The sequence below is a fragment of the Dromiciops gliroides genome, chromosome X, assembly GCF_019393635.1.
Source record: "Dromiciops gliroides isolate mDroGli1 chromosome X, mDroGli1.pri, whole genome shotgun sequence".
Lineage (NCBI taxonomy): Eukaryota > Metazoa > Chordata > Mammalia > Microbiotheria > Microbiotheriidae > Dromiciops > Dromiciops gliroides.
In genome coordinates this window covers 38,606,937-38,679,025 of record NC_057867.1, presented here as the reverse complement: position 1 = coordinate 38,679,025, position 72,089 = coordinate 38,606,937, and the positions used below count along the sequence as shown (strand labels likewise).

The 72,089-nt window shown below is 41.3% G+C and overlaps 1 protein-coding gene across 1 annotated transcript; it reads left to right on the top strand.

Moving 5' to 3' along the window:
* Positions 1-12,691: 12,691 nt before the first annotated feature.
* On the top strand, positions 12,692-58,149 carry CUL4B (cullin 4B). Its single transcript, XM_043974188.1, has 21 exons — positions 12,692-12,730; positions 13,427-14,047; positions 17,506-17,621; positions 27,446-27,549; positions 28,039-28,108; positions 29,444-29,517; positions 30,186-30,348; positions 30,844-30,933; positions 31,251-31,333; positions 31,933-32,000; positions 33,253-33,371; positions 35,477-35,669; positions 44,790-44,894; positions 45,730-45,840; positions 46,526-46,611; positions 47,455-47,562; positions 48,205-48,318; positions 49,175-49,280; positions 54,306-54,478; positions 55,696-55,848; positions 57,753-58,149. Exons 1-21 carry the CDS (start codon positions 12,703-12,705, stop codon positions 57,846-57,848), a joined length of 2,781 nt encoding a protein of 926 aa, XP_043830123.1. The 5' UTR covers positions 12,692-12,702; the 3' UTR covers positions 57,849-58,149.
* The last annotated feature ends 13,940 nt before the right edge of the window (positions 58,150-72,089 follow it).

Sequence of the window (72,089 nt, the reverse complement as noted above, 5' to 3'; positions counted from 1 at the left end):
CCCCCCCTCAAAAGCTGATTGAAGTTCTCTGGGGAATGTCTGGGAGGTGAATTTCAGCTGGGAGAAGGGTGCTTACTAATGGCTCCTTCCCTCCTCTCTCCACAGCAATCAGGATCAGATGATGAGAGAGACCCAGGGCTGGTCACATAGGGGAAGAGTTTAGAGGGCTGCCCCTTTGACTATACTGCATTGCAGTTGGCTAGCATTTGGAGCCAGTGTCTTGACTTGCAAATTATAACTGAGGAAGAAAGGAGGGGCCAGCCGGTTGAGATAAAAGGGCTCCTGAGTTCCAAGCTTGCCGCCATTTCCATTGGGGAGCTGGCCCATTTGAGCATTGTTGAAGTGTAAAATGAATAATTTGTATTATTTAAATTAAAATTGTCTGGTATAAATAAAACCAACATACCCAAGAATAGAAGGAATGCAGAAAATGGGGGGGGGGAACTTTCATAGACAGTCTGTTAGATAAGATGTGATTGGGTAAGAAAATTGCTGTGGTGTAGGAAATAATGAGCTAGTTGATTTAGAAAAACATGGAAAGACTTGGACTTGTAAAGGAAGATGCTATTCGCCTTCAGAGAAAGAGATGACAAGTGGAAATATGAATAGTATGGTGTTACATATATGTGTATGAGTGTATAGGTATATTTATTTATAGATATCTATATACATATATGTGTGCATATATACGTATACATATGCACATGCACCTGTACCTACACCTACACCTACACACACACACACACACACATACATATATCCCTATTTAATTGTAGCCTTCTTTAGGGAGGAAGTTAGGGAAGGAGGGGCAAAAAAATAAAGTAAAAAATGCACAGCCAAGAACAAAAGAAAACCTGGAAGGGAGCACAGAAAAGCTGGACAGCTTTGAAAACAATGTGGAGTATTTATTATATAGATTATTATGATTATTTGGGGGTGGGGCAGGGCAATGAGGGTTAAGTGACTTGCCCAGGGTCACACAGCTAGTAAGTGTCAAAGTGTCTGAGGCTGGATTTGAACTCAGGTCCTCCTGAATATAGGGCCGGTGCTTTATCCACTGTGCCACCTAACTGCCTATATAAAAATTATTTTGTTGTTGTTGATAAATGTTTAATAAGCAACCCTTTCATACTAAGTTATTAGGGTCTCCATAAAGTCACTGCTTCCCAGGGGTTGTGTGTGTGTGTGTGTGTGTGTGTGTGTGTGTGTATGTGTGTGTGTGTATCTTTTTCTTTTCTTTTTTTTTTTGTGGGGCAATGGGGGTTAGGCGACTTGCCCAGGGTCACACAGCTAATAAGTGTTAAGTGTCTGAGGCTGGATTTGAACTCAGGTCCTCCTGACTCCAGGGCCGGTGCTCTATCCACTGTGCCACCTAGCTGCCCCTGTGCATATCTTCTAAAGAAAGATCAGTATAGTGGAGAGCACACTGACTGTGAAGTTGGGGGACTTGGGTTTCAATTCCAACCCTGAAACTCATGGGGCAAGTCACTTCATCTGGCTGGGCCTCAGTTTCTTCATATGTGAAATGAGAGGGCCCTTTTCTAGCTTTGAGATCTGAGATATAGCTTGCATAGCTTATCATCCTATAGGATAGCAATGCATAACCTGGTCAAGTAACCGAATTTCAGGTATTATTGGGGAGATTTGGGGGGCTAGGGAACTCCTTCTAAGTCCCTTTCAAATCTGATCACTTATTCCAGCTAAGACATTTTATTAAGGGGAAGCTATAAAATAGGAAGTCACTCTGCAATGAACAGGAAGTAAAAATGAGCATGGTAACCCCTGCTGTGATTGGAAATATAATGAAGTGTTTACATACCTCCCTAATACCAAAGGCCCTGGGGAAAACAGTCTGCCTTCTAACTCTCCAGGACTCCATCAGAATCACAGCTGCTCTCAGTGGGCCTGGTGCCAAGGTGGATAGATAGTACATCTTTGAGGAAAGAAGTTGAGGGTGGATTTGAGTTCACTTAGCATAAAATAAAAACTGAGTGTTGATTTGCCTGAATTTAGTGGCATGCTTCCCAAATCCCTTGTTTGAGAAACTGTCTGGCTCAGGAATTCCTTGCTTTGATTAATGAACTCTATCCCCGATGTGAACAGGATCAAAGAAGGCTGGGTAGCCTGGCTGTCCAGGTTACTTTCTGCTTTTCCTTATAGACCAAAACTCCTACTATGATGTAAGCATGACCTTTGTCTTAGCACTCCCTACCCTTCTCCGTATTCTTCCACTAGGTCAAAAAGTAGTCCATCAAAAAGTAATACTAAAAAGCATAAAGACTTATTAATTCTTTTGTCTTCAGTATATTTTAAAGAGTGCCAACTTCTCAGAAGCTCCCCCCCCCCCCGTTATCTTAAATAAATAGCATTCCATTTTTAAAGGGAAAAACCCAAGTGAGTAGACAGAAAGTTCCCTAATATTCTGGAAGGTGAAAAAAGATCCAAGTGTATCTATGTGATTACCATGAGACAGAGTGTCTCACTCTAGCATATCACCTCAGACAGAGAAGGGAGATAAATCACCCAAGATCACCCTCATCTGGAGATCAATTCAGGGGCATGGGATCTGGTAAGAACAATCATTGTACCTCATTTTCTCTGCCTTACTATTGTTCTTTCTTTGTCTCTGCCTTTCTTGGTCTTTTTCTAGCTCTGTCTCTAGCTATTTTTTTCTGTCAGACTCTTTTTTTTCTTTTTTTTGAGGCAATTGGGGTTAAGTGACTTGCCCAGGGTCACACAGCTAGTAAGTGTCGAGTGTCTGAGGCCGAATTTGAACTCAGGTCTTCCTGAATCCAGGGCCGGTGCTTTATCCACTGTGCCACCTAGCTGCCCCTTGTCAACCTATTTCAAACACTTCTCTCTTTCTCTTCTGTCTCTGCGTTTATGGATTTTTCTGTCTCTGGGCCTCTCTCTCTTTAAGTCTTTTTTCCCCTTTCCTGTATTTTTTCCCTCCCCACTTCCCCCCACCTTCTCTCTATACTCAAACATAACTTTCTACCCAGACAGATAGATTCATAGGTGCTAATAATTGTTGGAAGAGACAATTGGGGCAGGTAGGTGGCACAGTGGATAAAGCACCAGCCTTGGATTCAGGAGGACCTGAGTTCAAATGTGGCCTCAGATACTTGACACTTACTAGCTGTGTGACCCTGGGCAAATCATTTAACCCTCATTGCCCTGAAAAAAAGGCGATTTGCTATAAGTAGAGATGGTGTGTTTAAGTGGGACTCAAAAGCCCTGTGACCTTGAACAAGTAACTTCCCCTCAGTGGGCCTCAGTTTTGTAATCTGTAAAACAGTACCAATTGTCCTAGCACAAACAGCCCAAGGTTGTTGTGAGGCTGAAATAGCATCATAGATTGAAGCCTGTGGAAGGATCAACTATCATTATTATGTTGCTTAAAACAAGATTAATAAGGGCCCCCACTCACTTGACTATGGTATGAAGTTTAATTAATATTTCTAAAGCCCAGTTGCCACCACAAAACAAAAGGCTATTTAAGTGGGCAGTATACTAAGTACCACTCCTAGCTTAAGCTGCTGCTGACTCTAATTGGGTAGTGTCCAGGACTAGGCATTTTGATTATTTTAGCTGGAATAAGTATGTTGGCCAGTCATCAAGAGTGTGGAAGTCAAGGGGACCAGAATATGTTGATATTTTAGCTGGCCCTGGTTAATTTGTAGATTCCCTGAATCTCAAGGTCCGAAGAAAACTCCAGCTAGTCCATCCTGTAAATGAGTGGTTTGAACACTGCACAGACTGACAAAATGGGCTAATGTGTGATTTTGGGCAAATCACTCAGCTTCTCTAGGCCTTAGTTTCTCATCTGGAAAATTAGGAGGGTGGACAAGATGGAGGATTCCCAAAGGCCCCTTCTAGCTCTCTGCCTATAATCCCATGCATTTCCCCCATGGTTCCCAGTTCTGCTTTCTGGGGCTCAGCAGAGCAACTGTAATATTTTTCAACCCTTTAAATACTTAGAAAACCTGGTATAGCTTCCGCCCCATTCCCCCATCCAAGTCTTCCCTTTTCCCAGTCAACCAACCCCAGTTCCTTCAAACCAATGCATGATTTGCGTTGATTCTTTCCCCACTGCATTTATTTATTTATCTATCTATTTCTTTTTGTGGGGCAATCTGGGTTAAGTGACTTGCCCAGGGTCACACAGCTAGTAAGTGTCAAGTGTCTGAGGTCGGATTTGAACTCAGATCCTCCTGAATCCAGAGCTTGTACTTTATCCACTGTGCCACCTAGCTGCCCCTCCCCCATCACATTTAAAAATATTGATGCCTTTTGGTTATTTTTTTGTAAATAGTATTTTTTCCAATTACATGTAAATATAGTTCTCAACATTCATTATTTATAAGATTTTGAATTCCAAATTTTTCTCCCTCCCTCCCTCCCAACCCCAAGAAGGCAGGCAATACAGTGTAGGTTATAAAGTACAATCATGTTAAATATATTTCTTTTTTTTTCACTTAATAGTATTTTATTTTCTTCCAATTACATGTAAAGATAGTTTTCAACATTCTTTTTTTTAAGATTTTGAATTTCAAATTCTCCCTCCCTCCTCCCATCCCTCCCCCCCGCAAGACAGCAAGCAATCTGATATGTTATGAAGTACAAAACAGAACAAAAGGGGAAATTGGTTATTTCTTTTATTTATTATTATTATTATTTTGCGGGGCAATGAGGGTTAAGTGACTTGCCCAGGGTCACACAGCTAGTAAGTGTCAAGTGTCTGAGGCTGGATTTGACCTCAGGTCCTCCTGAATCCAGGGCTGGAGCTTTATCCACTATGCCACCTAGCTGCCCCCGGTTGTTTCTTTTAAACATTAGTTATTGGATAAAGCACCAGCCCTGGAGTCAGGAGGACCTGAGTTCAAATCCAGCCTCAGACACTTGACACTTACTAGCTGTGTGACCCTGGGCAAATCACTTAACCCTCATTGCCCCGCAAAAAAAAAAAAAAGCAAAACAAAACATTAGTTATTTCCAATATACTCCCCCCTCCTTTTGAGCCTTCCCTAGTAACAAAGAATAGCAGTTAAGCAATGCTCACTGCCAGAGCAACCAAGTGTGACAGAATATGCAATGTTCTATACCCACAGACCCCCACCTATCTATCAAGAGGATGTATGTGTGTTTCATTCATTCTTCTCTAAAATTAAAATCAGTGAAGTTAATCTGAACTCAGTTACCTTCTAATGTGGTTTTCATTTACATTCCTGTGGTCATTGTTTAGATTATTACTTTGGGGTTTTTTCCCATAGGTTATTTTTTAAAAAACATTATCTTTGTTGTATTTTTATTAATTTTGTTAAAGACTTTCCAATTACATTTTAATCTGGTTCAGGTCACACTTAGGAGTTTTGTGGGCTGGAGTTTGATACTTTTCTCTTAAGGTGTGTTGGGGGTGTGTGTAGAAGGAGACAGACTTTTCATTTTGCTTCTTATTCTTTGACATTCATGAACCACAGTTTGTTTAATTATTCCCCCAAATGATGGGCATGTACTTTTGCTTCCAGTTCATTGCTTCCACAAAAAAATGCTATGAATATGGATATAGAACTTTGAGAAAGACTGCTTGTACCTTTGTTAAAGATAACCTTGATTGGGGCAGCTAGGTGGCACAGTGGATAGAGCACCAGCCCTGGAGTCAGGAGGACCTGAGTTCAAATCTGGCCTCAGACACTTAACACTTACTAGCTGTGTGACCCTGGGCAAGTCACTTAACCCCAATTGCCACACCAAAAAAAAAAAAGATACCCTTGATTAGATAATTCTCATAAAGATTTTGAATGCATGAGAAAGTACGCAGATTGATCAGTGGTTGATGTATCGTTAATTCTTCCTCTTAGATTATTGTGGTAAGGGATATGCAACATTTTGTACCCGTAGCCTCCCACTTCTCTACCAAGAGGAGGGATGTGTGCTTCATTCTCTCTTCTCTGAAACCAAAATCACTGAAGTTAATCCGAATTCAGTTACCTTCCTTTTTTTTTTAAATTTTTTTTAGTGAGGCAATTGGGGTTAAGTGACTTGCCCAGGGTCACACAGCTAGTAAGTGTTAAGTGTCTGAGGCCGGATTTGAGCTCAGGTCCTCCTGACTCCAGGGCTGGTGCTCTATCCACTGTGCCACCTAGCTGCTCCAATTCAGTTACCTTCTAATGTTGCTTTCATTTCCGTTGCTGTAGTCATTATTTAAATTGTTACTTTGGGTTTTTCCCCCCATAGATTATTTTTGTTTGTTTGTTTTTTCTCCCCCACAGATTATTGAGGCAAAGGATATTGGTAGCTGGTATTTATATATCATTTAAGGTTGACAAAGCCCTTTATTTACATGACCTCCTTTGAATCTGTGACAACCATGTGAGGTATTACTGCCCTCTTACAGACTCAAGCAGGATCAGTGACTTGCCCAGGGTCACCCAGGTGAGGGGATTAATTTCAAACCCAGGATTCTTTCCAGTTTACCATAGGAACCTCTACCAATCTGCCCTCTTATTCTGAACTTTTACAATAAGAATAACATACAGCATAGCATGGGTCTTTCTTCTAAGCCATTTATTTCCATAGACCTCAAATCAAACAAATGTCCCAAATCAAAGAACATTCCAATCCATACCAAGATAACTTTGCCTGGATGGGACGCTGTGAGTACAAGAACATGTTCAAAAGTTAATAATAGCCAGCTATCTTTGAGATTGGTAGAAGATGTTCCTCCCTTACAAAGGAAGCAGATTTATTGCTTTTTTCTTTTTTTCTTTTTTTTTTTTTAAAGAAAGCCACTGCTTTCTTTGTCAGTTGCAGACCTATCTTGGGATAATGATAACAGATTCATTCTCTTGGGATCCCAGATATCCAGCTAGAAAGGAACCCAAAGGTCACCCAGTCCAGTCCTCTCATTTTAGTTTTCTTTTGTTTTGGGATTTTTTTTAGTGAGGCAATTGGGGTTAAGTGACTTGCCCAGGGTCACACAGCTAGTTAAGTGTCAAGTGTCTGAGGCCGGATTTGAACTCAGGTACTCCTGACTCCAGGGCCAGTGCTCTCTCTACTGTGCCACCTAGCTACCCCTCATTTTATTTTGTTTGTTTGTTTGTTTGTTTTTGTTTTTTTTTAGTGAGGCAATTGGGGCTAAGTGACTTGCCCAGGGTCACACAGCTAGTAAGTGTCAAGTGTCTGAGGTCAGATTTGAACTTAGATCCTCCTGACTCCAAGGCCGGTGCTCTATCCACTGCACCATCTAGCTGCCCCCTATTACTTTTTTTTTTAATTAGTGAGGCAATTGGGGTTAAGTGACTTGCCCAGGGTCACACAGCTAGTAAGTGTTAAGTGTCTGAGGTCAGATTTGAACTCCGGTCTTCCTGAATCTAGGGCCAGCGCTCTATCCACTTCGCCACCTAGCTGCCCCCCCCCCATTTTAGTTTTAAAGTTATTTTTTGCAGCTTTTATTGAACTTTAGGGGGCAGCTAGGTTGCACAGTGGATAGAGCACCAGCCCTGGAGTCAGGAGGACCTGAGTTCAAATCTGGCTTTGGACACTTATCACTTACTAGCTGTGTGACCCTGGGCAAGTCACTTAACCCCAACTGCCCCGCAAAAAAAAAAAAAAGGAACTTTACTTGTTTTTTCAATGAAAAAGCATTTATTTTCTCTCCCTCCTACCTCCCCCAATTTGAGGAAGAAAAAACAAGAAAAGCAAATCTTTGTAAACAAACACTCATAGTCAAACAGAGCAAATGCCCACATTGGCCAAGTCCAAAATATATAGGTCTCAATATGTGCCCTGAGTTCATCCCCTCTGTCTGGAGGTAGATGACCTGCTTCATCATCAGTCCTTCTCTGGAATCAGGGTGGATAATTGCATTAATCAGAGTTCTTAAGTTTTTAATGTTTTATTATCTTTACAATATTGCTATTACTTTGTAGATTGTTCTCCTGCTTTTATTCATCTCACTTTGTGTCAGTTCATACAGATCTTCTCAGGTTTCCCCCAAACCATCCCCTTTCATCATTTCTTACAGCACAGTGGTATTCTATCATATACCACAATTTGTTCAGTCATCCCCCCAAGGGATGGGCACCCACTCAATTTCCAGTTTTTGCCCCAACAAAAAGAGCTAAATAAACTATATGAATAAATATAGGATATATAAGTATGTATATTATATTTATATATCTATAACCATATATAAAATAAAAATATTTACAATTATGTAACCCTTCATTTTATCGAGGAGAAAATGGAGGCCCAGGGAATTTAAGGGTCACTCATTTGATTCTAGATCTAAAACTAGAAAGAACCTCAGAGGTCATCAAGTCTAACCATTCCATTTTCCAGATGAGGAAATTGAGGCTCAGGGAAGTGAAGTGACTTGCCCAAGGGCACACATCTGAGGTCACACAGGTCAACATCTCAGGTAGGATTGGAACTCAGGTTCCAATGTGGGGCTCTGTATCCCACACAGCCTCTCTTGTTCTCCCCTATTATGTGGCACTGAGTACATTTGTAATATTAAAAAGAGCCACTGCTTTTTCCAAGCATTACCAGTAATCCAAGATTATCAGGTCAGCCTCCTGGGCTTTGCCATAAAGCTCAAAGCAGCTCAATCCCCACACTGTGTTAGTTATTAGACAAGGTATAAGGCGCAGCGCCCAACTTCAAGGAATTTCTCAGCCATTTTAGAGCAGGCACCTCGGCTCCAGAAACAGTTCTATCATTATAAAGTAGCAGGTGATTTGTTCCATAGGTAGAGGACATGGGTGAGAGTCTCTTGGGTGAGAACTGATAGGTTATAACTTTGAACTTTGTGATTGGCGAAAGTACCCAAATGGGCAAGGTCACAGATTCATGGACGTATTGGGTCATATGATTTAGGGTTAAAAGAAGTGGCCTAGTGGGAAAGGTACTACATCTGTCATTAAAAGACTTGGGCTTGGAGCAGCTAGGTGGCACAGTGGATAAAGCACTGGCCCTGGATTCAGGAGCACCTGAGTTCAAATCTGGCCTCAGACACTTGACACTTACTAGCTGTGTGACCCTGGGCAAGTCACTTAACCCCAATTGCCTTACAAAAAAAAAAAAACCCAAAACCCAAAATTCCCAACTTTTAAAAAAATGTAATAAATAATAGACATAATTTAAATAAAAAAAAAGACTTGGGCTTCGTGACAATAGACAACTTCTCCAGACCTCAGTTTCCTCCTCTGTAAAATGAGATGCTGGATGCTTTTTTTTTTTGGTGGGGCAATGAGGGTTAAGTGACTTGTCCATGGTCACACAGCTAGTAAGTGTCCTCCTGAATCCAGGGCCTGTGCTTTATCCACTATGCCATTTAGCTGCCCTCTGCATGCTTTTTAATGGGTCCTTCCAATTCTAATCTCTCTGATGCATGGTATGAATGGTATGGAGGTGAAAGGGAGAAAACATTGAAGGTTGCGGTGGTCTAGGAAAACTCCGTAGGAAAAGGAATTTGAGAGAACAGAAAGCTTGGGCAAAATTGGGAATAGTTGTTTTCCTTTTCTTTCCTACTTTCTTTTTTAATTTAATTTAATTTTTTTGGGGGGGCGAGGCAATTGGGGTTAAGTGACTTGCCCAGGGTCACACAGCTAGTAAGTGTCAATGTTCTGAGGCTGGATTTGAACTCAGGTACTCCTGACTCCAAGGCTGGTGCTCTATCCACTGCGCCACCTAGCTGCCCCTCCTACTTTCTTTTAAGCCACTTTCTCTGGTTTTGGTAGCCCCAAGTCCTGTTCTTCCAGCAGTATCTAATTCTGAAAGCCTTGTTCTTGGTTGGCTCTCAGATAGCTCAGTTTTAGATATTCTGGGATATTTTATTGGTTTTTTTTTTCTATAGAGATTTTTGCATTGCAATAAGGGATTCTAGAGAGCAAAAATGTCTTAAAAGGACCAGGCTTATATATAAAAACCTATTACTATTGTAGCAATAAACACTTTGGACACTGACTGTCTCTTTGGAGTGTGTATCTATCATCTATGTATCCATGTATCTATGTATCCATGTATCCATGTATCTATGTATCTATGTATCCATGTATCCATGTATCTATGTATCTATGTATCATCTATCTATGTATCTATGTAAAAATTACAGACCCATATTCGTATTCTTTTCTGTGGTATGTTCTACTAAAATTTCAAAATTACTCTTGTGTCATTTTTATATATTTTTTTCTTTGAGGGTACCAGTTTTGCAGTAAAACAATGCTTTCTTTCATTTTAAATATTTTATTCGTGATAATGCAACTTACAAAGCGAAAAATTGTGGATGAATTTTCAGAATTAGGTGGCTGTGAACTTTTCCTTTAGGAAAAAGAGTTCCATTAAGAGTTCTATGACCAAGCTATGCCTTTTTTTTGTCTGAAAAGGAAAGAATTTGGTTTATTTTCAGTTGCTAGGGTACTTTTTTGTGATAAAAGAAAAGCAGTTTGGTCACTGTTGTAATCTTTAGTCATAATGAGATTTTAAGATCATCCTCCGTATTATAGTAAATAGATGATTTTGAATTTAAGATTCTTAAGAGTTTGATTTGCTCCCTTTTCCTAAAATAAAAATTGCCTTTCATAACTGTTAAGTCCTAGTTCTTGTACTTCTAATTTTAACTTGGATTAATCATTTCTGGATCAAGATGTTGACGTGAACTAGGCTTCTGTTGAAGTATGCATGTGTTATAAGTTATCTTATGCATTACAGTTTTTCAAGTTATCTTTTTTTTAAGAAAACAAAAAAGCCCTTTTATTTCTATTGTAAAGCATACAGGAACTGAGAAAGTACATTTTAAAAAACAAAACAAAAAAACAGGCTAATAAATGCATATCTAATAGTATTTTAGGCATTTAGAAGGCAGAGGAAATATTGGGGGGGGCATGAGGTGTTGTTACCTAAAGTAATGTATTAAAAGGCTCTGGTGGGCACCTCTGGAACTAACCCACCAATGTGGCCGATTACTATATATGCACTTAAAAAAACAGTGTTGCCAAAGAGGACTATTTTCCCGGACAGAATTACAACAATAAGTGGTATATATAGAGCATATGCTTAATAAATGCTTATTGACCCAATAGTTCAGTATGCCAGGTATCCATACTTTCTTATGCTGTGGGATTCTTGTCTAGGGCTGTTGGGGACTGTAGGCTTTAGATGACAGAGTGATTGACATGTAGACAAAAAATGGTATTTTTATGTGATGTTTTTGTATTAAGTGACTAGGTAAGGAACTTTAAGGAATCGTTGGGGATGGTTCCAACTATTTCACTCAACATTTCTTTGGTCAGTCAACACAAATTTAAGTGCTTACTATGTTCCAGGCACATTAAATGTCAATTTTTGGATTATACGATATCTAAGAAGAAAACGTGGGCATTGAACTTTTTAGGATTCTAGATGTATTGCTGGGAGGGTCCTCAGAGGCCAGCTAGTGAAACCTCTTTATTTTATAGAGGCCCTAGGCAGCGAAGGGACTTGTCCAAGGTCATGAATGGAGGGGAAATAATCGATCTTGAGCTGAGATGGATTTTGGAGGTCACCTAATCTATACCCCCTCCCCTGCCCCCACCATTTTACAGATGCCTTCCCTATGTTTTCTTTCTTTCTTTTTTACTGTTTTCTTAAATGACTTTCATAGTAGTGAATTATGAGCTGAGTGAGAATTAGTGAGAATAGGGAGGGGCTTAGAAGTATCTTCCAGGTTTCTAGCCTGGTTATAATTCCCATGGTTTAAGTTGCTGTCAGCAAACCATTCAATTCAACAAACATTTATTTGCTAATGATATCAGTTTTAGATTACTTCCTTGTGTAGGTTTGTTGCCCTGTAACTGCAATGTGATGCTCCATTGGCTGCCTAGTGGGGATCGATACAGACCCATTCTCATCTTTCATTATTTCAGTGATTCTGTGATTTCGAGTTTCTGTTTGCAGCTCCAGTGCTTAATACATTTCCGTGCTTTCCTTCCTTTCTTTTTCGATAGGAGTACAGGCCCCAACCTATTTTCTGTCTGCCCCATCTTATGTGATTGCTACAAGATTAACTGTCATTGAAGTCCCATCCAGCTGTCCTGTTCCCAGATCTGGGAACATCTCTCAGACTGGATCCTTTCTCATTCCTTTCTCAGCCACTTTATGAAGTCTTGTGCAAAGAAGCGAGGCGATGCTCTGTGAAAAACGTTAAAGGCGGGGTTCTGTGCGTAGCAGTATTCTAGGGGCTGTCAGTTTGAACTTTTAAGAACTCGGAAGAATATGTCATATGTTCTCTCTCCTAAGCCAACTCCCTTTATCTCCGCTTCCTTCCTCCCTTCTCCCCATCTTCCCTTCCGCCATCCCGGTCTCTCTTTACTGTAGCGCCTATTCATAACTATTACATTTTGAAGCATCCCCGATCGAGCGCTTTAACCTCTTCTGCTCAAGCAAAGTTTCTAGACTTCTGCTCCTCCCTCCACCCAGGTCCGCGCCTACTCCCCGCCCTCTAGTGCCTCGCTGCCTCCCTTGTCCCCGCCCCTTCTCCACTACATCACCGCATCCCCGCCCCCTGGCTTTGGAACGGACCAATAGGAGGGCGTTTTCCGACCCGGTCGCCCCACCTCCGCACTGAGTCCGCGCCCTATTTCTCCTCCTCCTCTCTCACTCCGCCCCCTTCTCGCACGCTCGCCCTGCGGACCTCCGGGGTTCCGAGGATCGGGCGCTATGAAAAGTGTTTGCCCTGTCGCTGCCGGTAAGGGGTTACGGCGCCAGCCTCCCCACGGGGAGACCCAGAGGAGTCTGGACGGTGGGAGGCCTGGGGGGCTACGGGGAGTGAATCTGAGGTTAGGGAGGCCGGCGCCGCCTCTCCTCAGCTTCCCCTCCCCCCTCCCCCGCTGGCCCCCCCCCCCCCCGCCGCCAGCTTGGGCGGGAGCGGCTGCTCCCCCCCTCCCGGCAGGCCACGGGGCCGGAAGTGCCTCCATTTTTCCCCTTTCGTACTATTGACAATAACAAGCCCCAGTTTTCTCTCTTGAGTCCCCCCCCACCTTCCTCCCTCGTTCTCCCTCCCCCTCCTCCCGGAGCCCAGCGTCTCCCCTCCCGGAGAGAGAAAAGGAGGTGGAGCGGGCGCTCGCCTAGCCTCCCCCCGCCTCTCCTGGAGCCAGGCGGGGAGGGGAAGAGGGAGAGAGAGAAAAGCAGGAGGGGGGACCAGCCGAGAGTCGCGGTCCTCCCTCCCTCCCTCTCCCTCCCCTCCCCTCTCCCGCCCCCCTCCCTCACTCACTCCCTGACTGGCTCGCTCCCCTCCCCTCCCTCCCTCCCTCCCCAGCCTCTCTGGCCCCCCCCCCCGACCCCGGTCCTGGATGGCTCGCTTTTCCACCTTTTCTTTCTCGCCCACCCGAAGGGCTTCATGTTTCCCAGCCTATTGACCCCAGCATTTTCATGTTTCCAACAGGTTTCTCATCCCCCAACCCCCCAGCTGCTGCTGCTGCTGCTGCTCCTCCTTCCCAGGAGGTCAGACCTGCCACTGATGGTCATAATAGCACCAGTCCCACTCCGGCCGCCGCCGCCGCCGCCTGTTCCAAGAAGAGAAAGTTAAACAGCAGTAGCAGCAGCAGCAGCGGCGGCTGTGGCAGCGGCGGCGGCAGCAGCAGCAGCAGCAGCAGCAGCAGCAGCAACAGCAACGAAAAAGAAGACTTTGATCCCATCCCTTCTTCCTGCTCCTCCCCTCCCCCGCCCCCTCCCAAGAACTCCTCTACATCCTCTTCTGCCGCCTCCTGCCCAGGGCTTGCAGTTGCCACCCCCAACCATCACCACCTCCAGAAGAAACTGCGTTTTGAGGACTCCTTGGATTTGATCGGACTTGATGTGAAGATGGCCGAGGAAGCGGCATCCTCCTCTTCACCTGGTCTCGCCGTAGCTCAGCAGCAGCAACTTAAAAACAAAAGCTTATTAATGTCCTCGGTGGCCGCGGGCCACCACGCGAACGGGCTGACCAAAGCCCCCACGGGCATCTCCAGCTTCACCCACAGCAAGCCCAGTTCGGCCAAGAAACTGGTGATCAAGAACTTTAAAGGTAACAGAACAGCGCCCAGAATCGGGAGTATTGGGGAGGGGGGGGCACGGGGGAAATTGAATTTTGGGATGAAAAGCAGCAGAGAGTTGAGTTTAACACTGTGAGCAGCTGTAGTTTGTCCTTGGGGGCAGACTCACAAAGTTCTCTCTCTTTTCGGGGGGGAAAAGGAAATTCTTCTGGGTGGGTGGGATATTGTTTATCCAGTCGCCTTATGTCTGTCTCCTTGTGCCCTTCTCGAAAATATTTAACGTTCTCGATTCACAATTACTGCTAATGTTGATTTTTCTTCCACTTAATCGGAAGTGGTTACTACTGTGTATTCTGTTTTACGGCATCCTCCGTGATTACTTCTTTTTTTCTTCTACTTTTTTTTGTTTTTTTTGCAAGCGAAGAAAGCTCAAACTTTAAGAAAAAAAAAAAGGTTGATTTGTTCCAAAAGTCATACGTAGTCTTTGGTAACTCTTTCTTCTCGGGTCACATTTCGTTCCACTTCTGAAATGGTAATGCATTGATGCAGTTTTCTTTCTCTTTGGTGGGCAGCTTGCAGCCTTTTGCGCTAACAAAATTGTTTAGTTTTTTTTGGGGGGGGGCGTGAGGGACGTGTGTTAGAGCCCTCAGTTTAGTGCTCCCAGGAGATCAGGTATTTTGAACTTAGCATTAAATCCTTTTATAAGTTGATACCAATCTGTGTGTAATGATGTACTCTTGGATTTACAAGATTGGCTTAGCTCTAAGCTAAAAACGCCAATTTTCTTGAAGATAATTCCATTCGTTTGGGTTTGGGGAGGAAGACGGAGGACTATGTTCGTATTCCTTGAATGTGAAATCTAGATAGGGAAGGGAGATTTTCTAGTTCTTAATTCCATCCCAAACATCTTTCCAAGGCTTTGAAATTGGCGGTGGTTTGCAAGTGTTAGTTGTCTTAAGGAATGAAGTTTCTATAGTTTTTTTCTTTCCTTCTCTCCTTAATAAAAGTCTTTAGGAGATGGGTTTTGTTTTGTTTGTTTGTTTGTTTGTTTTTAATTAAGCCCATCTCTCCCTTTTCTTTGTCATATATTAGTGGTTTTTGCTAAACGTTGATGAATCTCGGTCAACTACCCTCTGCTAATGGTGCTTATTTTCAAGGGTGAACACTCGAGATGTTTTGTACCTCTTCATCATTTTAGAGCCGAGCCAGTCATATACAACTCAATTAGTCACCCCTCTTAAGGCAATCCTCTTAGTCATTTTGGTTGCTTTTTCCCAGACTATCTCCAACATGAGCACAGCTTCATAGCATTGGAGTGCTCTGAACCAGACATGCAGCATTATTATCCCCCCCCCCCCCCCCCCCGAACTGCAGAGTGCATCACATTATATACTTCACATAGAGGGTACTGACAGACCACTGCTCAGTGTTGCTGTTTGAACATCTCCAGTGTCTTGTCCCTATCACTTTTGCTCCTGGAAATGCAGGTAGCAAAATGAGTCTTTCACACCTAAATGAACTGTAATTATTTCTAATGTATGACTGTGCTTCCAGATTAGGCTCACTGTTTCAGCCCTAGAATAATCTGCTTATTTATTTTTTTTGGTGTAAGGAATTTATTAAATGAGAACAGCTCCCAACATGTCATACGGTGTTAAAACTGGAAGTAACCTTCCAGTTCACCTCGTCCAACCCCCCTATCCTGGCACGTTATGGTTTCAGCTTAGTCTCCACTCTAATCTCCATGGCTGTGTGGCAGATACCATGGTCGTTGGTACTCAGCGTCTGCTTACTTTGGAAACTTTGCCTTTCCACACAGTATTTTGAGAAACCCTAACCGTATCCCTACCTGCAGCTTTTTTTTTTCTTCTGTAGAGGCATGAAATGTTTTATAGACACAGTAGTGGTGGCTGCCCTCCTAGTGTAACCACAAGTCCAGTCCGTCATATCTATTTTCCCATCTGTAAAATCGTGATTTAGGGTACTGATCTATACCTGCCTGTAGAGTACCGAACGTGCAGATGGATTGTTCTAAAAACGAAATCCCTTGGAGAAATGTCTTCAGAGACATGCGATTGAACTAAGAAACATTTTTAACGTTAAAACTTGGCTGATTCTTTAAACATTTTCTATATGATGTAACAAGTTTGTATAGATCAGATCGTGAATACTTGATCTTTTTGTTTCTCTGGTTATCAGTTAATCCATCTATAAAATGAACGCATTGGCTGATCTATCTGGGGGGGTCTCTCCTCTGATTTGTCAAAAGACTCATTCTGGAAAGTTAAGTTTAATGGAAAAATTTCTAAGTTTCTTGTGCTAGTTAATATTAAGGAGATTAGACTTTCCTCATGTTTATGCAGTCAGTGTTAGTGTAGAAATGAGGAATTCACTATTTCAGGGCAAGATAGTTCTCTCTCTCTCTTTCTCTCTCTCTCTCTCTCTCTCTCTCTCTCTCGCTCGCTCTCTCTCTCGCTCTCTCTCTCTCTCTCGCTCTCGCTCTCTCGCTCTCTCGCTCTCTCTCGCTCTCTCTCGCTCTCTCTCTTTCTCTCTCTCTTTTTGGGTCAAACCTACATTGATATTTTCTCTCATTCCTTTCCCACCCCAACAGCCTTTTATTCTTCTTTACACACAACCTTTCGTTCTTGCTGTAATGTTTTTGCCTTAGGTAAGGAGAGTGACTTGAAGAGTATGGGTGGGTGGGGGGTAGGTTTGAGGAGTCTTAATCACATTTTATTTGCCTGAAGAAAAAAGTCTTAGGCATGCACAAAATGATCTGTGAGTGCTATGATCCTTTGGTGTTTGTGCATTTGTGTAAGAAATAGGTTGTATTTGTTGTGGCTTTTAAAAAAGGGATCCTGAAGACTTTGGTTTTGAAAAAAATTTTTTTTCTCTGAAAATATAGTTGACCCTTCCTTACTACTGAAAAATGTCCCTATAGAAACTCATTGTTGATGTTAAGGCTTGTATATGTGATGGAATGAAATTAGGATTCGCATTCTGATTTTGGAGCTGGCTCATCCATACCTTGAATCTCACCTTAAGGATTATTGGAACTCTGTAGGAGGAAAAGATTTGCTGGGTGTCTGGAAATCGGGGAGGAACAGAAGAGAGTTGGTTCTAATACTTCTGTACTATGTGCAAGGTTCGTAGACACTATCTAACAGATCTTGATTTGAGGTGTTTGTTGTTTTTTTGAAGTTTTTGCTTGTTATATATACTAAGCTTAAAAAGAGAATGGTTATTTTTAATGTTTAAGTAGGTATAACAGTATAGTTGGTGTTTACTTGGCATGATTAACTGGCCCCTAAACATAACATTTTTACCCAGTTGGTTTACTAAATCTCTATCATATTTGAGAACCACTGGATAAATAGTTCATTCGATTGCAGACCCTTCTTTAAAACAGAAACTGCTTGATGTGCTTTTTGGAAACTCAAGTGATGATGTCTCCTATGCCGTAATTCTGATATCAACCTTTATCTTCTAGAAAAACCTAAATTGCCAGAAAACTATACGGATCAAACGTGGCAGAAATTGAAAGAAGCAGTAGAAGCCATTCAGAACAGTACTTCCATTAAATACAATTTAGAAGAACTCTATCAGGTATGTCTGAGTTTGAATCCATGCACATTACATGACCTTAAATAGCATTGGCATGCCTCACCTCACTGTGATTTTACTTCTCTGTTCTTGGCCTTCTAATGCCATTGCTTTTGCTCCGTACTTGATCTTGTTATAATTACCAAGTATGAGATTCTCTCTCATGTTAGGTGCATCTGCATGCCTTTGTGCACACATACCCGGGGACATGGTGACTGAAGTCCTCGTGTAATAAGACTTGCTGTAGGCCTGGCAGATAGAGCATGAAGCAAGTCTTCTGTGGATACATTTCAAGGAAGAGCTTCTGAGAAGGAAGTTTCACTGTAGCATGGCCTGAAGACTGGGTTCTAGTGTCTTCAAAAATGGACATTTGCTCCTGGCTATGCCTGAGTGTTTAGAGAAGCCAGAGCAAATCCATGGTCTGTTTTGTTAGTTCCTTTCTATCTGCTGATGTTCACAGGGTCTATAATAGGGTCTTAGAAACCATTCTTTCCTTTTGCCCTAGAATGGGCGCCTGTCTTTCTTAGATTGTGACCCACCAGCTTGGTCTGTTCTTACTTCTTTACTGCCCCTTTGCTTCAAGTCTGTCTTATTGAATTGCAGTTCCTTTGAAAGGATTTTTTATTAACATTTTTTCCTTTTATTACGAATTTGACGAACATGAACAAACATGACCATTTCCCCCTACAGAGAAGCCCCAAAGAAGACTGCATATGGAACTGTGAATCTCCACTACAATGCACTGGCTTGTCTCTTTGAAGACTCAGCTTGTTAGCTCCAATACTGCTCTGCTTGTCTGTCAATTGTAGTACTTTGAGAAATTAATTCAAAATACCACTTTTAGGGCATGAATTGATTTCATGTTCTTAGCTGACTAAAGAAGACTTAAGCTGGAGAGAAGCAGCTTTTGTGATGAAAAACTTGTGAACAATTAGAGCTATCTAAAAGTGGTTTGGGCTGCCCCCTCATTAGAAATCTTTTAGCCAAGGCTGGATAACTACTTGTCTATTATTTTGTAGATTTCATTCTTCTGATACCAGCTAGCCTTGGAGGTCCCCTCTACCTCTTGAGATTGTGTGATTCTGCCAAAGTACTTTACCCTTCAGTAATTGGTGGTGTCACTCTTGCACCAAATTGCTTTAGTGACTTGACACATGACTATTGGAATTGGAGGAGAAAAATCCTCAAATTTAATATCAGTAAAATCCCAGGAGGAATTTTTTTTTGTTTTTTAAATCAATATTTGTAGTATTCGTCTACATATTTTAATATTTGAACAGTTGGTTCTCAAGTGACAAAATAGACTTTTTTTTTTCCATACGCAGTCCGTGGCTTTTCAAAATTTCTAATTTACATGTTAGACTATTGTGTTATACCAGACTCTATGAGGCACACAAGAGCTCACATGTTTCTTTCATCGCATATATAATTGAAGACTATTCCATCACAGTGTTTGAAGTGTGTTAGAAATTTCACTTTGGGGAAAGAAAAGATTCTTCCATTTAGTCTTAAAGTATATAACTTTAATATGTCTTCACTTTTTCCCTCATCAGCTTCTTTTTTTTTTAAAATAGCTTTTAGCATTTTTGTTCAGATACCATTGTACGTGGGATATAGCCTAGAAATAGGCATTTGAAAATTATGCTTTTTATAACAGATGTGGACTGTTGCTAATGAACCTAATTTACTTGATCTCATGTTTTTCTAAGCTTTTGAATTGAAATGATTTTCTATACTACCTTGGCATACACACATTTGAAGAGGTGCACTTGTTGATTCTAATTGCTTTGCTGTTTGAAGCCTAAATTAAAGAAACTTAATTTTTTTGGATTGTTCTCACAGAGAGAGTATTTTGAGTTATTCAAGTGTTGAAAAGAAGAGGAACAAAGCTGGGGCACAGTGTTTCACACCACCTGGCTTTCAGGTCCCGGTTTTGTACTCGGGGCAAATTCATTGTGTTTTTGTTTGTTTGTTTAAAGATGAGCCTTTGGCTTAGACTGCTTGCATCCTTTGCCCACTTGAGTTTTCAGTTTCTAGAAAAGTGTGCCCATCGATGAGGGTTTGTTTCTCTTAGCACTAGGAATACATACCAAATTAGCCCACAGATCTGGAGGGCTTGGGCTTAAGTAAACACAATTCCATTTCTTTGTGTTCCAAGATGTTTATGCATTTCACTTTAGTACCTCAAATTACTAGTTTTGGGGAGGGCAATTCTAACTTCTGTGACTTGAAAACAATTAGCCATAGTCAGTGGTTGGCTCTAGTTTTTGTTTGTTTCATTGAATATAAATTGTATGAGTGTTGTTTTGCTTGGCTACTGCCTTTTTTGAGGGCCTTCTTCTCTTCCTTTTAAACATAATAGCGATTGATTCTGTGGGTAAAGTTTTCCCGCTTGGCTCCCGAATAGCTGGATGGTAAATGGATGGCAATTGAAGAAATGCTTGTTAAGCACCTGTGTGCGAGGTGAGGTTCTCGGTGAGATCCACAGATCACCAGGAAGCTTGACATTCCAAATATGCTTCAGTAGACACCATTAACTAGGCTGAGAGAGCAGTTCTGTTCCTCACTCCACAAAAGAGTGCGGGCTGTGATTGTGCGTGGATGACTCAAGTTGCCTCAGTGAAGATCTAATTTCTTGTGTGTCAAGCTCTGTTCTCAGTTTAATAAAGGGATGACTTCGACTTTTTCTGGTTTTGTACCAGTCACATCAAAATAGAAATGTGAGTTGCCGCTGTCATCATCACTGTCGTTCTTGATAATGCCGATGATCTTTAGCTTCCTCTTTGGCTTGTTAGCTGGAAATAAACCAGAGAATATTACTCTTATTTTCTCTCTGGGAGTCTTTCTGATCTCTGAAGGAGCCACGTAATCTGAGAGGAAGGCAGTTTGCTCCACGGGCAGGCATCTTGTTGGAGCACTTGTGTGTAAAATAAGTTTTACCTACTGGTTCTTTTGGGTAAGTGATGTATTTCTGGAGCAAATAGGAGAAGGAGGTGACTCTCAGCAGTGCAGAGGATCTTTCCTTGTGTGAGGGAAGCCCTGATCCCTTTTAGTTAAGGAAAGGCTTTGGTCATTTTCTTGGCCCTGCCTAGGAGAACTGTCTATTGAACTCAGCTACGTTGGCTTAACTCTCGAATGCAGGTGGCTAAGAACAAGCTTGAGGCTGTTTGTAATTGTAGGGAAAGTTAGGTTTTTAAAAAATTTATAGAAACTTAGCAGTGTTAAACATTCCTCAGTTCTTCCTGGGTTTTAATCATTGTAATTCTTGTAATTCATTGTAACAAAAATTACCTATGGCTTGGTACTCTGAATTTTTGCTGATTTCAGTATATCATGTGGGCCTGTTTTAAAACCATTAAAAGTGTGTAAAAACTAGCTAGCCAATGAGAGACTTCTGGTTGGAGTGTGGAATTGTTTTAAAATACGTAAAGTCTGCAAAAAAAGATACTGCAGGTATCAAATCAGACAGAGACAGGGTCTTCAGGTAGAGAGATTCTGGGTTTCTGTATATTGCGTTACTTTTATTTGAATCCTTTTCATTTTCCTTTCTCTTCTTCCCAACAAATCCCACTCCTAACCCCCTTTTTTCCTGCTCCCACACAATAGACAATATATTTTGGGAGCACAGGATTTGAATTTTAGCTGTAAAGCCAAGACATGACCTATAGTTCTTCCTACACTCCATTTGCTGCATGCTTATGTTTTCACTGGTGAGTTTTTCAGGCAACTAAGTGTTTGGGATGGGTATACTTTGGGGGAGGTGAGGCAGGGAGTGGGATGAGTAAATTTAGTAAGTTTTCTTGTCGTTATCTTATATTAAAGAAATAAACAAACACCTAGACAGTATATCTAAAATCTTCTATTTTAAAAGAGTTGCAGTTTTGCGAAATCTATATTCAGTTTAAGAATAATTGCCAAGTGGTGAAAATAGATGGCTGGCACAGTCACTGAGAATGTGATTGGTGGCATGAGGTAGTGAATGGACTGGCTGCCAGACAGACTTGGAGTCAGGAAGACCTGAGTTCAGATCATCTCTCAAATACTTGCTGGCTGTGAGACTATAGACAAGCCCCTCTCTCTCAGAGCTTCAGTTTCCTCATCTGTAAAATGGGGATAATAGCACCAATCTGATGCTGGTGTTGTAAGGTTAAATCAAAGGAGAGACTATATATGCGGTTCAATGAGAACCTTAAAGCACTATAGAAATATTATTAATTTAAGGAGGTAAAGGGCTTTGTGAATGGTAAAGTACCATATAAATGTTAGCCATTATTACCATTTATACAGTTTAAAAAATAGGTTGTTATATGAAACTCCATGGACTCTAGAAGTTGTTTTGTTTTAATGGAATTCATGAGTAGAGAATACATTGCTAAAATCCCAAAGCTGATCCCAGCCTCAACTTCTGGGGTTTTTTCTTTCACTTTTTTTTTTCCATGAACCTGACAAATGTCAGCCAAATGTGAACATTTCTCTATAGGAAGAACTGAAAAGGAGGAGTCCTTACAAAGCTCTGAATCTACTCTATTGCATGAAGCTCGGCTTTGGGAAAAGATTATATTTCCCATTTGCCATGGTGGTTCCCACAATTCCCTGCTTGGCTGTGGTGGCCCTATTTGGATTGCTTCCTGCTCTCTTCTGTATTTTAAAAAATGATTCATTGATGCTCTTCTCTTTTTAAAGCATCATTATCAATAGCAGGGCTACCCCCTACCCTCCCTGGCTTTGACACATTGAATTGTATCAAATGAATCAATTTTACACAGGTGAGCTCGCTCCTGTGCTATTTGGTTGTTACTGTTATTTAGCGTTTGCTACTTACAAAGCACTTCATGACATCTTATTGATCCTCTCCGTGACCCTTTGCTAACGTTATCATCTCCATTTTACTGGTAGAGTCACCTCTTGGTGTGTCATAGGTTTCTTTCCTATGGAGCTATGGACAAGTCACTTGCCCTTTCTGAGCCTGAGGCCGCTGGCTTCCCTTAGGACTTTTGAAGGAGTTTCTGATGAAATCTGAGGTCCTTGGTCCTAGAAGAACCCAGTTGCCCCACATCTCCCCTGGAGCTAATCTCTTTTTGGACATTGCCATTCTTCTTTCTGTTACCAGCATTGTGTTGTTGTTGTTGTTTTTTAAATAATTGTTGAGGTCTTTGGGGTTTTGTTTTTTTGTTTTTTGTCTTTGTCTTTTGGGTTTTTTTTTAAATTCCCTTGTAACAATGAAAACTAACAGAGCATCTGATAGTTGATGGGTGTGCTTTAAAGGATAACTGCTACTTGATGGCTGAACAGAAGAACAGTAACAAGCAGTAATTGTAGAATGTACTATCAAAACCAGGACCTTTCTTTTGTTTTAAATAAATGGTCTTGTTATCTTTTGTTTTTCCATCATCTGCATTTCCATGCAGCTGATATATTGTAACTAAAATATGGAAAAAGTTATCTGTGTTCCCACATTCATAGTTTCTCACATCTGCTAAGGAAGGGAGACAGTTTTCTAATCTCTCTTTTTTACTGGCCCTCCCTCCCCTTCCTTTTAAAATTTCTTATCTCTCTTCTCTGGGTCTAAGCTTGGCCATTATAATTTCACAGCATTTGATTTCAATTAAAATCAGGATGTTGTGGTTTTTTTTTTAATTAAAAAGCATTTTTGGTCATCAGGCATTTATTTTTTTTTCTCTTTCACCTCCCTTTACCCAGAACAAAATGAAAAAACAAAACCCTTTAACAAATAGTCAAGGAAAAGATTGTCATTTCCATCTTGAGTCCATCGCCTCTCTGCCAAGAGATGGATAGCATTCTTCATCATCTGTCCTCTGGGATCATCAATCATTTTCTTCAACAGCATTCTTAAGTCTTTCCAAGTTATTTGTCTTTATAATATATATATATATATACATATTTTTTTTTTGGTGAGGCAATTAGGGTTAAGTGACTTGCCCAGGGTCACACAGCTAGTAAGTGTTAAATGTCTGAGGCCAGATTTGAACTCAGGTCCTCCTGAATCCAGGGCCAGTGCTCTATCCACTGTGCCACCTAGCTGCCCCGTGTCTTTATAATATTGTTGTCTTTGTAAACATCGTTATCCTGGTTTTGCTCACTTCCCTCTGCATCAGTTCATACAAGGCTTCCCAGGTTTCTTTAAAACTGTCCCTTTTCTTATTTTATACGGTATGATATGGCAATGAGTATGGTGTTCCATTACATTCTTAAAACATAATTTGTTTCACCATTCCTCAATTGATGGGTACCCCTGAATTTTATTTCATTCATTTTTCAATGACACCAGGCTATACCTTTTTATAATAAGGCTATACCTTATCATTTAAATAAGGTTTCAAGGGACTTTGTAAAGTTCTTCCCTTTTAGTTCATTAAAACTTTCCCTCGCCATTTAGAATGGATACCATGAATGTCTTCGTGATAATTTAACATGTAAATGATCAGCATTATCAAGTGCCTTTCTTGTGCACAGCATTACAATATCAGGGACATGAACATTTCCAGAGCTCTGTGATGAAATGACACTGAATCTTTGCTAATAGAAGGCTGAGATCTTAAGCATGCTGGGAATATCAGATGGTAAAATGAAGTAGAGACTGATTTGCCCCATTTCTTTGCTGTCCAAAGATATAAAACCTGGACCTTTCAAAAGCACTGTGACTAACAGGGTCAGGGTTCAGAGACTTAAGCTATTTGCTAAGATGACTCATTGTATAAAATTGGCTGTATCTAAGCCTTCAGCTTTCTGATATGAGAGTCTCTATAGGAATAGTATTTATTGTAATGGGATTTTACCATCTCAAGTATCCTGTTTGCATTGTAAGGACAGCTAAGATTAGAGTTCTTTCATCAAATTGCAATTATTCTTCAACTTTCCTTATTCTTCCAAGTCTGCTTAATGACCCCTTCATAGAAAAACTCCCAACTCCCAAATCATTCACAGAAGCCATGGAACCAGACATATTGAGAGATCCAGGCCTGGGAGAAAGACAGAGGTGAAGCATGTATTTCATCATCAGTAGGCATTCATTGAATACGTACTTAGAACAGGGTACTAGACTAGGGCGCTGGCCAGCCCAAGGTCCAAAGACAAAAGAGCCTAAGACAAAAAGGCCCGGGCCTATGAGGGGATTAGAATCGGGTTGGAGCGGCAGGATATTTTCTCTCTCTTTCTCTCTCTCTCTCTCTCTCTCTCTCTCTCTCTCTCTCTCTCTCTCTCTCTCTCTCTCTCTCTCTTCCCACATCTTACCAAATGAATGGTAGAGATAAGTGCTACAGCAATAGAAGGAGTGATGAGTGCCAGCTGGGGCAGTCTGGGAGTGCTTTGTGGGGATTCTGGGAGACTTGAATGCTAGGGCTGGATGGCTTAGACCAGAAGAGATGAGTGGGGAGGGCAGTCTAGCCCAGTACCTTTTTGAATGAATGAGGGAGTTACCAGGGGTTGGCTGCTGAAGGGCTCAATTGAGAATCTCTTTAGGGGTAACGGATTTCTTGGCTTTGTTTTGTAGGAAGATGAGAAAGGTTTCAGTCTAGATGGTAGGTGGGGTAGTTGCCTGAAACACTTTTCTCAACCTGCTTCGACTAGACCCTGAAGATTAGAATGTGGTTTACAGTATATTTATTCCTTTCACTTCTACCAGTGGATTTGTTTGCCCCTTGGAGTTCAGCAGATCTTTGGTGCTCTCCTGTGGTGTGCCTAGGACTCTTCTTCTAGGAGACTGAAAGAGAACAAAGATGAATAAGTTAAGATCCCTGATTTCAAGGAGCTTAGAAACTAGTAGGGGAGATGAGCCATGCACCTAAATAAAAAGGAAGATAGGGTGACTCTGATGTCAGAGTTCACATGAATTGACTGAGGGGATCAGGGAAGGGCAGAGAAGATGGCACAAAGAGCATTTCTGGGACAGAGAAGTCAGCAGCCAGGTAGCCAAGCTTGGGACATGTTCTAGCATCAGCTGGAGTGTAGAATGGGTAAAAAGAAGTGCTGGGAGATAAGGCAGCTGCAAGCCAGATAGTGATTCTCCAGTGCCATACTGTCTGGGATTGGCAATGGGGAGACAGTGAAAGATTTGGAGCAGCAGAGCCGGCTGCAGTGTGGCCCTGACCTAGACCACTGAACCTGGTGATAAAGAGAGGGCAAGGCTATGAGAGCCTCAGGAGGGAGGAAAAACAAAGCTTGCTACTTCAGTTTTGGGGTCTGGGTAGGAGAAACCAAGGATGGCACTATTTTGACCCTGGGCAGAATGGTGATGCCACTAACAGAATAATCAGATTTGAGAAGAAAGAGAAGTTCTATTCAGGACTAGCTGTTTGAGGTGTCCACAGGCCCTCACTTTGGAAACGTTCAGCTAGAGTATAAATAAGAAAGACAGAAGGGGAGAAGATGCAGCTTCATGAGCAGGATATTAGAGAGGAGAGAAAGGGGGACCAGGGACTTCTTTTGCTATGAATTGTGGCCCATAAAAGAATATTTTTTACATTTGTCAGTACATCTGAATTCTTATCAAATTTCTTCAAAATCCTTTTACTCTATGTGACAGCTGTTTTACATTTGAAACGCATTTGGTATACATAACCACGAAACTGCCGCAGCCTGGAGCTTGTCCCTTTGTCATCTAGTCCAGGCCTTAAGAAGAGAACAATTTAGCTTCTATGGAAGGACATGAAATTGCAATCATTTGTCTTAAGATTATCAGTTGTGCTGTTTGGCAAATTTATGTTTGGTTAAATATTCTTAAACTGAAACCTTATGTGGGAGAAATTCCTCATGATTATATATTGTACCTCTTGTTACAAAAGTCCTGGTGACATTCTCTGCATTTTCCAGTTGAGAAAATTTTTTTTTTTTAAATTATAGGAAGCAAACTTTTAGCCCACTGTAGGTATTAATCTTTTGATTGAGGTAACAACAGTACCCAGAGAGTTATGCTTATGCGTGTTGAAGAACAAGGAATTGGGATTTGTAACAAATCAGTGTGTAAGTAGATAGCTTTTGTATGTCACAGTTGCTGAAGATTGAGCCTCCTCAGGGCAGTCTTAATCTTATCTACCAATGTGTTCATTTCAGTAGAATACTTGACTGAATCTAGTGACTTTGATCTTGTTGTGTAACTATTCTCAAGTATGCTAGCTAACTTTTAAAATAAATATCATAAAAGGATATTTTGGTGTAAATCATTGATAATGTCTTTTCTTCCATCCTTTCTTTAAGATGGTATTTGTGTTTGGGCCTTTTTTTTTTTAAATGTTTTTTTTTCCCAATTAATAAATATTTACTTTCTCCTACATCACTCACCAACTTGAAACAGAAAAACAGAACACTTGTAATAAACATGCATAGTCAAGCGAAACATATCCCCATACCTACCATGACCAAAAATGGTTCTTTTTCTCAGTATTAGTCCATTACTTCTCTGTCAGGAGGTGGGAACATTCATCATCTCTGGAATCATCGTGGATCATAATTCTTAAGCCTTTCAAAGAAGAGCTTTTGACCAAACAAAGGATGGAGATCATGGAAGAGAAAATGGACAATTTTGATAACATAACATTTAAAATTTATTCACAAACAAATCTAACATGGTGAAAATTAGAAGGGAAAACAGTTAACTAGGGGAAAAAAATCTTTGCAGCAAGCTTATCTAACAGTCTTATTTCTAAGATATATGAACTGATGCAAATTTATAAGAATAAGAGCCATCTCCCAGTTGATAAATGGCCAAAGGGTATGAGCAGACAATGAAAAATCCAAGCTATCTAGAGCCCTCTGAAAAAACTGTTCCGACTCAGTAATAATGAGAATTGCATATCTGTTTAATCTTGCAGGCTGTGGAAAACCTCTGTTCCTACAAGATTTCTGCAAACTTATATAAACAGCTGAGACAGATCTGTGAAGACCATATCAAATCCCAAATTCACCAATTCCGGGAATATCCTTTTTAAAGCACGAACAACATGTAGCACATTCTCTTTTATTTGCTTTTCCATTCTCTCTTCACATTTTCAGGCCAGTTCCATTTACCTCTCTGGAAAGAGATGTAGCAGGTTTTTAGTTTTGGAACTGGATGCTTATAATAGAATTTTATAGCGTGTGAGGTTAGTAACAATAAAATGCACTTCCAGCCTTGGCCTCTTCTCCTAACAAACTTCAACTGGGGATGGGGCAGGGAGAGTGAATCTTAAATCAGAAACTGGAAACGTGGGACGTGGTGAATGGAAGTTCTTAGGGGGCTTCAGCTCGGCCTGTAGGGTGACCTTGAAAGGAAACACTGATGTTGTCAAGAAATTGCACCCTATTCTGGGATTGCATTGTGTAGTTTCATTGTATGGGGCATTCTCCATGTTTATTTTTAAAGCTACTCTCGTGCAACTTACTCTGCATTAGGCTGTTAATGTTAATTTTCTTAATGTCCCTTCACGGATTCATTGGACAGTGTTCTCTTTCTAAAGAAGATAGATAAATGCTGGCAAAATCACTGCAGACAAATGGTAGGCTCCAAGAAGTCTTTATAGTTAAGCCAAAAATACTGGAGTAGAAACGTAATTGAATGAGTCCAGGGAAGGAAAAAATGAAAATTCGATTTTTTTCAAAGATAATTTTTTTTTTTTTTTAGTGAGGCAATTGGGGTTAAGTGACTTGCCCAGGGTCACACAGCTAGTAAGTGTCAAGTGACTGAGGTCAGATTTGAACTCACGTCCTCCTGACTCCAGGGACGGTGCTCTATCCACTGCGCCACCTAGCTGCCCCTCAAAGATAATTTTTAAATCCTCGTAGGTCCTTTTTCAATATTTGTTTTTGTTCTTAAATAGATGTTTTTTGGTGTTTTAAGATCTTAAACAGATTAGTTTGTTCATTTTAGATTAATTTTCATCTTAGTTCAAAACCTCCACTAGAGTCCTACTTTGATCCCTTATCTCATGGCATGGAGGTGAGTGACCCTGGCTTCTCAAAGGCTGTGCAAGTAGAGGGTGAATTCTGGTAGTCCCCTGCCAAGCTGCAAGGGCTCTGAAGATGGTCCCGGTGACTGAGTAGTATTTGTGGGTCAAGACTTAGCCAGCTATGTCTAGAGAGGCACATCATCAGGTTGACCATGGGATGATGACTCTTTAGGCCAAAGCAACTCTCAGAGACAATCTTCTAATTGAGAGGAAACTCGTGTTTGGTGTACATGGAAGAAGAACCCACACCAGTGAAATCAGAGATTCTTAAAGACTTGGGTTTTAGTACCCAGTTTTTTGTGTTGTTTTTTCTTAAAGCTCAGCATTTTGTCCTCTCATAGAATCAGCAGATGTTTCAGTTATGAGGCCCACCAGTGGTTTCTGGGTTTAGGCCTGGTCAGAGCCATAACTTTCTGTTATCCATTTGGATCCCAGTAAATCTGGTATTCTGTTAATCAGCTTGGCAGTACATGGCAGCCTGGTGCATTGGAGCCCCACCTGTGCCCCTGACTGTGTGACCAAGGACAAGTCACTTGTCTCTCTGGCACTTCTGTCCCCAGGCTGTAAAAGCAAAGAATTTGATTGGGTGATCTCTGATGTGTTTTTAGTCTTTCACACACCCAGAGTTTTAGAACCTTCTTTACCCACTGCCATTGAGAAGGAAGGAAGTAATAGGATTATTCTATAAAGTTTCCCTTTCTGAAAAATCCATCTGAATAAGACTAATTGGAGAAGGGAGTGTTGATTTCACAAGGGTGTGTATCTGCACTGTGCCCAAAGTGAACATGCTTATTTTTCATTCTCCTTAGGTCTTTTTATGAGCAAATGATATTTCAGTCTTTGAAAAATACAAAAATCCGTGTGCTTTATTTTCTTTCCTGGCAGATCATGATTAGGAGCATTTTTTTGTTCCTGGATCGAACGTATGTCCTTCAGAATTCAATGCTGCCTTCCATTTGGTAAGAATGCCCTCAAATAGATAAATAGGCTTATCTGATACAACTCTTAGCACTGACTTTTGATAATCTACCCTGACAATCTGTTCCCCAGCCATTTCTGTTTGGCTTTGAACTCTGGTTAGCAGTGTAACTTTGCTAATACTATGGCTTGCCCATACTAAAATCCTTTTGTATTCCCTTAGCACATATCAGTGGACACAGTTAAGATAAAACTGTGTGTTGGAGGACGCCAGCCTTGTGTTCAAGTGTTTGCTTTGGAATAGATGATTTCCACACCAAATAGTCAATGTGGACATTGTCTGTACTTGGAGAAAGCACTGCAGATTCAATACCCAAAAATGGTTGTTTAAAAAACTATACTCTAATTTGGGCCAGTTGTTATTGGTCGCTCCTTTTTATTTATTAATAGTCTGCTTTGAAACTGTGCCAGAGTCAGCACCATAAGAGAAAACCTGACCTTTAGCTTTGTTTCTGGGTAATAACAAAACGTATAAATGCATTTGCATAGAATAGTTTTTAACAAATAAGCTTCATATTTCATTCTGCCCATGCACAAACTTTGTAAAGGAGTTGATTCAGAACTAAGAATCATAATTACAATTTTGTGGGGAAAGTTAACATTTTCAAAAGTTGCCGATTATTTAGGAAATTGTTTGGTTGACTTTCAGGGACATGGGACTAGAATTATTTAGGACCCATATAATTAGTGATCAGAAAGTCCAGAACAAGACTATTGAAGGCATTCTCCTTTTGATTGAGAGGGAAAGGAATGGTGAAGCAATTGATAGAAGTTTGCTTCGAAGCCTTCTGAGTATGCTTTCAGACCTGCAGGTGAGTGCTTTTTCTATTTCCTCCACTAAAGTCCTTTTCTGATGCCTCATTATAGTGTAGCGTTGACTCTAGGTTCTCAAAAGCTAGACCAGCAAAGTGTAATTTCTGTTAGGCCTTTCTAAGCTGGAAAGGCTCCATCCACATATAGGCGTAGCGCCTAGATATCTGTGTTCGCTGGACCAACCTAGCTAAATTTAGGGGATTTCGTCACCAGGTTTGCTGCAAGGGATGAAATTTTCATCCCTAACAACTCTCGAGGCTATCTCCTTGGTCAGAGAGGGGTTCTGAACTGCCTTTGTGGAGGGGAAGTGCTTTGCACTGGCAAAATGAATTACAGACCCTTGAAGTAGAGAATGTCTCTGGTCACCAAGTAGAAGAGAATTTCTAGTTTGGTACTTTAGAAGCCAAATTTGTAATAAGCACATGGCAGTTTCTCCAGAAATTTATTGAGCAAATGAATGGATGAGTTGACTTGTTTTCTCCTTTATTTCTTAGATTTATCAAGATTCTTTTGAACAGAAATTTTTGGAAGAAACCAACCGGCTGTATGCGGCAGAGGGTCAGCGTTTAATGCAAGAAAGAGAGGTACTTGAAAAGCATGGCTGTGTGTTAGATCTGCTGCCCCCCCAACACACACACACACACACACACCCTTCTGACAGTTGACTAGCACTGAGCTGAGCCCATGTACTTCTTTGAATTTTTTCCTCCTTGTGTTCTTGTGACACATGTCTTCTCTGTGACACTTGCTGAGTCCCCAAAGGCCATCACTCCAGATCACACACACCACTTGTAGTGTTATGGCTAATGATGCCTGTCAGCTCTGTGAAGGGTAAGCCAGGCTGGGCAGTCTTCTGAATGGTTCAGGGGGAAAACAGGGAGTGACAGATTTGTCTTTGCAGGTTCCGGAATACCTTCATCATGTCAACAAGCGTCTGGAAGAAGAAGCAGATAGATTGATCACCTATCTAGATCTGAGTACCCAGTAAGTGTTGCTGCATGATTCAGTCTAATAGTTTTACCATCTGTACTTAATTTTGCAAAGGGCTTGTTGAGGCATACAAATGTGCCCAGGCATGTGATTTTGAGGCCTTTTTCATTGGTTTGTATAGTAAAGTAACGCAAGCTGTGAAGCGCTTTAATTTGATCCAGTTGAGTGTTGGATTGTTTTGTGCGTCCAACGGTAGAAACTGTGATAAGAGACTGCCTTGATCTTTGAGACCTTTAGGCTAAAGTTCAGTGGACATTACTCAGAGAAAGCCTGCTCCCATGATCCTCCAGTTCCTACCTACTGCCAATGAGGGTGGCACAGGCAGCTTCTTGGTTGCCTTCCTAAGAGCAGAAGAAGGCCAAGCACAGTGAGGCCACAGAATTGGTCACTTCGCAGTGCAAATGCAAGTGCCTAAGGCTGTGAGCTCTTCCTTCTCCTAGACTCCAGAAGACCAGGGCATTTTTACTGGTTGTGATTAAAGAACGTTGGGACTAACAGAAAATAGCTTATTTTACAATTCTTTTCAGGACAGGCTTTAAATCCCCAGTGTTGGGGAATGTCAATGATTCTAAACATATTTTTTTTTTCTATAGGAAGCCACTAATTGCTACTGTAGAAAAGCAACTTCTAGGTGAACACTTAACAGCCATTCTTCAGAAAGGTAATTGTTCCAATCTAAACAAGAAAGATTGTATTTATTAAAATGTTTGCAGCAAGTGGGAAATCTGGAAAAGATTTCTCTGTCGAACCTAATGCCATAGCCCTGTCTCTAAAGATATACCTGTAAGGGGAGGGCACAAGTTGTGTAGCTTCTTTTCTCCACCTCAAGGCTGCATGTCCTACCATCCGTGCTGGAAATCAAGAGTCAAAATGAGTTATAATCATGTAGAACAGAAACACAAAATGGGAATTCTTGATACGATATATTGGATCCCAGTACAAAAGCAAAGGCTGGGTGTTTGGCGCTTCCTGGGAAACCTGTGAAGTTTGGATCCTGTCTGGGTCCTCATTTTATCTTCAACACCCCCTGTAAATTTCATCGAATTACTGAGACGTTCTGGGCTTTTCAGATTTTTCACCTAGACAGAAAGGCAAATGTTATTTGCCCATCTCTCCTAGGTGTCAAGGATCTGAAACGGTGTTTAGAGTATATTTAAAGATCAACAAGCAATAAAAGTAGAAACTTGTAGATGTGGAAGGTCTTGTTAATTGGCAAGCATGGAAAACACCTTTGAGATCTGAGCCAGATGCTGGAAGGGGAGGAGGAATCTTCACTGGGAATCCCACAGATCAGAGAATAGGCTCTTAGTAGGTTTGAATGAGATTCCCTACCAAGCATTATAACATTACAAGAGGTCTTTTCTCAGCTTTTTGTCATAATATTACATGAGTGGAAAGGCTCCCAAGGAGGTGTATTAAACTGACCAATCATGAAGCTCAATATACTCTGGTCTATATGTGGATGCCTCATGTAAGCCTCAGTGGTATTGGTACTTGGTGTGCCTCCTGGCTTTTCAGTTGACTAGAGCCACTGATTTGTAGGGCCTGAGCTTTATCTCCTGATTCCCTCAAGTGACAGAAGAGGGCTAGTCTCTTTGGCAAGGGTCAAGCCTAGCCTCTGGCACCAGCGTTTATTAAGAGGATGCACTGTACTATGTCAAGAGAGAAATTGCTCTCTGGAGTTACTTGGACCTAGTGATGCTCCTCAATCCAACTAAGAATCAGTTAGTTTTCACTTGTAAAAGTGACTGTTTTTGAATCCAGAGCAAGTGTTTGCATGACCAACCACCCCAATAAAAAGTAGCAAAACAATAACTCATAGCTCATGAAGATGTCAGGTAATTCTAGTGTTCAAAATAAACTTGGCGACTTTGTTCCCTTTTTTAAAATGCTTGAATGTTTCAAACGTTTAGGTTTAAATCACCTCCTTGATGAAAATCGGATTCAAGATTTATCTCTACTCTATCAGCTGTTTAGTAGAGTGCGCAGCGGAGTTCAGGTTCTCCTGCAGCACTGGATTGAATACATCAAGGTACTGACACGCATCACTTGGATTGCTTTTTCATGTCATGGAGTAAAAGTAGCCAGCTAAGACCTCTTTATCTGCAGGTCTTCAGTACATCCTATATCCAAAACATTAAGAATTCTAGGAACTGGGGCAGCTAGGTGGCGCAGTGGATAGAGCACCGGCCCTGGAGTCAGGAGTACCTGGGTTCAAATCCGGCCTCAGACACTTTACACTTACTAGCTGTGTGACCCTGGGCAAGTCACTTAACCCCAATTGCCTCACTAAAAAACAAAAAAACAAAACAAAACAAAAAAAGAATTCTAGGAACTAGAAAGTTGGAAATGATTGATGTGTTGGTTTGGATGTCCCTGAGCCAAAGCAAGACCAAAGCTATTACTGCCCTTCTTTTCTTCTCATGCCTGAAGCAGCTATAGTAGTGAATGTGGAGGGGAAGGGAAACATTTTCTTTTTTGGCCTGAATGATTGTGAATTGATCCCTCCCTCCCTCCCCCCCCCCCCTTTTTTTGGTGGGGCAATGAGGGTTAAGTGACTTGCCCAGGGTCACACAGCTTGTAAGTGTCAAGTATCTGAGGCCAGATTTGAACTCAGGTCCTTCTGAATCCAAGGCCAGTGCTTTATCCACTGTGCCACTTAGCTGCCCCCAGCCCTCCCCCTTTTTACCGCTTTCCCAGTCTTCCTAAAGGTCCCAAATACTAACATCTACTTCTTTATAATAAAATGTTACTAAGGAGATTGGCCTTATGACCTTTAATCTAAAAAGGCAATCCTATAAAACATGCCCCAGTCAATACCTTATACTCTGTGTATTCTGGGGGTTAATATGTCGTAATGTGTTTAAGTCCACTAGCTTCAGCTTTTTCTTCTTGGTTGCCTCTTCATGGCATAAAAGGGATCCTGGCTCCTCAAAGGTTCTGTCTGTGAGAAAGTAATTATTAATAATGGATTTCCGGGAGGGGGGGACCCAGAAATCACTTTCTCAGTTCCCCCCCAACCCCCTCCAAGTCAGTTCTCCTTGAGAAACCAACAAATCTCATCTGGGACAAACCCAAGTGTACAAAAGGAATAGAGGTAGATTGGAGATAGATGGGTGAAGGACTGATGGGATTGAACCACACCTAGATAATGGACTTTGCCTTAAGCAACTTGAATGAGGGTCTTTTGCATCCTTTTCCCTGTTGTCATCTATAGAATTCATTTTAATGTAGACCACCTTCAAGTCATGTCAACCAATGGAATTGAATGATGCTAACCAATTAGCTTTGATCAGTGTATAATGAATGACCTGCCTCTGTCAAAAGAGGATAAAAACCCCTTGAAAGATGCCACAAGAGGGGTTTTTTTTAGGTATTTTAGGTCTTCTGAGCTTTCTTGTGTCTCACTGAGACTGCCTGTTTCTTTGGGATACAGCATGGGTCTTTGGGGGCAAGCTAACTGGCATGTTCTTTCCCTGCTTTCTCTACCACTTGGCCCGAGACCATGAGAAGTTAGGGAGACATGTGGTCAATCCCTTATTAGTATGATATTAATAAACTGATATATGCTTACCCCAGACTTGTTTCTCTAACAATAGCAAATTATTTTAAAAACACATGCCCCTAGGGTGCTGGTTCTGAAAGCTGAAAAGAAGAGAAGCCTAGGGCCACACTTTAAGGGCCCAGAGCCTTGGGACTATTTTTTTTTAAGTGAGGCAGTTGGGGTTAAGTGACTTGCCGAGGGTCACACAGCTAGTAAGTGTTAAGTGTCTGAGGTTGGATTTGAACTCAGGTACTCCTGACTCCAGGGCCGGTGCTCTATCCACTGCGCCACCTAGCTGCCCCCGCCTTGGGACTATTAAGACATGGTCATCTAAGACCTAGATCTGCCAGGAGAGGGGGAGCCCCTGAATGGGTGACATTGTGAGTCTTTGGAGGGATTGAAGTGAAGAGACCAGCCAGATGGGGAAGTCATGGGTGTTTTTGGTTTAAGATTTCTAAAACCCAATTTGAAAGTGGCTGTTATGTGTATGCACAACATTTTAAAGGAACAAAAACCCAGTGAAAATTCTTTTGAAGAAGATATATGTTCGGGTCCAGTGATATTTCTCACTCTTGAATTTTTTTGTTCTCTAGGCATTCGGCAGCACCATTGTCATCAATCCAGAAAAAGACAAGACCATGGTGCAGGAATTGCTGGATTTTAAAGATAAAGTTGACCATATTATTGATATCTGCTTTATGAAAAATGAAAAGTTTGTCAATGCCATGAAAGAAGCGTTTGAAACCTTCATTAACAAAAGACCCAACAAGCCTGCTGAGCTCATAGGTACTTTTTTACTCCTTTTTGTACCCTTCTTTTTGAAGGTCTCTCTGGTTTTCATGGTATTTCCATTGATCTCTTGCTTTAAAACCACGTGTATGCAAACTAGACTCTGGGACTCAGCTCCTAACTATGAAAGACTGTCTCTTGGTACCAGGTACTTGGAGCAGTTTGTGAAAGGCCCTGACATAGTGACAGCCCCTGGTGCTCGCTTCTTCAACCACAGTTATCTGGAAAATTGCCAAGAATTTGAGTTTTTAAAAAGGGGGATGGGAGATGTTTAAGAACTTTAGTCAAAAGAGAGTCCCCTTAGGCCTTCATTTAGAGGCTGTTGATTGTTACTTTTGCACACTCCAACATGTCTAGTGTCTCTGCAGGCAGCGTCATTGCAGTCTTGCATCTTTAAGCAAAGGGACAAATAGCCCTATGCATCTCAGGAGTCTACGAAGGCAAGGGCTTGGTCAGTGTTCAATAACTCCCCATTTGTCTAGCATTGTCAAGGACTACAGCGATTCACCAAGTGGATTGTCTCAGTAACTAAAGTGTTAACTGGGCACAGTGTTAACTCTTCAGAACAGTTGACCAAAATCCATTGCCTACATCCCTGTCATCTTAATCATGATAAATTGAACTAAATTGGGGTTGTCATGGAAATTTTAGAGCTGATAAGTGCACACTTAGATGATGATCATCCTGCCTTAGATTTGCCCAGTGCCGTAGAGTTTTTAAAGAGCTTGTGCATGCGTCATTTAGCTCTCAAAGCCATGGGAAATAGGCTGACGAGAGAATTGTGATTATCTCCACTCTACCCTGAAGGTTATGTGTTTTAATAAGGGGCAGGCAAAGCTGAAACTAGAACCCACTTTTCCTGACAAGAAATTTCCATTGCGCCATTCCTCTTTATTTTGATTAACAGTTGTATTCAAAGATGGGAGTGGGAACATCCATGTATAGTAAAGTAAGAAAAGGGTATGGAAATCTTGATTGTCTGTGAGAAATATAGGGGGAGGAGTATATGAAATAGCACCATGGAGCTCTCTAGATGAAAAGGATATGTGGGTGTAATTATGAAAAATATATGTGGGTATATACATATACAGAAATGGATAGAGAGAGGAAAAATCAAAGATGGATGGCAAAATAAAACTAATACATTTGTGGATAGAGAGATAAGACCTCTGGGGATGCATGCTTTATATATATGTATGTTTTATACATATATACATGCCTATACACACATCAGTATATACATATAGATACATGTTTTTCCTATATAATATATACATTGGTTATAGATATTATTTCTATTTTTATATGTACATTCCTATATATTTGAGAGATACAGCTATATATCTCTTAATCCATATATGTATTTTCCAGTAATTGTGGCTCTCATTATTTGTGTCTGTATCCATACTGGTTTTCAGTGATTCATTCCCCTGCGCGCGCGCGCGCACACACACACACACACACACACACACACACACACACATACACACACACATTTTCATATTTTATATGTGTACTTTATGAGAGACCGCTGAGCAGAGTGGCTACAGAACTAGTTTTGAAGATCTACCCCTAGCTTTTAGAGAAGGTGCCAACCCCACCTTGGTAGAGGGAGTTTGTTCACACTATAGTGATGATATCACAGGTCTGGGCCCTCTCCCTGTATAACTAGATCTATTTCATATATGTAACCAGGCTTTTTTTTTTTTAATCTGTATCCCTATTTCTCATCTATAAACATTCATATATACATTTGTCATGTGTGCATTAATTTATATTCATTTGTTTCTCAGGCGCACACATCCAACACAGATACAACCATGTTTCACATAGAGTTCTGTTCATTTGTATGGGTTTCATCTATCTATATCTCTATACACAGATGCCTTCTCCCCTTCTCTCTCTCTTTCTTTAGCCATATGCAATTCCTACGTATATATAGATATAAATATCTTTATAGTCAAATGAGTTTCCTGTGTATACTGAGATGTCTTCCCATTCATATGTATTTCTCTTGTCTCTTAATATGAGTTTCATAGATGTGTGGGTTTATAATCATTCATATACATTTCAGGTAAATATGTGGGTATATACATCTCCATTTATTCATATACATCTCATGTCTGCAGATATACTCATCGTCATTCATTTGTCTGTGTTGTTCTTATGTATCTCATTGGGTGTGTTTCATCTATGTAGATTTTGTGTGTTTGCATATAACATGATAGAAATATATATACTTACATATTCTCCATTTGTGTTTTCTCTGTCCAGCCATCAATATTATAGATCTCTGTAAATGTCTTAATTTTTATGCATCTTTACATATACATATTTGCCTCATTCATTTATACACATTTCATACATGTACACATACATCTCCATTCGTATGCTTTTCCATCTTTATATAGTATGGATGTATGCATCTCCATATGGGTTTCATATAGAGAAAAGAGGGGAAAGGGATTTACATTTGCCTTTTATTTGTATATGTATCTCTCTCTTCTCCTACATTTCATATATAAAGATTCAGATGTGTCTATCTCTCATTTATTCCAATTTCATGTACATGTGGTTCTGTAGATCTCTACTCATCCATATTTAATATTGATATGCAGAAGTCCTCATCTTCATGCTGTTACCTATACATGCATGGTTTTTTCATTCATATGTATTGTATATATGTATTGACATCTACATGAAAATATCTGTATCTCCATTTCTACCCATGTCACATTTATCCTTATAAGTAGATTATGTACCTATTTATTTATATACATTTCACCTATAATATACAGGTATGGTAATCTCAATTTATTCATCCATGTTTTATCTACCTAGATTTTGATACATCTACATCTACATCTCCATTCTTGTTTGTTTGTTTGTTTGTTTGTTTTTAGTGAGGCAATTGGGGTTAAGTGACTTGCCCAGGGTCACACAGCTAGTAAGTGTTAAGTGTCTGAGGCCGGATTTGAACTCAGGTACTCCTGACTCCAGGGCCGGTGCTCTATCCACTGCGCCACCTAGCTGCCCCCTACATCTCCATTCTTAATACTCATTAAATCACTTTAGATCTTGATGTTTATATGTAGATAGATATCTATTTTGCTAACTACTTGTACACATTTCACCTACCTGTGTATTGATGTGTGTGTGTGTGTGTGTGTGTGTGTGTATGTATGTATGTATGTCTTTATTTTCATTTGTACCATCTCTTATTTGGTACATGTACCTTTATGGTACATCTCCATTCACGTGCCTTTTATTTCTATGTAGATGCTTCTGTGTTTAGATGCCTTTATCTCCAGTCATAACAAATTTCTTTTATCTAGATAGTGATGTCTCCATGTATATGTGTAGATCCCTTCACATGTATTTAGATAGAGCTATCTCATTTAATTCATTCATGTCTTATCTTTATATATAGATGGGTAGCTGCATACATCTTCATTTATACATGTTTGTCATAAAGATAGGTCACTTGATGAATGCAACTTGTTTTTATTCATACACACATATGTAGTTAAATGTATCTTCATATATACACATGTAAATGGTGAAGTCTCTAGCTCTTCATATGCATTTCACATACAGATTAATGTGTGCATCTTCTTTCATACTCATTTCCTGTATAGCATATGGAGATATATACAGCTTTATATACATTCATAATCTGTTGGTATATGCATCACACATTTCTTGTGTGTGTGTGTAGACATTTCCATCGATATACCTTTCATATTTGGGTATATTCAGGCAACATTATTATACTCTTTGTGTACTTTTTAGCTATGTAAATTTTGCTGTTTACCTGTAATATAGATGTCTCATCTTTCTATAAATCCTTTTATATAGATCTGACTTTCTTTTTGTTTCACCTATATACAGACATATAGCTATATCTGTGAGTATAGATATATAGATGTAGATGTGTCCATGTCCATTCCTTCATGTATGGCTCATCTCTATAGACACGTGTGTGTGTGTGTGTGTGTGTGTGTGTGTGTGTGTGTGTGTGTGGGGAGAGAGAAAGGGAGGGAAGGAGGTTTCTCCAGAGATGCTAAGTTACTTCTCCAGGTAAATATGCTTTTATATAGGTATCTATATCTTCATTCATTCATAGGTTTTATACATATATATGTAGATAAGAATCTATTCATATCTGTATCTAATATAAAGCTGTTTGTTTCCATTTGTAGGCATTTAATATATCAGTGTAAGTGTGTGTACATACACACATAATGTATACACATTGATGTATGCCTCTCCATTTTCATTTTGTACATATATAGTTGTGTACACATAAATGCATTTCATATCTATATGTAGCTGTATGTGTTTATTTATGTACACCTCCTTTATACCCTATTCCACTTATCTGGATATTGATGTCTACCTATATGTAGATGTCCATTCTCCATTTATCCGAATACATTGCATATCTATGCAGTTGTGCACATCTCCATGTGTTTTATAAATCCATATATGATGATTAATTTACATCATGCGTCATGAGTTTCCTTAATACACATTTCTTCTATATCTATTGACGTGTATGGGTATATTTCTCTATTCATAGGTGTTTCTCATACACACTCATACATACATATATATGTACATCTCCATCTCCGTGCATATTTCATGTATATGAATTCATGTATCCATAAATATGCATTACACATAGTATGTAGTTTCATACGTATGTGGGTACATATATTTTCATTCCTAAACTTTTCATATATGTTGCTGTATGTTTCAGAGAATATCCATTTGTAAGTTTTCCATAGCACGCATATCTATTCATCCATGTTTCTGATATACCCATTCATGTTTCACACATTTATCTATTAATTTATATCTTCATGTGTTGATAGTAACACTACTTTTTTTCCCCCTTGGGTGGGGCAATAAGGGTTAAGTGTCATGTATCTGAGGTTGGATTTTAACTCAGGTCCTCCCGAATCCAGGGCCAGTGCTTTATCCATTGCAGTGCCACCTAGCTGCCCCGATAGTAATGCTAAAATAACCATAGTAATAGCAAACATTTATATAGTGATTTAAAGTTTGCAAAACACTTCTTGTGTCATCTCACTTAACTTATAGAACAACCTTGGGAAGGTGATACTATTCATATTCTCATTTTACAGATGAGGAAACAGACCAAGAGGTTGGCTTTCTTAGGCTCATGCAGTCCATAAGTGGCAGGATTTGAACTCCAGCCTTATTCTAACCCCAGCAGCAGCTCTTTTCTCCCTCTGCCCCCGGGGGCCCTTAGGATATTCCCTCACACACCTGTATAAGTCTCCATTTGGATACTTTTGTTATATTAGTCACACATTCATCTGATTGTTTCATATTTATACATCCATTACTATTGCTTCTATATGCGTGGCACACATATTTTCATATATATGACATATCAGTTCATGTTTATTTCACTTATTTATTCATATGCCTATATTTATCACTCAGAAAGTTGTTTTACCTATGTTATATGGATATTTTTGCCTTCCTATCTATTTCACATGTATATATTCCCAATCCTTCATGTTTCATGTCTAAGCTTTCACGATTCACAATGCACTCATTTGTGTTACACATGTATCTTTGTATATTTACCTATGTAACTGCCTATAGCTTGCATTTATTTAGTTACACATATTATTCATGGTTGTCATAACTGTTTCACATATGTGTAGCCATTCATTCACAAGTCTGTGTCTATGGTTCGTATGTTACTATCCATTTTGTTTCCATTTTCACATATATTTATGCATGTATCTATCCCTCATTTATGTGTTTAACTATATCGTGTCTCTGTGTGTGTGATTTCTATGGATGTATATGGATGTATGACATATGTGTGTATATATCTATAGCTGTCTTTATCTATAGATCCGGAGATAGATCTAGATAGAAAGAGAGGGTGCTGATAGCCATCGCTTGGATTTCTCTGACACTCTAAGCTTGGCACATCATTTTATTTGTGTTAATGCCTTTGAGCCTCAGAACCATATTGAGGCTTAGAGGCTTTAAAAATAATAGCTATATATACACAGGTGACAAATATTTTACTTGTTTATGGATATGAAAAATGCATTTATATATACAGATTTATATTTATAAATGTATACATGTATTTATATGCATATATTAGTAGCTATACTTTTTGGTGAGAGAGAGGGGCAGAAGCAACAGGCAGAGAGAAATAGAGAGAGCGAGAGAGAGAGCGAGTGAGAGAGTTGAACTAGCTATGAGGCAGTGACTAGGTAGCCAGTGAATAGATGGCTGGACATGGAGTCAGGGAGTCCCAAGATCACATCCTACTTCAGATTGGCTCTGTGACCCTAGGCAGGTTACTTAACCGCTCTCATCCTCAGTTTACCCAGCTGTTAATGAGGACAGTACTACTTCTTTATCTTACTGGGCTATTGTAAAGTTGAGATGAGATGTGTGTAAAGTGTTTTACAAATATAATTTATAAATATATAAATGTTAGTTTAGCAGTGTTCCTTATTATTCTCGTTATCATATGCCGTCTCTCTAGCCAGCATATCCCACTGCTACATGGTGGTTGGAGAGCTGGCCTTGGAAGTCCCGGGTTCAAGTTGCATCTCTACCCTGTGCTGCCTTTGGCACTTGGGCTAAGTTACTTCTTCTCAGGGTAAGACGGTCAGCTGCCAGGCAGGTAGAGCAAGTAAATGCAAATACACATACACATGTATATCTGCTTGTTTGTTTGTTTTTTTAGTCCTTAGTTTTGTTTGATTTGGTCTTTTAAGTCCAGACTTGGTTTTTCATTAGCATCAGGAATTCATGGTGTGGAAACTTTCTCCGTTGGTGCAGATCAGCAAGTCATCTCTAATTGATAGTGAGGCAGTGAGAGGTTAAGTGACTTACTCAGGGCCACACAACCCAGATAAGGCTGAACCCTAGCTGCACCTGGTTGTAAGGCCAGCCTCTAGCTGCTGAATTACACTTTTCTCTTTGTATTTGTATACATCTCATTGTATGTATAGAACAATGAAGCATTCTAGAATAACATGTAGGACTGTTTGTTCCCACGCCAAATGGCCCCAGAATTCATGCTTCTGTCCTCTCTATTGCTTTAAGATATTATTTGTTTCTGATGTCAGCGTGCCTGCTCTCCTGAGCTGTGCTAAGTACTTCCCACCCCTATTTCTAGTGTTCTACACTAGCCAGTGACTAGAGATGTTAGAATTGTGAATAAAGTAAGAGGAAGTAAGCACTGAGTGGTAGCCTAAGGAGTTCTTCTGAATGCTAATGTTGGGGTACTCTTTCGAATACTTAGAATTCTTTGTTGCTTCCTGTTTCTTGGCTGAGAGCAGCTTATGTGGCATTGCTGTGGGTAGAGCACTGGGCTTGGAGTCAGGAAGACTCATCTTCCTGAGTTCAAATCTGTCCTCAGACACTTAAGAGCTATGTGACCCTGGGCAAGTCACTTAACCATGTCTCCCTTATTTTCCTCATCTGTAAAAAAGATATAGGGGGCAGCTAGGTGGCACAGTGGATAAAGTACCGGCCCTGGATTCAGGAGGACCTGAGTTCAAATCTGGCCTCAGACACTTGACACTTACTAGCTGTGTGACCCTGGGCAAGTCACTTAACCTTCATTGCCCTGCCCCCCCCCCAAAAAGATATAACACCACCTCCCAAGGTCATTGTGAGGATCAAATGAGATCATGTTTGCAAAGCACCTAACATGGTGCCTGGCACACAGTAGCCGTTTAATAGAGATGCCTATGGCCTCCCTTCCCCCGCTTCTGCCCAATAACTCTTCAGGAAAAGTGTCCCAAGATGAGTCGTGTGGCCCAACATTGGGCACTGCGTTTGGCCTTACAGCTGCTATCTTCATTTTATTTCCTTGTTGTCACTGTATTTTCCCCACTTCTGCTTTCTTTGATCTGCTTCAGTTCATGTAGTAGACCTTGCCTCGTTTCTCCGATTTCCTTATATGTATCATTTCTTTAGCACAGTAATGTTCCATTATGTTCACTTACCACAACTTGTTCAGTCATTCCCATGTACTTTGTCTCTCTCTTTTTTTTTTTTGGCTGTTACTGTTTGTAAATATCTTTTGTTCAGACATTCTAACTAATGAAAATTTTTTGAAAGTTTTGGTACCTGAGTGTTGCTGAAAATTCACAGTGCATTTCTTTACAATGTCATATAAGCAAGGGAACTCTACAACATTTGATTCCATCCAGAGCTTGCCTTTTCTGGTTTTAATTTTAGGTGAAAGAGACCACTACTACTTCAGAATTCCTCTATAGCCTCCTCAGCCAGCTGCCTAGATCTTATTTCCAGGAAAGCCAGTATTTACCTCTGTAAGAACCAACTTCTATTTTTGGCAGAAGGATTAGAGCAATGTACAAGCATACATACCAAGAGACACAATACATACATGCTCACATTTTGGGGTATATGCACACACACAAACTTTCAGCTGCCAGATGTTTGCCTATTCAATTCTTCTGTCTCCCATGCTACGAATTTAGTCATCTTAAACCCTTTTGTATGTGTCACTGTTATAGGAGAACCAAAGTTTTCTTTTGAAAAGTTAGATGAAGGGGCAGCTAGGTGGCACAGTGGATAAAGCACCAGCCCTGAATTCAGGAGGACCTGAGTTCAAATCCGGCCTCTGACACTTGACACTTACTACTGTGTGACCCTGGGCCAGTCACTTAACCCTCACTGCCCTGCAAAACAACAACAACAACAAAAAACAAAAAAAGAAAAGTTAGATGAAGATCCCATAAAGTCTTAGGAAAACACTGTAGCTTGAGTGACGTTTAGTATTTCTTGTATTTTGTGCTGGTGGAATATATGAGAAGTGGGTAGGTCAGCGTGTTGGTTTTCATTTACTGTGGACCATCCTGAAGCAAAAGTAGAAATCAGTCATCAAGTAGTTCTTTGGCACATTGTGGCTCTCTTTAAAAAATTACAAATGGATGTAAGTGTTTCTGGGGGCTTTACAGGCTCTGCATTTCTCTTGCCTCTACTGGGGGTGAAAGAACATACTTGTTAAGATGTCTACCCACTAAGCATCATTGAGGAACATGTTTTCCCCCTGTTTGTTTGTTTGTTTTTTAGCAAAGTATGTGGATTCAAAGCTCCGTGCAGGTAACAAAGAAGCTACAGATGAAGAGCTTGAGAAAATGTTGGACAAGATCATGATTATATTTCGGTTCATTTACGGTGAGTGATTCTGAACTGTGGGAACTTTTCCCCCTTCACTTAAAACCAAGTACTCAACAGAAAAGCTGTATGTATTCTGGTGGGAACATCGAGCTGAGGAAGCTGAGGTAAGGATCTTATTCCTGTAGTTGAATTCATCAGGCTGACTTAGACTCATTATGGAACTGTCTTGCTCTTTGGTTTTGACCCTCTAACAAGAATTGTTGGTGGCAAGCCACTTGAACCAAGTAGGAGGTTGTTAAACAGCCAATAGGCAATGTTTCTTTGGAGCTCTGACCACTCTTTTCATTTGGATCCTTACATTAATGTACCTTATTAGTGGCAGGCACAGTCTGGCTATTGTATTAGCCTGAATGTAGACTTCACTGTTTCTCTGAATCTGGCTTATATAAAACTTGAGTGTGGTCTCTAATTAAGGTTATTTTTTAGTATATGTCATTTGTTGTTTTGTTTTTTTTTTTCCACAACAGTCTTTTAGGAGTAAGGGCTGTGTTCAGACCACTGCCTTGTGTCCAGTGGAGTAACTGGACCTTTGGGTCTATAGGATTTAGTGCAAGAAAGGATCTCAGTGTTCGCCCAGTCCCCCTTCCTCCTCTTGCAGGAGAGAAAATGAGCCCCAGCCCAGGGAGAGGCTGGCCCCAGGACACACATGAAGTCCATAGAAGAGCTAAGACTTGAACTCTGATGCTCTACTTGAAATCCAATGTTTTTCCGGTTCTATCAGAAGAACTTTTGAATAATGGAGTTGTGATGCATTGCGGTTATGTCATTAGTGAAAGTTTTGTTCGGTTTTCTCATTGCAAGTTCTTGTTTGTTTTGTTTTGAAATGCTGTAGGGAAAGATGTCTTTGAAGCCTTTTATAAGAAGGATTTAGCCAAGAGACTGTTGGTCGGAAAGAGTGCTTCAGTAGATGCTGAGAAATCAATGCTTTCCAAACTCAAGCACGGTACAGTTCTTACTTTCTTGATGTTTCTCCTCATATTTGCATGGGATTCCAGTGGGAAAAGCCCAGTCCAGCCTTTCTCTAATTTCAGTTTTGCACCTTTCTATAAATTGTCCAATTTTTTCCTGTCATTTCTTAGTTTAATTTTTTTTGGGGGTGGTGGAGAGGGCAGGGCAATGAGGGTGAAGTGACTTGCCCAGGGTCACACAGCTAGTAAGTGTCAAGTGTCTGAGGCCGGATTTGAACTCAGGTCCTCCTGAATCCAGGACTGGTACTTTATCTACTGCACCACCTAGCTGCCCCCCTTAGTTTAATTTCTTAAGTCATTTGGATTAATGAAAAATGAAATGGGACAAACGAGGTTTATAGCATTTCATGCCAATCTAAGACAAGTACATTCTCGTATTTAAGGTGGGACGGGAGGCATGGATTTTTTAATTTTAATTTTTGATTTTTTTAAACTGTCCTACTTTATTTGATTGTCCAAATAGGAGATAAAGTCACTTTGGGATCGACAACAAGTTGGACTTTGCATTAGTGGTTAGGGGTATTGGGTTCTAGTTTATTTTTCTTTTAACTTTAAGAACACATCATGGATATTTTATGGTAGTGCACCTTCTGAGCTAGAAAGTCTTCATTCTTAAAACTCTTGTCATAAGTTCTGCATAGCATAATGTTTCTCCCCTAGAATGTGGAGCTGCCTTCACCAGCAAACTGGAAGGAATGTTCAAAGACATGGAGCTGTCAAAAGACATCATGGTTCAGTTCAAACAGGTAGTTCACACTGGCCCTAGAGCTAAATGGTATCTTCATTCTGTGTGTGGTTCCTGGTGGCGATCAGGATAAGAAATGGGCTTCAGCTGGGAAGCATTTTAAAACTTATTCCCTTATAATCCCCAAAGGGATAAAATGAAGAGGGAAAGATTTCCGGCATGCTTGGAGAGCTTTTAGGATCATTGTAAATCAGCCTGTGTTAAGGGGAACTGGACCAAAAACCCTCCTGAAGACTTGGGGGGAGTGGGAGAGGAAATGGGAACAGTTGCAAGACACATTTAGTTGGTTCTATTGCTGCTGCATTTGAAGTTTATAATACCATAATAACAGGAAACAAAGTGCATTATAGAATGGCGCCTAAAATGACCATTTGTTAAATTGAAATGTTCCCAGGTAAAGCCATGGTTTGATAAACACATGGTAAAGCATCTAATGAAGTTTTGTGATAGTAGGTGTGGCTTCTCTTCTCTGGCATCCTTATTTAGACATCTTGTTCTTTTGGACTCTATTTCATAGGAAACTGTCTTTATGATTCTGTGATAATTGCATGAGGGCTGATAGTTGCTATTTTTAAATGATTGAATTAGGATTTCTTTGGGGGGAGGGGAGACAATTGGGGTGAAGTGACTTGCCCAGGGTCACTCAGCTAGTAAGTGTCTGAGGCTGGATTTGAATTCAAGTCTTCCTGACCCCAGGGCTGGTGCTTTATCACTACAGCACCACCTAGCTGCCCCATGGAATTTCTTTAATGGACCGCTATTGTAATATAAAATATAAATGTGCTTTAAGAAAGGATTTACCCATCTTTTTCTCAAGAGATTTCATTGTGTATTGATCTTATAGTATATGCAAAACCAAAATTTTCCTGGGAGCATTGAACTAACCGTGAATATCCTGACAATGGGTTATTGGCCAACCTATGTGCCTATGGAGGTTCACTTACCAGCTGAGGTAAGTCATTGGATAGAACTTTGGTGTTAGAGAGAATAGCTCAGAATACATAGAATTTAGAGGTAGAAGGAGCCTTGAGGGGGTCATTTAGTTCAGTCAGTCCATTTCTTTCATTTCATAGAGGGACAGAAAGGTTCTGAGCCTAATTCCTCTTTCTTTGTTTCTTTCTTTGTCTCTTTCTCTTTGTTTCTTCCTCCTTCCCTCCCTCCCTCTCTCTCTTTTCTTTTTTTAAATATAGAGCTATAAGATTTCTTGTTTTTCATTAGAGATACCAGCACCAAATACAAAAGGTATATTCTCCTACCATCCTGTTAGTGTCTTTTTGCTTGGTTCATTTCTTTGGAGTATGGCTAATGAGGTCAGTTGTGTGTCCAGTCCTTTCTTGCTCCATTCCTTCCCAGACAGCTGGCTCACAAAGGTGTGTCATGGGGGAAGTTGGCTTGGGTAGTGCTCTATCACAATTCCTAGAAAACATCTCAAAGTTCATGTCTTTCTAATGGTAGACACCCACACAATACATACACACATACATACATACATACATACATACATATATATATATATATTTGAAGAAATGGTAGATGCAGTATATGAAGACAGGCCTTAATTAAAGGTTTTTTTTTTTATTTTTCATTTCTTTAGATGGTAAGACTTCAGGAGATTTTCAAGACTTTTTACTTGGGTAAACACAGTGGGAGGAAGCTTCAGTGGCAATCAACTCTAGGACATTGTGTGCTCAAAGCAGAATTTAAAGAGGCAAGTTGAATGCTCCCAGAATTTGTTTTGAGTCTTCCTCATGTCTACTTAATTATTCTTCTTGCCAGGAGCATAAAAAAAAATCCCCAACACTTCTTTTTTGTCCATTTATCCTAAATAGCTCCACAGTACAGTGATGCCTTTTCACTCTAGCCTTTGCAGGTTTTTGCTCTTTGGGGGGGGGGGGTTTGTAGAATGTGATCTGTAATAATTTGCTGCAGAAACAAAAAACATTGCCTCTCCAATTGGGGCAGGATCCACATGGCGGGATGTGGTGGTGGGGGGGTTGTAGGGGGTGGGACAAGAGTCCACAAGATGTATTTCGTGATAAGGGAGCTTTTCTCTTTGCCGTTGCTTGATCAGTAGACTGGAAGGTGAGAGGAACACAGCCTCTTTCCATTCATTTTACTTTGAATTATGAAGCTAGAAGGGACCTTAAGTGGGGATCCTTTCTCCCTGCACATGCCATATTACCACTTCAGTTTTCTAAGATGGTCCTGATCTGAGTCTAAACCCATCAAAATCAGGCAGTGAAAAATGCTTATAAAAAAATTGGCAATTTGGTTTCTTCTTACACATGAATGAATTTTTAGTAATATGGGTTTTTTTTTGTTTTTCAAGACCAATTCCATCTGTGTAGCAGACTCCCTCCACCAATGCAGGTGGGCAACTGCCTGTAACTGAAGTTTTTCAAGAGTTGTTGCCTGGGGTACTGAAAAGTTAAAAGACTTGGTGCAGGGCCACACACCTAGTATATGTCAGAGGCAGGACTTGAACCCAGGCTTCCTTTAGCCCTCTATACACTAGGCCATATTGCCTCTCATAGTAATGTTTAACCACTGTCTTTATCCAACAGGGGAAAAAGGAACTCCAGGTGTCTCTTTTCCAAACTCTGGTGCTGCTAATGTTTAACGAAGGTGAAGAATTCAGCTTAGAAGACATCAAGCAAGCTACTGGAATAGGTTCGTACTTGACTTCATCAGCCATCAGGTTAATGCTCGGTACTACTATACTGTAGGGCCTACATGTCCTCAAGAGTTTATAACTGAGGCAGAAAGGACTGATGAAGACAACAGTGATTTCAAAAGAGTCACATGGTACTGCCTCTCAGCACAGCAGTTGTCCTTCCATGGATTTGTGATCTCATCATTGGTTCTTGTACCAATCCTATCCAGCCTTTCTCATACTCCTGTCTGTGTTCTTCCATAAATCCTTCATGGAGGAGCAAATCAAGGCTTGACCGACCTTCCTCTTGGTTGTTGAATATGTTGTGGTTCCCAGTGCCACAATCAGATAATCTGTTATCTTCACCCTTTTTTGTATGACTGGTCCACCTCCTTTTCCTCTCACACATGTCCTTGAGGATGTGTTTTACACCATTTGTCATGGATGTCATTTATGTAAGGAGGCTGCAGGATAGTATGGTACCACTACATTGCCCTTTGGATCTCCAAGAATTTTAGTTCTTCTTACACTGTGGTGTTCTATGATTTGTGGAAGTCATCTCACATTAAATGGGAGTGTGTTTCATGTTTTTGTAGTAGGAAGCAGCCTGAGATCATGGAAAGCAGTCCACATTTTCTCAAATGCCATCCTGCTTGCTCTTCTCATTCTGTTCCCTTCTGGGTCCCAGCCACATGCATGTCATTCTTCATTTATTTTTTCACACTGTAGGGAAAAAAAAAAGTGACTCTGGCTAGTGAGGAGGCTTTGCTGTTTTCTGGGGCTTGGAGCAGTCAGCAAAATGTCCTCTGCAAATAACATCTGGAGACCCTCACAGTCTAGAGCAAATTAATCTTCCATTTGGACTTTGTCATCTCCTTTGTGAGTAGCGAGAACACCTTTGATAAATATGTCTCCCTGCTTGTGCTTCTCAGCATTGCTAACTAGGCAATTCTTGAACAAGGCGAGTTCAGTAATTTCATCTGTCAAGGAATTGTGTATGATCTTAACATACTGTATGGGAGACTCGAAGGATATATAATGAAGTGAGGCCTTAGATTCTTTACACCTCAGTCAAGTCTGTGACCCCTAAAGACATTTTCTTTAGAGAATTATCTATGAAGCAGGTTTGTTCCCTTTCACCCTGTTTTCCTTAGAGATGTGCAAGGACCATCCTCAAAGGTATAGAGATGGAAAAGTAAGCACGTGGTCCAGCAGTTGCTGATTTCTTTTCCATTGCCTTTCTTGGAGGTAATAATATAATCTACATACTTTCCCATTCTTTTGGAAGAAAAAGGGTGCAAATTCGATCCCTGAGTTCCATTTGAGTTTTGTCATCTCCTGCTTGGATTTCTCTACATTTTATTTTCTCTTTACAGATATGGTTAGTTCTAGCTGCTCTTCTTGGCTTAATTTTGTTGTGTGCCATTTCTGTTTTCTCACATTAGCCTATCAAGTGCTGAAGTGTTGTTAGAGAATTCACATGTCCTTTGACTATCATCAGCGATGAGAATAAATCACTCTAGAAACACTGGCTGATCTGTCCCCTTTTGGGTCTGTTTGTTGTGCTACTTTTACTTTGGCTCATGAATGTTCTTGAGCTGATCTGCTTTCGTTGGGTCTTAGCGTTGACTAACTGCATCTTGCAGCTTGTAGAAAGGTATTATTTGGAGCTTTCAATTTTCTTCTGTCATGTTTTGCAGAGGAGCTTTTACTTTCCAGTGTTTGTTGGCCAGGGCACTTTCTGGGCTCTTTTGGCCTCTCTTTGTGATGGTTATTTGACATCATTTAAACTTCTCTAAATGTCAGTCTCGGAGTCAACAGCTTGTTTAAAAAGCTTGTGTTGGAACTGTTGTAAATGCATGCATTTTGTTTTCTCATCATCTTTCTAATTCAACATTAATACATCTTGTTTTGACACAACAGACACCTCCCGATGAACACCCAAATCATACCATTTCCCCATCCCCAAGTTTATTCCCTGAAAATATGTAAGGAAAACAACCTAATTAGTGTGGCTGTGACTCATGTAGCACATGACCCTTTCATCCTTCCTCACTTGTTAACAGAAGGAAAGAGATGGGCTATAAGGTTGATAGGATGGCACCTGCGTTGGCTTCTTATTTTTGTTGCCTCTCTGTGTTGTCCTGCAGGGGCTGGGTTATATCAGTAGAAGGAGTTTCTTCCCTTGGCTGGTGTTCTCCATATCAGTGAAATCCCAAGTCTAGTCTAAACAAAGCAACGGCTCCATTTATGTTGTCGTTGTTGGGATGCTTCTTTCTTTACTCTTTAGCACTTCGTATGTTCATATTTTCACATGACTCTTTTTTTTTTCAGTAAATATTCCTTTATTTAAAGTTTTCAGTTCCAACTTTTTTCCCTCCTTCCTTCCCTTCCCTCACCCCTCCCTGAGGCAGTAAGCAATCGGATATAGGTTAGACATCACATGACTCTTGATTTCTTCACATTTGTCCTCACTTCCAACACATACTGTAATTTGTTTCTCATTTGTTAGACGCATCATTTGTTTTCACTTTTATATCACCAATAATGCTTTTATTGACTCTTCGGGTAGGTGAGGGTCTTCTCTTGTTTTCAGTCACTTCATTGGGGTATCATCTAATGCGGTTTTGATTTTGATCTTTGAAGCAAATGATCAGAGTTGAGTGTACACAGAAGCCAATTCTGAGTCCCACGATAGTCGCCATGTATTCTCGAACAGTTGAGATACGCTCCATTTCATTTTCTGTTATTGAAGGATCTTACAGTGTTCTTGGTAGAATCTCTACTTTGTCATCCTCTGCATCAGATGTTGTCCCTAAGATGCACCTGTCTTCAAGGTACCGCAAGGCCAAATGACCCAAATCTAATCCAGGCGTGCTCCTTGGCCAGCTGCTGATTTGACCTGAAGATTTGCTCCTGGAAGGCACCAGTCAAAGCAGGGAGGGGATTTTTTGTTCTTTCCTGTCCAAGCGTTGGTTGGGGCAACTTTATCGCTAGGCTTTCTGTCGTTAGGAAATAGCATTGGGTGAATAGATAGATAGGCAAGGGAACATTGTGACTTGCCATGGTAGGCATTTGGCATTTGAAATGCCAACACTCTGAAACAAAAAGATGGCAGATTGGTTTTGCCGAGGACAAGAGAAGATGCAGAGACACAGCCTAGTAAGATGCTGTTTTCAGGTGTGTGACGAGGGTCTGTACTGGAGCGTACGGTTGCCGATGTTGTAGAACTAATGAAGAAGGGGTATTTTGAAGGAAGCAAACTCGGGGCTTGTTGACAGGTTGTAATAGTACTGTAGAAGAAGAAGGAAGAGGGTAAGGTCACTGGAAACAGAAGGCTGGAGGCCCGAACTTGATGGTAGTGGGCAAGATTCAGTTCTAGGGGCACAGTGTAAGGCACTGAGGAAACAGTGAAAAACAATGTCTGTTCTTCAGGTGTGTCTATGCTAGTGCATGTTTCCAGGCAGCAGTAAAGGAGCCAGGAGAAAGTGATGACATAGGGAAGATGGTGAGAGGTGATTGAAGGGCTCCATTGCCAGAGTTGGTGAGAGAGGGGATGGACTCGGGGACTGAAATGGATTTAAAAGACCAGCTTTGGAAAGAAGAGCTTCCTGTTTTTCAGAGCCTGGAATAAGTGAGGAGGGAGGGGATAGAAGAATGGTGAGAGAGTTTTGAAGTGGAAAAGAGGAAATGGATAGCTTTTTTTTTTTCCAATTAGATAAGAGAGGGGCATCTAGGTGGTGCAGTGGATAGAGCACTGGCCCTGAATTCAGGAGGCCCTGAGTTCAAATCCGACCTCAGACACTTGACACTTACTAGCTGTGTGTGACCCTGGGCAAGTCACTTAACCTCAATTGCCTCACCAAAAACAACAAAACAAAAAACCAATTAGATAAGAGAGCTCTTCACCTGAGAGGTAGGCTTGAGAAGAGGTTTGGAGTAGTAGCCTTTTTCAATGAAGGAAAAATAGAAAGATTACCTTGCATCAATTAAGACCAGCTGAGATTAGAAAAGGTAAGTTTGGAGTGGACCTGATCATCTCTGTTGCCATTGTCTCTCGTGGTGTACTTAGTAGCCTTTGAGTAAAAGCTGAGAGGGCAGAGATGGTAGGGGTAACCCAGGGTTGGCTTTTGGCAAGGTGTGATCAGTAGGAGGATAGGGAGATGAGCTTCGAAAGTTGAGGACAGCATCTAGTTAAATGGGTTGACCATGAGGTCTAGACTGCAAAGGGAGGAAGGTGAGGCTGGAGTAACAGGGAGGGTAGAATGGCTGGTCATCACAGGAAGGAGGAAGAGAACAGGTTTGGGAGAAATGAGGCAGAGACAAGAGACGGCGGCTTAGCAAGTTGTGGGTTGCTGATTTCTTTCTGAAGTTAGGGTGTGAACAATGTTCATTTGCCAGTCATCCACACTGAGCTATTCACTGAAGCCACAAGAACAGGCCCTTCATTGGCCATGCCCAAAGAGGACACCATTTGCTAACATCCAAGAGCAATTCCAATAATCAGAATTCATTTCTCTTGTGCTTTAAGGTTTAGCAACTACTTTCCTTACAACATCCCTGTGAGCTAAGTGTGAGAGTATTCTTACCCCTCTTTGTGCAGATTAGCCAGGTTTAAGTAATGAGCCCTTAGCCCAACAGCTAGTAGGTGTCAGCGCCAGAATTTCAATTGAGCTCTCTCCTGATTCCATATTCAGGGTCCTTTGTACAACAGAACTCTAGTGGAGGCATGGGGACGGGAGCCAGATCCCAAATTAAATGTGCTCTCCCTCCTTTGGCTGGAGCTGTGGGGGAACTCTGGCTGTGGCATAGTGTACCCACTAGATAGCGCCAATGTCTGGGGTGATTTTGCCTAACTGCTTTTTTGGTTTTTTATTTTTACCTTTGTTGCAAGGGAAGACTGGGAGTTGGGGTAGAGGGTATCTGAGGTGGAACAAAATGGCCTTAGGAGACAGCTCTCCGTTCCCCCTTTTAAAACGTCACATACTTGTTTGTATCAGTGAGCAAAGGACTTGCATCCTGAACCATTGTTTCTTCTTCAGAGGATGGAGAATTAAGGAGAACACTCCAGTCATTAGCCTGTGGCAAGGCTAGAGTTCTGGCTAAAAATCCCAAGGGCAAAGATGTGGAAGATGGTGATAAATTCACTTGCAATGATGACTTCAGACACAAGCTCTTCAGGATAAAAATCAATCAAATCCAGATGAAAGAAACGGTATTTCCTTTTCTCCATTTTGTAATGCCTCTCCTTCATGCTTTTAAGATTAACTCTCTGTCCTACTACTCTTTTACTGAGATCATGTCTTGTTCTGTTAAAGCGAGTGGTACTTGGTTGGGGCCATCTTGGTGTACAAAACAAAAGTCACAATCATAACATCAAGTTTGCACTCCCAGAACCTTTGAGTTTAGAATGCTGATTCTCTACTTAAGTTGATGTCTTTGGGATTAGGCAAGCAGTGACTCCGAAAGGGTTCCTTCTGACATGGCTGTTGGAATACATGACACATCTTAGAAATGTTCTGTCTTAATTTTTCCTTTCGGGAGCTCTCCCAGGAACCTTCTATTCCTAAGCCCAAGTTCTCTCTGAAAAATGTCTAGGAATCAACGATCTAAGTATCGACAGTTCTTGGTCCTTCTGAATCTAAGTCTGGAATAACTACAGTGAGTTTGTGCTCTGATGAGTGTCTGAGGAGGGTGTTTGTGACACAAAGGTCAGAGGTGCAAACCATATACAGATGACTCAGTTAACTTCACCCAGTACAGTGGCGGGACCCAGCCCTTAGGTCACGGGCATCTCACAGACAAGTGCTTTAGTTGGCAGGTAAAAGGCTACGGGTGTGTTAGCACGACTCTATTTCCAGTAGTGGACAAGACAGCTCCAAGAATGAGAGCTAATCACCCCTTCACTTGGTGAGAGGGGACAGAACCTGTAAAAGAGCAGATTCTTCACCCCCCACCCCGCTCCCCCAAATCTGGTTTGATTTGATGAAGCAGTCGGCCTGCTATGCTGATGGGGCCCAGGATTTGGAGTGCAAGGCTCTGGTGCTGGAGTATACACTGGCACAATTTGTGTGGCCATCTCTAGGCCTCCTATGCTGCCTTTACAGTAAGGCGGGGGTGGCGACTCAATTTAGATTGATCCGAAGGTCCCCTGTGCTTGAATGTGGCAAGGTTTATCAAGTGCTTGCTTCATCAAAGTTTGATGAGGTGTAGCTCTTGAGAGCTTCAGTGCCAAGCCCACAGCCAGTGGGAAACATGGGACTTGACTCGAAATCCAGGGCTCAATCCACTTGCTTTATAAAGGTTCCTTTAGAGAAGTCCTAGATTATTTAAAGAATGTGAACGTTCGGTAGGCAGCCCGGGAACGCTTGAGTTTCCGTAGTAATCCTTCAACCCTCTTTTTTTTTTTTTTTTAAACCCATGACCTCCCAGGTAGAGGAACAGGCAAGCACTACAGAAAGAGTCTTTCAGGATCGACAATATCAAATTGATGCTGCAATCGTGAGAATCATGAAAATGAGAAAGGCCCTGGGTCATAATCTGCTGGTTTCTGAAGTGTATAACCAGCTGAAGTTCCCAGTTAAGGTGAGTGACCAGGCACCTGCTTCTGCTTGCAGAAAGGACTTAGAGGGTAAAGGGGGTGGAGGGGGTGGAGGGGGTAGAGGCAGTTGCTACGCAGCCCACAAGTGAATGTTTCAGTCTGGGCCTTTTCTCTTTTGGAGAAAAAAAGGGGAGGGCCTAAAAAAGGGGAGGGGTTGATTTCCCACTGATCCCTTAGATTGCTTTTTAGACAGCAACACTCTTAAAAGACAGGTTCCACAGGAAGAACAGTTTATTAAAATAGCTGTGGGATTTTGCAGAAAACTTTCAAGTTGATTCTTCTCCAGTCGTCTCCCTTATGTTTTCACGATGTCACCTACAAATCTATTAACATCAGCTCTCCTCTGTATCGTGAGGGAGTTAAAATTGATACTGTTGGGGGCAGCTAGGTGGCACAAAAGCACTGGCCCTGGATTCAGGAGGACCTGAGTTCAAATCTGGCCTCAGACACTTGACACTTACTAGCTGTGTGACCCTAGGCAAGTCACTTAACCCTCCTTGTCCCACAAAACAAAACAAACAAACAAAAAATTGATACTGTTGATAGGATGCCCAGTAGCTACAGCCATCTAACTATGAACCGAGAAAAAAATCACCAACAGAGCAGCTAGCTACCATAGCTATCAGTGTGTGATAGACCTTGGAATAGCAGACTATAATTCTGGTAAATTAGAGGATTAGTAATTTTGGTATTCTCCAGTTCACTTCAACAAAACCAGCCTAATGCCTGTTTATTAAGCCTCTTGTGCACAAAATAGTCCCTGCCTTCAGGGAGCATATCATTCTGAAATGTTCTGAATCAGTGGATAGTGGTCAAAAGAAATGCTCGTTCACAGAGTCCATGGGACTCCTGGATTCTGATGTTTGCCTTGTTTAAAAGACATTGGCAATGCAGAGAGTTGGAGTGATACCTTTTTAGGGGAAGGGGGCACAAGAAATGGTTAATTTGAAAGGATTGTTTTCAATTTGCCAAACAAGTCCTTTCAATACATGGTGAGCTCTCTTGGTCAGATGTTTAAAACACATTTGTTATTATTACTGTTACTATTATTATTATTATTAAAATTCTAAAATTCAACTTACAGATTTTTCAGGGGGGGGAAATGTGTAGCTCTTAACCTAAAGGGAGGTACAGTAATATTGTTCAACTATCTGCAGGAAGTCAGTACCCTCACCTTCCTGCAGACCGTATGACTAAAGAAAAGCTCTTCTCTCTTGTGATGAGAACTGATCTCAAAGAGAACAGACCACTTGGGAGGCAATGAATGGGTTCCATCTCACTGGAGATCTCAAAGCAGAGAGGGGTTGAGCCAGTTGGCCCCCGAGGTCCTTTCTAGCAGTTTTGACTTTCTGTGATTCTTTAAGAATGCCAAAAGAAATGTATTGAATGAGTTATAATGACACCATTTTAACTTTATATATTAATCCTTTGTTATCAAAGCCTTCAGGAGTACCCAGCTCTGAAATGTCCCCCAAAATAGTAGCATGAGGAATAGAGTGAGCATAAAGTTGTGAATGATAGCAGTGCAGAGAAGTTCCATAATAAAGGATGAATGGAGGTGAGGGCACAGACCTCCCTCACAGTGTGTCTCTGCTCTAGCCAGACCCTCATCTACCTTTACTACTCTTGCTTATTTGAAAAGGAAGGAAACAGCATACTACAAACATACTGTGGCATGGCAGTGTCCCTAAAGATGTGGTCACGGATTTCCTCTCCTATTTTAATTATTGAACAAGTCGCTGGCACTTGGAGGGGTGCCCATCCTGGGCACCGAAGGCAGCTCGCCTGCAGCCTGGGCTTCGGAGGGGAGGGTGTGAACTGGAATTGTTTGGGGGCCCATCTCTGCTGAGGGCCTCTCCCTCACTCTTTCCTTTCCTTTCTCTTGCAGCCTGCTGATCTTAAGAAGAGAATAGAATCCTTAATTGACAGGGACTACATGGAAAGAGACAAAGAGAACCCAAACCAGTACAACTATATTGCCTAAAATGGTCGCCTTTGAGCACTTGCTATATCATACACAGTTGCCAGTGGATAAACTAGCCTGTTGTTCCAAATAATTGACTTCTTTTCTACTACCGATGACTGAACGAATGAAAGCCATTTCATGGAAAAGTAGAGTAAAATGGACTTGTTGAGTGGTTGATAGGCCCATTTAAAGAGCACGGTTTACATTTAAGAAGAATGCTGTTGAACTCTTTGCATGTTTAGTTTGATGGCAACAAATTCTTAAAGATTTGATCTTTCATGCTTCACTTGATTTGGGGTCTGTGAAGGGTCCCTGTGGTTGGTGGGAGGGAGGGGGGGAGGGGGGGGAGTGTGGATTCCTTTATGCACTATGACTAGGAGGCAATATTCGAGTTGTTATACAGAAGGCTTTTACCCAGGATGCTTCAAGTGCATGCAAATGTGACATACCGTTACAGAATCCTGGGTGGATTTTTCAGATAGAAAAACCACCCTGAGCTTTGGTTACTCACCTATGTTTTGTGCTTTCCCTTGCAAAGAGAACTTAAGTGGTCAAGGGTATTGACGTTGGCTTCACGATGTTCTGTTTCACTGAAAGGGTGTTTTTAAAACAAATCTTATCCGGAAAAAACCCCAAAACATCTTTTAAGTTTTGGGAGCAGCTGCTCTTGAATATCAAGCAGGTGAAGCAAAAATCACACTGTTACGTGAAAACAGCCCCCCCCCCTCCGTAAAGCTGCGAGTGACATTTGCCCCTCATCCGGCTGTGCTTGACCCTCTTAGCACAGCGAAGCCTCTTTGCCAGGCTAAAGTTTCTGAAAGCGTCTCTGATCTCTTTCCATTTGAAGGCGAACTTATTTTTCTCCCATCCTTATCCTAATTCCTTGAAAAGTCCCAGAATAGAAAATCCTTCAGAATCAGGATTTTCAAGGAGAGAACATGCTGGCAAAATCACTTTGCAATGTAAAGAATTGACACAGAGCCATAACACAGATCCCACCCGCTATTGCAAGAGAATGTCCTAGGCTAGAATGACTGATCACAGAAAAGGGTAGTGAGATGATCGAGCTTTCTACATGGGGAGGAGTCTGGAGAATAGAAAGGCCGTTTTCCTCCCACTACCCTTGTGTACGGTGGAGAGATTTCTGCTGTTTCCCAGAACGCATCAAGTCCACCTCACAGTGCAAGCGGGAAATAAGAGGCCTTTCAAAACCCCAAGCTAGCATAACATTTTGTAACATTGTACCCATGTCACCACCATAGCCAAGTAGTCTCTGCCTTTTCTGTTTGCCCTTCCTTGTTAGTGGCTTTCTGGAGTCAGTTCTACGAAATGCTCCTCTCTGATGGCACCTTTTCATATGAAGGGGGTGGTTATCTAACGAAGGTTGCACCAGCAGGCTTTCCTAACCCTTTCTTTAAGCATCAGCTTTTTCATATCCTAGCTCTTGGCTCCTGCTCTCCTTTCTTGCCCAGTGCTTATCTGACATGGAAATTGCCACCAGTCATCACCCTCCCAGGTGGGCTTGACCTTCCCAGGAGCCTGACTGCCTCTGCCCTGCCCCCAATACCATTTGGAAGGTAGGTAGGCCCCTTCCTTAAAGAGATTTCCCCCCCCCCCCAGCCCTTCCATGCAAACCACCCTTTTAAAACTGGAGGCTGCATCAATTGAAAGAACAGTTTCTCAGAAAATAGAACGTATCCGTTTGAGAAACAATGAAAAATCTTTGTAAATTATAAAGGATTGTTTCTAGAGTGGTTCTTTCTGAGTTGGCTGAGTTCTGGGTCACTTTTCCTCCCTCTGTCTCTATTTTTCTCCAGTAAAAAAATTGTATCAAATTGTTTCTGAGAAAGGGTTCTTTAAAATAATTGAGTATTGGCTTTAAAATCACTGCTTTAAAGAATTTTATGATTTGGCCTGTTTAAAGGGCAAAACCTACTCCAGTCCAGATTGGTCTTGCCACGTGCCCTTCTCAAATGAGAGGGGGAGCTTCGTGGCTCGTCAGCCCAGCAAACAAAGAGTACCCCAACAAAACCAAGCTAGGTCTCCAGAGAGAAGGCTTTTGCATCATTTATCCCCCTTGGATCCTGTGTGTCTTGCCTGGTTCTTCTGAAGTTCTGGTAGTTTGGGCATCGGTCCTCTTCTCATAGAAATCTCCTTTGGGAGATAATCAAGTCAGGCTGTGGTTATCACCAGTCTCAGGGCACCCAGGCCAACTCCACAACTGACACATCTGACACATTTGTCAGCATCTAGCCATAGATTACAAAAAGAATACCTCTTGCATGCAATTCACAGCAGCTGAGTTCATAAGAAGTTACGTTTTATTCTATTTATCTGTAGGTTAAAGATTTTAAATATATATATATATGTGTGTGTGTGTGTGTGTGTGTATGTGTGTGTGTGTGTGTGGTGTGTGGCTGTATGTAGAAACACACACACATACACACACACCCCCGTAAACTTTGCCTTTCACTTTTTATTCAATTCTATTTTGAATAGTTAAGACAAAAAAAAAGATGACCACTCTTGAATAATGCATTTGCAGAAACGTGATAAACATGTTCTGTTCACTGGTTTACATGGATGTGCCAAAGCCCATCTTTCCATCTTTCCTGAGAAAACAAGACCATAGCAAATGAGGGCACTGCATAGCTCGATGCGGTTTTCATTTGTATTCTGCTGGTCCTTGTGAAATTTTTTTTTTCCAGTCCCTTGACTATCAACATTGTTTTTGACATTAAACCGAGATGTCACATGTCCATCTGGAAACATCTAATTGGGCACTTTGTTCACTGTTATTTTGGATCGGTTTTAGTTGCAAGAGTCCAGCAGCATTCCATCCCAAATGGAATAGGCTTTTGTAGAACAACTCTCCGTGAGTTGTGTCTGAAGGATGCGTGTGGGGAGGGGGTGGAACTAGCCTAGGAAGCCTTTCCAAAGCTTGGCTGATAGAATACGGGAACGTGCTCTTTCACTGCAGGGTCCTCAAAGGACTCGTGACTTGCTTTTACCCTTAAGCACACATGAAATCTTTGTCATGTTTCCTAACATGTTCACAGTGGGTACTGAGGCTTTCCGAAGTTGGTAAATAATGTAAATATGTGTCCTTTGAAAGAGTGAGTCTTTGGGTATTTTGTGTTCTTTATTAAAAAGTTTCGTGTTGATTAAGCCACTCGTCTGTGTGTTTCAAATGCCTTTTATTTCCTTCACTTTGGATGCTAGCTCGTTGGCACTGTAATATGTCACATGCTCAAAGAATTGAGTGCAGACACCTAGGACTTCAAAGAGACTCTGTGGCCTGTGGAAAAGGAAAGAGGACTGGCCTTGGAGTCGGGAAACCAGGCGTCAAACATCAGACACTTACCAGCTTCATATTGATAAGCAATACATTTCACCTCTTTGAAGCTCGGCTTCTCCATCTATGAAATAATAATACTCGTACTGCTACTTTCCCAGTGTTGTTCAATTCAACAAACACTTACCAAACACCTAATATGTTGCAAGGTTTTGTTTTAGACATTGGGTATAAAAAGACCCCAAATGAATCAGTCCCTACCTTCAGGACTTCTGCTGAGTCAGTGGGAGAAAAGTGCTTTGCATACCTGAAAACACAAAATTGAACTGTCGATATTTATTCCTGTTAAGCAACCCAAGTATTTCAGAATCCTGGGTTTTGCTCAAATGATCATGCAGTGAATGGTATTTTTGTTTTGTTTTGTTTTGGTTTTGGTGAGGCAGTTGGGGTTAAGTGACTTGCCCAGGGTCACACAGCTAGTAAGTGTTAAGTGTCCGAGGCCAGATTTGAACTCAGGTCTTCCTGAATCCAGGGCCGGTGCCTTATCCACTGCGCCATCTAGCTGCCCCCAGTGAATGGTATTTTGCAGGGGGGGGTATTTTTGCAGGGCAATGGGGGTTAAGTGACTTGCCCAGGGTCACACAGTAAGTGTCAAGTGCCTGAGGCCGGATTTGAACTCAGATACTCCTGAATCCAGGGCCAGTGCTTTATCCACTGCACTAACTAGCTGCCCCCGAATGGTATTTTTAAAAGATCCTTTAAGTTAATTAGCAATCTGGCAGCTTTTTAGAATAAGCAGTTTTTGTTTTAAACATCAAATCAGTGGGCTTGTTAGTGAAATTGCACTCTGGATGGAGAAAGTCCACCCATGTGGACAGGCAGCCACTAAGAACTGTCTGGGGACACAAAGTGATTTGCCTAGGGTCAGGCAGCCATTAAGTGTGACACACGGCAGGTGTCGGAGGGTGGGACATGAAGACTACTGATAGGCATCCATAATACCCTTCACGGTTAACACTAACAATAAAATGTCCGTATAGTGCTTGCTGTCCTTTTAAAGTCCCACAAAGCTGAAGCAGTGGTAGGTTTTCCTAGACTGATACACGGTTGGGCTTCTGTCTAAAAAGACCAAGCTGGCAAAGTCTTTCAGAGGTTTGTCTTTATTGCTTCGTGAAGAAAAGCAAGAGGCCAATTGAACTTAATCCCAATATCAACTACAAAGGCAAGGTGTTGTCCATGTCAGCATCTGCTGCCGTCTGACTTAATGACCAACAGACCTTAGGAATCTGAAACACTTGAGTTTACCCTCGTGGTCCCCAAGGTTTTGTTTTGGTTTGGTTGTTTTGTTTTGTTTTGCAGGGCAATGAGGGTTAAGTGACTTGCCCAGGGTCACACAGCTAGTACGTGTAAAGTGTCTGAGGCCGGATTTGAACTCAGGTCCTCCTGAATCCAGGGCTGGTGCTTTATCCACTGTGCCACCTAGCTGCCCCATCCCCAAGGTTTTCAAACAAGGAATAACCGATATCTTGAGCGATCTCATGGGCTTTGGAATTCCACTGATAAGGAGCTATCCATTCTTTCCAAGCCTTTTTCATCCCATGGTCCTGTTACCTATGTTTGACCATAAATCACCCATTAAGGCTATCCTCCCAGAGGCCATAATCAGGTTATTTTTACTTTTTTTTTTTTTTTTTGCATCAATGAATTTGATTCAGTAAACCAATTGTTAAGCACCTGTTATGTGTAGAGCATTGTATAATGGTGTGAAAGAGTTTAGCAAAGTCGTAATTCAGGCAAGGGAAGGAGTGTCTAGTGGAATAAGATAAAAACAAATAACCATAATATATAAGTGCACTAGGAACAGAATGAAGTGCTGTGTGTGCTTCATTGGGGAGGGGGAGAGGGGAACGGTAGCAAAGTGATTTTCTGTAGGAGTATATTTGAGAAGGTGCCAAGTGAGTCGGATTGTAGAGGATGAAAGAGGGAGAAAGAGGGAACGAAGTGGCCAGAGTCCCAGAGGTGCAGAGCACAGGGTATGCTAGTATTGTACAGAGCTATCCCATCTGGTTATATGATGGGATGAGACAAAGCCAGAAAAGCAAGATGGAGAACTTCAGAGAACTTTAAATGCAAGGAAAAGATGTTTGAATTTTCTTCGGGAGACGAGAGGGAGTACTGGATGCTTTTGAGAGGAATGATAGGGCCAGATCTCCATAAGCTAATTGGTAGTGATACTAAGGAGAAATAGGGAGCTAAAGAGGAGTCAAGAAGACCTATTAAGCTATTGCAATAGTCCATGCTGTATCTGTCCTTCATTCTCGAAGAGGAACATGACATTGGAGTGATGTCATGACTTGCAGTGAATTGGATTTAAGTGAGGGAAAGCTGTGCAAAGTCACCAACCTCACTCTCCTCCAGAGCCATCTGGGTCCAATAGCAAGATATACATTGGGATAACTGGAGATGGCCCTGGATCTTTAAGGCAATTGGGGTTAAGTGACTTGCCCAGGGTCACACAGCTAGTAAGTGTCTGAGGTGAGATTTGAACTTGGGTCCTCCCAACTTCAGGGCCAGTGCTCCATCCACTGTGCCACCTAGCTGCCCCAGTCCATGTGGATAACAAGGAAGGAAGGCCTAGCTGGAATAATGGGGGGAGGGAGAAAGAACCCTGCCTTTGGAGATTGAGGTCCAGGGTTCAAATCACATCTCTGATGCTACCTTTATGACCTGGCCTAAGTCACTGAGCCTCTCTGGGTGGACTTCAACTCCTCAGTAAAATGGAGGGATTCAACTTGGCTTCCGGAATCCCTTCCAGCTCTAGATTGGGCCGATGACTGGGTGAGTTACTTCTCTTACTTTCCCCTCTGTAAAAGGAGAATGAGCTCGGTTGTGAAAATCCAATGACATAATTAAAAATAAAATCCTTTGAAAGCCTTGAAGCCAGTATAAAGATGAATGAATAATACAACGCCTAATAACGATTTACTATTAGAAAAACTGGCCGTTGGGGACCGACGTAAATACCTATCAAGGTCTCTAAAATTGGGTCCAAATGGTGGCCCCCGTAAAGGGGGAAGTAATCTCTGACTCAGAGATGGGAAAAAGGAATATTCAGCTCCTCTTTTCTGTACTAGGATGGCCCCTTGGGGAATATCATGTCCCTTTAAACTTTGAGAACACTCAGTTAATCTAATCTCTTTGTTGTCACAAATATGCCATTAGATAACGATGCTCTTAAGAAGAAAATGGAAACGTGGACATTAATCAAAACAATAATTCTTAACATGCCCTTCTTATTTGCATGTCCCCTTGTGATTCCTTGTTCTGCATGTTGGGGTGAGGTGGGAACAGATTGTCACAATTGTCTTACATAACCATCTATGTATGCTGGCAGAGGGATGGGGACTGGACCTGTGCTTTCATTGGAATAGCGCAATGTTTCTCACTGCTGCATGGGACCCTGAAACACCCCAACTTGGCGTTTGCTTTTTTCTTTTTCTTTCTTTTTTTTTTTTTTTTTGGTGAGGCAATTGGGGTTAAGTGACTTGCCCAGGGTCACACAGCTAGTAAGTGTTAAGTTTCTGAGATCAGATTTGAACTCAGGTAGTCCTGAATCCAGGGCCAGTGCTCTATCCACTGCGCCATCTAGCTGCCCCCTTTTTCTTTTTTTTTTTTTTTTAAAGAATCTTGTCTGTTAATAGGCAGTAAAATGAATAATTCCAGAGGGCCTTACTACAAGAATTCTGCCCAAGATTTGTTTAAACTGAAGGGCTCTATCACAGTGGAAAAATGAGGGAACTACTGGTCTAGGGAACTCCCCAGTGAAGGAACTCCCTCCGATGATTTAAGTCGACACCTCTGCAACTTCGTTTTACAGTTATTTAGAGCACAGAGGTTCAAAAAAATATGCCCAAGGTCACACATAGGAGAGCAGATTTCTCTCCACTACACTGTTCTTCTAGGTTTCCTTCAATGATGGGATTTACCCAGCTAATTTTTCTAGGTCGTTACTATTATGAATATGGTTTCTAGGGCCATTTCTGCACAAATAGATGTTTATTTCCCTCCTTCACCCCCACCCCCAGTAATAACATTCTTTTAAAAGAAATAATAGAAGCATTTGATCAGCTTTGTACCTCTCTCTGATCACCTTTCATCTTCATTAAATAGAGATGATTGCACTTACCTTCCCAGGGTTATTGGGAGGATCAAATGAGATCAAGGTCTTTGAAACCTTTAAAGAGCTATATGAGTCAACTCAACAATCAATTAAATGCCTACTATGAGCCAGGTACTGTACTAGGCACAAGGGATAAAGAGCCGCCAGATGTGGTTTGTCCTCAAGAAAATAATATGTACTCCTAGAAATATATATACACACACACACACACACACACACGCATATACATACACATCTATACATATACACACATATACATCTGTATATATATTGTGTATGTATATATATTTCATGTGTTTGTGTGTGTATATATGTGTGTGTGTGTGTATATGTATATGTGTATATATATATATATGTCTGTGTGTGTGTGTATGGGTGAGTGTGGGACCCTAACAACCAGAATTTTAGCCCAAGTCATGGGTTCATAAGATGAAAAGGCCATTTAATCCAACCCTCGCATTTTACTGTTGAAGAAACTGAAGCCCTGGGGCAGCTAGGTGGCGCAGTGGATAAGCACCAGCCCTGGATTCAGGAGTACCTGAGTTCAAATCCGACCTCAGACACTTAACACTTACTAGTTGTGTGACCCTGGGCAAGTCACTTAACCCCAATTGCCTCACTAAAAAACAAAACAAAAACAAAAAGAAACTGAGGCCCAGGGAGGGGAAGTAATTTATCCAAAAATCTCACAGGTAGTAAGGGGATGGGATTGGAAGCCAGGCCTGCAGACTGCAGAGTCCCTGGCTCTGCCTCACCTGTAATAATTCCAGCCATCACACTGCCTCATTTCCACGTCCACAGCACTCTCATCCCAATTACCCTGTCAGGATTGAGTATAGATATGATCTCCTCCTATGATGTCCTCCTCCTTCTTAAGAGGCCACTCAGACTCTGCATGGTGAGTGGAAATGACTTTTTCCTAAGATTCAGTGCTCAGCACAGTGGTCTTTCCTGAATGATTATGAAATTTCTCCTTGTAACTTCATAAAAATCGCTGTCCTCTCCATCTTTTTGTACGTTCTGTAGCTCCAGAATCCATTTAGAAGCTTAATTTAACCTTGTTTCCCCAGGGAAATTTGGGAGAGCTCAGGGAACTTCCTGGCTTCTCTCCGCCATCTTTGAATGGTTGTCCAAAGGCAGTTTAAGCACCTCAGGCTGAGAGTTTGGTCAGAAAAACTTAGCAGGTTTGACTCCCTGACATTCCCTTTCTGTCTCCCCCCACTCCAGTTTTTGTCTCCTACTTGCAGGAAGTAGGGTGTTGGGTGCCTTTATCTCAACCCAGGCTATTTTAATGTCCACATAGGGCATAGCTGCCGCTTCCACTTTCAAGTCACTTACATGCAAGCCCTCTTTGTTCTAGCCAAGCTCACTAAAACGTCTTGTACTATGTGAATTGATGGAGGCTAAAATGGACAGATTTGAATGCTCAAATGAACTCTAATTTGGGATTTAGGCTATTCCCCAAATTTAGAACACACAATCTGTGTGACCTTGCTCAAATCACATCATTTCCATGGGCCTCAGTTACTTCTTCTGGAAAATAAGGCTATTGGACTAGTGGTTAGACTGCTGGACTGGGAGGCAGGAAGAATTGGATTCAAATCTCCCCTCTGATGATTTCCTAATTGTGTAGCTTTGGACAGGTCACTTAATTCCTTTCAACCTCAGTTTCTCCATCTGTAAAATTAAGGGGTTGAATTAGATGATCTCTGAGGTCCCTTCCAATTCTATCTATGAGCCCATGGATTTGTGTACCATTCTGAGATGTTAATTACCCTTTCCTCCTGTCTACCTCTTCCTTCATAGAATAGATCAGTTTCTTCTTAGAAACCATATTTCTTTTCAACCAAAGGGACCCCATCTTCATCAAATTTTCCTAGAGCACTTTGATTCTCTCCTTTGCTCCTATCACACTGTCCTTTCACATCTTCTTTATTAGACTATGAGACCCTTGACACCATCTTAACATCCATGGGGGGCACACATAGGCCAAGTTTGAATTCATTCTTCCTCTTGTAATGTGGACCACCCAACACCAGAGGTCACCAACCTTCCTATTTCTCTTTCAGGATCTCAAAACAACTAGATTTCCAGTAGCTGGCAAGTCACTGACAGTCTAGGGATGTTTATGTTTCTTCTTGTTATTGTTCAGTAGTTTAGTTGTGTCTGACTCTTCGTGACCCCATATGGGGTTTTCTTGGCAAAGATACTGGAGTGGTTTGCCATTTCCTTCTCCAGTAGATTAAGGCAAAAAACAGGTTAAGTGACTCACCCAGGGTCACATATCTAAGTGAGTTTCTGAGGTCAGATTTGAACTTGGGTCTTCCTGACTCCAGGGGCCAGTGTTCTAGCTGCCAAATGTTTATATCTATTGCCATCCACCAACTATCAACTCTACTTTTTTGGGAGTATCACTGGTATGTGCCTTGTTGATTCACCTCTATTAATATCATTCTTTTTTTTTTTTTTAGTGAGGCAATTGGGGTTAAGCGACTTGCCCAGGGTCACACAGCTAGTAAGTGTTAAGTGTCTGAGGCTGGATTTGAACTCAGGTCCTCCTGAATCCAGGGCCAGTGTTCTATCCACTGTGACACCTAGCTGCCCCTATTAATATCATTCTTATAGAAAACCCTTGAACCAGTTGCGGGGAGGAGAAGGGGTACAGGAATCCCAGCCAGTGATTCCACTACTATAGGAGCTACTTCGCACAACCTGGAATGCAGTCCTGTTCTCACCTTTGTCAAGTCAAGTCAATAAGCATTTATTAAGCACTTATTACTTACTATATGCCAACCCCTATGCCAAGGGCCTATAAGGTACCTTGTCTCTCAAAATCCCTGGCTTCCCTCAAGGTTCACCTCAAATGCTATCTTCTTCAGGAACCTTTCCCAGTGCCCCTACTGTTGGTGCTATCCCTTCCTACATTACCTTCCACCCACTCTGCTGTTGCTTTGCTCTTGTTTGTCCTTCATTTTTGAAGAGAACCAAAGATATCACAGGGTGATATTTTGACTTGCGTGTGAATTGGATTTAAGTGGGGTGGAGTTGCACAAAGTCATCAACCTTGCTCTCCTCCCAGAGTCATTAGAGTCCAGTGGCAAGACAAAAGTCAAGACACCTGGTGATGGCCCAGGATGCAATGGATGATCTTGGGGTCTTCAATGCCTGACCAAGTTCTAAGCCCTCCACAGTACTGCTTCAGCTACCTTCATGGTTATTGTAACAAATTGTTCTGATCTGCCCATTCCATCAGGGCAAGTTTTCACATGTTTGGGGTAGACATCTCCTAACTCACTAATGGGTTTGAGGCCTGTAGGTTAATGATAACCTTTAACCTGGTTTAGCCCCTCTGCCAAGATGGGTTTTACTGGTGAGTGGCAGTTGTGCATGCTACAGCATCTTGGAGCCACAGGTGAGAGTTGAATGACCGGTAGACACCAAGGGTGAATAAGTAACCCTGAAAAGAGGTTTTCTTGGCAGAGATCCTGGAGTGGTTTGCTATTTCTTTCTCCAGTTCATTTTACAGATGAGGAAACTGAGGCAAACAAGGGTGAAGTGACTTGCCTGGGGTCCCATAGCTAGTAAGTATCTGAGGCCAGTCCTCCTGTCTCCAGGGCCAATGCTTTATCCACTGCGCCACCTAGCTGCCCCTAACTGCCTTTGTTCTTGAAGAGGACCATTACATCAGGGTGATGTCATGACTAGAAGTGAATTGGATTTAAGCAAGAGAGGGCTGTGCAAGTTCACCAGCCTCACTCTCTCCTCCAGAGCCATCTGGGTCCAGTGGTGAGATATACATCAAGATGACTAGAGGTGGCTCTGGGTTTTTAAGGCCGATTGCCTTAAAAGGAGAAGGGGTACAGGAATCCCAGCCAGTGATTCCACTACTGTAGGAGCTACTTTGCACAACCTGGAATGCAGTCCTGTTCTCACCTTTGTCAAGTCAATAAGCATTTATTAAGCACTTATTACTTACAGGGTTAAGTGACTTGCCCAGGGTCACACAGCTAGTAAGTGTCTGAGGTGAGATATGGACTCAAATCCTCTCAACTTCATAACCAGTACTCTATCCACTGCACCACCTAGCTGCCCTAGGTACCTGCTAGAATTTATTGAACATCAAGGTGACAATGGACAGCCCTGCACTTTAGGAAGTTCACTTTGACAGCCTAATGGAGTGGAAGAGACTTGAGGTAGAGAGTGTAGGCCTGAGGTGATGAGGGCCTATATCAGGATGGCGGCATTATGGTTAGGGCTAGCTAAGTCAAGCTGACAATTATCTACATAGAGATGGTTATTGGATCTAGGGGAACTGACAAGATCACCAAGTTATGGCTCAATAGTCATTCTAAAGCTTCCCATCACCATGAAATAAACTGGTCAAAAGTATTCAGAGGAGGGGGCAGCTAGGTGGCACAGTGGGTAAAGCACCTGCCTGGATTCAGGAGGACCTGAGTTCAAATCCGGCTTCAGACACTTGACACTTACTAGCTGTGTGACCCTGGGCAAGTCACTTAACCCCAATTGCCCCGCAAAAAAAAAAATATTCAGAGGATACCTGCATTGGAGGAGAAGTATGATCACACTCATCCCAGACCAAACCCCTAGTTTGCAGCTCAGTTCTCACTCCAGAACTGAATAAAAAGGGTTTTTAGTCATTAACTAGGTCATGACACGGGTCTTTCCTGCTTCTATTAATCACTCAGTCAAGGACGTCTTTATCAAGCACTTGCTAGGTTCTAGAAATTTCAAAGACAGAAATGAATAGGTCTCCAACCTTGACAAACACATTCCATCAGGAGAGACAATATGTCCACATAAGTATGTAGGATAAAAACCAATGTTTGAAAAATAGTTCAATCCAAGGCAGTTTGAGAAGGGAGGACCGTTGGGTGGATCAGTGAAGGCTTCCCATAGGAGGTGGTGCTTGGCCTGAATAAGTTGGGTTTTTTTTGTTTTGTTTTCCATTCATTCATCCATCCATTTATTATTTATTGAATAAGTTTTTAGTAGGGGTTTGTTTTGATATCTACTGTTTTTCCCAGGTAGGTGAGAGCCAGGTTGTGAAAGGCTTTCTGAATGCCAAAGAGAAGAGGTTGTATACTCAGGCCCTGGGCTTTAGAAACTCTGGTGTTAGGGGCAGCTAGGTGGCACAGTGGATAGAGCACCGGCCCTGGATTCAGGAGTACCTGAGTTCAAATCCGGCCTCAGACACTTGGCACTTACTAGCTGTGTGACCCTGGGCAAGTCACTTAACCCCCATTGCCTCGTAAAAGCAAAAAAAAAAAAAAGAAAGAAAGAAAGAAACTCTGGTGTTCTTCTGGAGGAGAAATTGGAGAGGAGGGAGACCTGAGGCTTGATTTCCAGTCAGAGGACTTGGGTTGGAATTCCAACTCTGCTATTCACTCTGAGTGTGACCTTAAACAAGTCCCTTAACTTTTCTGGGTCTCAGTTCCTTATTTACATAATGAGGGGCTTGTATTGCTTGGCCTCTGTGATCTCTTCCAGCTCTAGCTCTGTGATCTTACTGTGGCTTTGGACGGGCCACTCCAATCACTCAACAAGCATTTACTATGTGCCAGGCACTGTACTGAGTGCCGAGGTATAAAAAAGAGAGAGAGAGACAAGAACATGGCCCCTGACCTCAAGAGGGTACCACATTCCAGTGGGGGAGATCGCATGCAAGGTTGTATACCAGGAACAAGAAGAAGGCCAGTTTAACTGTACCATAGAATGAGTGGAGGAGTCAAGTATAAGAACGTTGGGAAGGGGGCAGCTAGGTGGTGCAGCAGATAACGCACCAGCCCTGGATTCAGGAGGACCTGAGTTCAAATACGGGCTCAGATACTTGATACTTACTAGCTGTGTGACCCTGGGTAAGTCACTTAACCCTCATTGCCCTGAAAAAAAAAACAACAACCCCAAAAACCCAAAACAAAACAAAAAACTACAAAAAAAGAACACTGGGAAGGTAGGAAGGGGCCAAGTTGTGAGGGGCTTTATAGGCCAAAGATGGGAATTGACATTTAATCCTTGATGCAAAAAAGCCACTAGAGTTATTATTGAGTAGGGTGGTGATATGGTCAGATCTGTGCTTTTGGACAAAGTTTCTTAAACTGTGGGGTCTTGACCCTATATGGGGTCACATAACTGAATGTGGGGCTCGCAAAAAATTTGGCAACAGTAAAAGGTTATGTAGACCTCTTTTATATAGTGTAAAAATTTCTTGGACAAAAAGGGGTCACAAGTGGGAAAAGTTTAAGAAGCCCTCTTTTAGGAAGATCATTTTGTTGGGGTGAGTTTTTGGTGCCATGATTTTATTCAAATGAAAGGGGGGAAATGCACTATACCAGGAAATGAACAATATGACAATATCTTACAGTACAGCATGTGAAAAAAAGTTGGAAATAATGCTCCGAGTGGATAGATAAGCACACCCTGCACTGTACTTTGCTCAACAGTGCCCATGAAATTGTAATTAAATTACCTGATTTTGGCTTTAAACAGCCAAACAAGGAAAGTTGTGATGGCCAGTTGTATTAAAATCAAAACCCAAATAAACCAAGAGGAACTGAAAATTTTCCATAGCTGTAATAACATAGCTGTAATTGGATATTTTGGGGGCAGCTAGGTGGTATAGTGGATAAAGTACCAGCCCTGGATTCAGAAGGATCTGAGTTCAAATCCGGCCTCAGACACTTACACTTACTAGCTGTGTGACCCTGGGCAAGTCACTTAACTCTCATTGCCCCGCAAAAAAAAAAAAAAGAAAAGAAAAAAAGAA

Excerpts from the sequence above, each read along its gene's own strand:
- CUL4B (XM_043974188.1), top strand. The coding sequence starts at position 12,703 with ATGAAAAGTGTTTGCCCTGTCGCTGCCG. Across the intron at positions 32,001-33,252 it reads AACAGCCATTCTTCAGAAAG|GTTTAAATCACCTCCTTGAT; the intron begins GTAATTGTTCCA and ends TCAAACGTTTAG. Across the intron at positions 35,670-44,789 it reads CAAGCCTGCTGAGCTCATAG|CAAAGTATGTGGATTCAAAG; the intron begins GTACTTTTTTAC and ends TTTGTTTTTTAG.